This window comes from Mastomys coucha, unplaced genomic scaffold (genome assembly GCF_008632895.1).
Source record: "Mastomys coucha isolate ucsf_1 unplaced genomic scaffold, UCSF_Mcou_1 pScaffold20, whole genome shotgun sequence".
Classification (NCBI taxonomy): Eukaryota; Metazoa; Chordata; class Mammalia; order Rodentia; family Muridae; genus Mastomys; species Mastomys coucha.
The window spans coordinates 94,610,511-94,664,226 of NW_022196903.1; the positions used below are offsets into that span (position 1 = coordinate 94,610,511).

The 53,716-nt window shown below is 41.5% G+C and overlaps 1 protein-coding gene across 4 annotated transcripts; it reads left to right on the plus strand.

The window, feature by feature from the left end:
- The first annotated feature begins 3,549 nt into the window (after positions 1-3,549).
- Ppp4r2 (protein phosphatase 4 regulatory subunit 2) lies at positions 3,550-44,664 on the plus strand. Of its 4 annotated transcripts, none has more exons than XM_031382761.1 (9): positions 3,550-3,680; positions 4,513-4,594; positions 26,972-27,142; positions 36,550-36,643; positions 37,913-37,950; positions 39,232-39,306; positions 39,627-39,770; positions 40,450-40,736; positions 40,939-43,927. In XM_031382761.1, exons 1-9 carry the CDS (start codon positions 3,647-3,649, stop codon positions 41,250-41,252), a joined length of 1,239 nt encoding a protein of 412 aa, XP_031238621.1. In that variant the 5' UTR covers positions 3,550-3,646; the 3' UTR covers positions 41,253-43,927. The 4 variants fall into 4 exon arrangements, with proteins under 4 accessions (XP_031238621.1, XP_031238622.1, XP_031238624.1 ...); XM_031382762.1 differs by lacking the exon at positions 3,550-3,680 and adding an exon at positions 3,901-4,010; XM_031382764.1 differs by lacking the exon at positions 3,550-3,680 and adding an exon at positions 4,044-4,146 and having other exon boundaries at positions 40,939-44,664.
- Positions 44,665-53,716: the final 9,052 nt, after the last annotated feature.

A 53,716-nucleotide genomic window follows, 5' to 3' on the forward strand; every position in this document is an offset into this window, starting at 1 on the left:
AGGAAACAGGGAGAGGGGGAAGGAGGCAGGGGAGAGGGGTAAGGAGGGGGAGAGGGGGAATGAAGGAAGGGGGAGGGAAGAAAGGAGGGAGGGGAGAAGAGGAAGGAGAGAAAGGGAAGAGGAGGAAGGAGGGAAGGTGGAGAGGGAGAAGAAGGAAAACAGGGAGAGGGGAAGGAGGGAAGGGGAGAAGGGAAAGAGGAAGGAATTGGGGGGAAACATCTAAGTAGGGGATTGTGGCTCAGTGGCACAACACTTACTTAGCATGTGAGAGGCCTTGGGTTTGATCCCCAGCACATAGAAAAGAGGTAGATTGATTCTGACTAGCAGTGAAACAAAACAAATTTAATTTGACCCAAGCTGAGAGTGACGCAAGGGACAAAGCAGCGTGACAGGATGACAGGAATGGACTTGGCTTGCTCTCCACTGGAAGGTTCCAATAAAACTCCCTGTAACAATGGAATATAAGAGTTCACATCACTTGAAACAGGGCTGAGGCCTGACGAACTGGTTTTTATTGAAGAATCCAGAAACTGAATTTTAGATTTTATTGAGGTTTTTTTCTTTACTTGGCTAGTACGGCTATATTGTACAGCAGACTGCTCTGTGTGAGAAACTGGGCCCTATGGTGGTTAGGATAGCAGAGAGGAGATGGTAAACTTTGTTGTGGAGTTAGTGGTTCCACTGGAGGGAGAGCTGGAGGGACCCGACCTGGGCACATGGCAGTCATGGTTTCATGACATTGCTCCCTTGCCACCTCCCCCCCGCAAATCTTCCTGTGATTTCTGAACTCATACCCTCATCAGTAGTGGCTTAAAGACAGACAATTGGTTGGCAGCAAAATTTGACAGAGGTATTTGGAGTGTGCAAGAATTTTGCTTGCATCTGAAGCCCAGGGTTAGAGTCAGAAACATCTTTTTAAAGTCAACTTTGTAATGGCTGTGTCCAGATTCTCAGCATCTCAGATACATCTGGCAACAGGCGTCATTCCTTCTTTGTTGATGACATGGTATGTGGGCCTTAAAAGAGAAGTTAGAACAAGCAGTAGCTTTTCTTTTTTCTTTATTTTTTGAAATTACTTTGTGTGTGCCCGAGTATTCGTGTTAAAATGGAGGTCAGATGACAACCACATGAATACAATGGATGGAACCTGGCTCCAAGCACCTTCACCAGATGAGCTATCTTCTTGCTGGCACACAGAAAAAGTATAAAACATTTTATGTTGGTTTAGAGCCAGATGTTCTGAGTTCTAGAACTGTCTTGACATACTTTGTCTCCATTTGTCATGGAGTTCTAGAACTGTCTTGGCATACTTCCCATTCATCTGTCATGGCTGAAGAGCCTCTCCATAGATTCTTGCTCTCTCCTTGTGAGAGCTGATGCCCATAATAAAACAGCAGCTGCCTGAACACTTCAGAATCGTAGCCAATGTGTCTGCCGGGTGCTTCGTATCCATTCTTTCATTCTTTCATTATGTCTGCTTTAAAAGTTTTGTTTTTATATTTTGGGGTGGGGGTAGGGTAGGGAGTAGGCATGTTTAAGGACCAGGGGACAACATGTGAGAGTCAGTTCTCTCCTTCCACCATGTGGAACACTAGGGAGTAAATTCAAGTCCCAGCTTGACAGCAAATGGTTGTACCTGCTGAACCATCTCCCTTACCTTACATCTCTTTTTCAAGATCTTCTCCCTGGTTCATCCGGGAGAAAAGTGAGGCTTCTAGGGTTGAGGATGTAGCGCAGTGGTAAAGCCTCGCCTAACCTGTGCAGAGCTCTGGAGTGCTCACACATATTGAGGGTTTGGGGATTCTTGACTTTAGGTTGCTAGCTCTCACACAAGGGAAAGGGGAGGAGAGACAAATCCAGCTGATTCTGGATTTTCAGGCTCTTGGTTATTCAGCTGTGGCTGTCATTTCTCACCAAAATCCAAGTTGAATCCAGGTCTGTTTTGTTTTGAAAATGCAGAGAGGCCAGGGAGGTGCTTCGGCAGGTAAAGGCATTTACCAGGAAGCCTGAGGGGTTTGTGTTTTCATCCATGGAACCCACATAGTGAAACTGTCCTGCAGTTTCATGAACCGGGTTCTGCCTCAACCGAAGGGAGAAAGGAGACCTGAAACACAGAGTTCGAGAACAAAAGGACACCGGAGCTAAGTTGAGGGTTTCCAATCTAGGCTCTCCTTTACTTTGGGGGTTCAGCATTTATATACAAGAGAGCATAACTGAATCTCTAGGTTACAATGACATTTGAATAACATAAGGAATTCGGGAGGAGTTAGGAAGAGTCCGAAAGGGAAGCTGGCTGCTGGGCTGAAAGTGGAGGCTCGGCATCCCGCAGGTCTCGACTCGGGGGAATGGCTGGAGGCATGGCTGGAGGCGCAATCCACAGTTGGGGAGGAGGTCAACAACAGATGTCCTCGGGCTGTATACGTGCCAGCCAGCAGGCGTAGCTTCCTCTGTAATCCTCGAAGGTGGAACTCATAGTAGTGAGTCTTTGGTTCAGGCACAGAAGGCATTTGAGTTGAGTGCAGTGGCAAGCTCCGATGTCTTGCAGCTGAGAGACCCCAACAACATAGTTGGAATGAGAGAACCAACTCCCCAAAGTTACCCTTTGACCTCCACATGCTTGCTGTGGTACAACCCGTCCCCAGTACATAACTAACTAGATGTATATATCAAAGTAAAGGCATACTGGGCTGGAATGTGTCTCATCTGGTAAAATGCTTGCCAAGCACTTGGTTTGTATATTCCAGCACCCATAAAAACAGGAATGGTGGTACGCCTCTGTCATCCCAGCGTTTGGGTGGTGAAATTAGAAGAATGAGTAGCATAAGGTCATCTTCCAGCTTGGGAAACATAAGATCCTCCAAAATTAAAAAGAAGAAAAAATTGAATATGTAGCTGGGCAGTGGTGGTGCATGCCTTTAATCCCAGCACTTGGTAGGCAGAGGCAGGCGGATTTCTGAGTTCGAGGCCAGCCTGGTCTACAGAGTAAGTCCAGGACATCCAGCGCTACACAGAGAAAAACAAAAAACAAAAAACAAAAAACAAAAAACAAAAAACAAAAAACAAAAAAATTGAACATGTATTCTCTGAGCCTTAGTGATGACAGCAACAGTACACAAGGGATCAGGACAATAGTGAGCACCTGCGCCTTCAGTGTACGGATAGGGAAACGGAGGATCAGAGAAGCGATATGGTAGAGACACATCAGCTACACTTTTTCTGCTCAGTGGCGTCTGCAGCCCGCAACGACAGCCAGCCGGCTCCGAACCCGCGCCTCCGTCCCTCGCGCCTCCGCTGCGCACGCGCACTGGGCGGCCCCGGGTGGGAGCGCTCCTGGGCGTGTGTGGGTGCGCGCGCGCGGAGCGGGCGCGAGCACGACAGCCTGTAGAGAGCGTGCGCGCGCTGACGTGCCGGGCGCCATGTTGGAGGGCTGGCGGTAGCGGCTCGGGGAGGTTCTCGCTCCGTCCGTCTCGCTCCGTCTCTCGCTTCCCCCCTCCCCGGCTCCCTTCGGGACCCCCCTCCCCGATCGCCGGCGTGTGGCGGAGTGTGTGCGAGGGCGGGGGCGGGCGTCCGGGGGGCGGGGGCGGGCGCCGCGGCCCCCGGGACGGCGGCCGAGGGAGGCGCCGGCGGCGAGGGACTGCGCGGCGCCATGGACGTCGAGAGGCTGCAGGAGGCGCTGAAAGGTGGGGGTCGCCGCGCCGCCGGCCGCGCGCTCGGGCGGAGGCCGCCCGCGCCTCCCCGCCGTCGCCGGGCTTTGTGTGGGCTGCGGGCGTGGGGGGAGGGGAGCGCCTCGCACCGGCAGGGCCTCGTCGTACCGCGGCGGCGGCGGCGGCGGCAGCGTCTGGCTCCGGGCCTGGGGAGGATCGCACTCACCGTTCTGGGGCCGAGGCTTGGCAAGCAACAGGCTCGCGAACACTGCTTCCCAAACTTGGAACCGTGGGGTCCCGGCGTTCTGAGGACCTCCCCATCCCCCCCTTGGACATGCTGGAGTCTTTGGACGATGGCGCGGCTAGGTTGGGTGGCTTTAGTGGCTTTGGGGTGGATTCATTCAGATACACGCTGCGGTGGTCCGGGCTCGGGTCGGGTCGGATGTGATGCCGGGACTCCCCTGCGCCACTCTTGGGGAACACTGTAGATACAGCCTATGAGGTGGAGTGCCCCCTTTAGGAGAATTTGCACTGCCGGTGGAAAAGGGTGATATGGAGGTAGGGATTCAGGGGTGCATGTATTTGAGTGAGAGGCTGATTTTCATTCTTTAAAAAAAAAAAAATTTTTTTTTTCTTTTGAGACAGTTTTTCTGTGTAGCCTTGGCTGCCCTGGAACTCGTTCTGTAGACCAGGCTGGCCCTCAAACTCGAGATCTGCCTGCTTCTGCCTCCCCTGTGCCGGGGATTAAAGGCGTGTCCCACGGGCGCCTCTCGGGAGTCTGATTTTCTTAATTGTTTCCAAATGTAGAGAAAGCTTGAAGTTCTGGGTGAGGATAGATGATAACCCTTCTTTTCTTTTTCTTATCTAGATTTTGAGAAGAGAGGGAAAAAGGAAGTTTGTCCTGTACTGGATCAGTTTCTTTGTCATGTAGCTAAAACTGGAGAAACAATGTAAGTAGAAAACATGGGTTCATGGTCAAGGGCCTACTTGTCATTCAGAGCTGCTTGGGAATGTGGGGGAAAGAGGATTTCAGAACACTCATGTAATAGATGTGTCATAATTGGAGACCCTTGGGGACGGGTGAGATAGCCCAACAGGTTAAGGTGCTAGCTCCCAGGCCTGAGGTCTTGCCTTTGATCTGGGAGTGCCACATAATAGAGATCTGATTCCCAAAAGTCATCCTTGGACTCATACACAAATCAAATCAATAAATGAATGTAATAAAAAAAAAAATGGAGTGCCCGGCGGTGGTGGTGCACACCTTTAGTCCCAGCACTTGGGGAGGCGGAGACAGGAAGATTTCTGAGTTCGAGGCCAGCCTGGTCTACTGAGTGAGTTTCAGGACAGCCAGGGCTATACAGAGAAACCCCGTCTGGGGTGAGGGATTGGAGATGCCTTAAAGATCACAATAAAAGTGAGAATCCTTTCTTTGTGTTGCATAACAATTGTTAAGAATTTATCAGAGTTTTCTAGATTTCCATGCTTTGGCACAAAGAACCTACTAGCTTTAGTTGGAAAGAACCTGGGAAAGAATGTTCCATTGTGTGGCTTTGATGCTGTATTGGGTTTGTTGAGGACTTTTTTTTTTTTTTTGTACTGTTGCTTACCCAGCCTTTTGTTTTCTCACTAGTCCTTGTAGGTGTTTGAAGTCTAACTTGTGTTTATTGCCTTGAGGACGTAAGGTGATTATCTGACACATTCCAGATGGTGAGGTTGTCACTGTCTTGACTTTTGCCCAACATCTTAGTAGGCTCCTTTCCACATGTCGCTCTGAACTTATGCTGTACTTTTTTTTTTTTTTTTAAAGAAAGACTCTGGTTTATGGTTCTATAGTTTGTGTGGAAAAAGCTGCTTTCCAAGTTTGGCTCAGTTACTTTGGAAGATAGCCCATCTTTATATACTGCTTTGAGTATGTAGGGTGGGGAGCAGGAAAGAGAGAAGGGTATTTTGGGTTCAGTGTTGATGAGCTGTCTGCTTGGTTGGAATATAACACCCAGCAATGATTATATAGCTTCTCTGTTGCATCATTTTTCGGTCAGAGCCTGTCGTCCTGGCTGGCCTGGACCAGCAATTATGTAGACCAGGCTGGATTTGAACTCTAATCCCTATTGCCCCTGACTTCTTAATTAAAGTCTTAGGTAGCCAAGCCAGGGTGTCTTTATCTTTTGAGATGAAAGCTCCATCTAGCTCAGGTGGTTTGGGACTCATATTAGCCAATCAGCAGACATGACTTATCCACCAAGTGCTGTGGCTACAGATGTGACTGCCACCTCAGCCTCCCTCATCTTAGTGTTATTACTGGATGGCACTGGAGCTGGAATCTAGTGCCTCATTTGTTAGACAAGAGCCATAACACTGAACTAACATTCCCAGCCCCCTTAAAGATTTATCTTGAGCTGGGCTGTGGTGGCACATGCCTTTAATCCCAGCACTTGGGAGGGAGGCAGAGGCAGGCGGATTTCTTGAGTTCGAGGCCAGCCTGGTCTACAGAGTGAGTTCCAGGACAGCCAGGGCCACACAGAGAAGCCCTGTCTTGAAAAAAAACCAAAAGATTTATCTTGAAGCCTTTAATCCCAGCACTCAAGGTAGAGGTGGGTAAATCTCTTGTGAGTTCAAGCTAGCTTGGTCTACAGAGTGAGTACTGGGACAGCCAGGGCTGTACAGAGAAACCCTGGCTTGAAAAAAGATATTTTGAGAGTTACCCACTCTGGCCTTGAACGTAGGGATCCTTCTGCTTTTTCATCTCTGTAGGGCTGGGATTACATGCATGCCTCAACATGCCAGATCTCTTGTCTTTATTAACAAGTATTCGTTTCTTACAAGATTCATTTACGGTTGTAGTTTAGCTTTTTAATAACTAGCTGCATTTTAGGAGGAAATATCTGGTGTAGAGTATAATTTAGTAGTTATACAAGCAGAGCCTTTTCAGTGGTCTGTTAAAATATATGTCAACCTAATGTGACTTTCATTCACTTAATATTTCTTTACATGTCAGTTTTAAAAATGGAATCCTTGCAGGACATGGTGGTGAACACCTTTTATCCCAGTAGAAGATTAAAGGCACAGACAGGTAGATTTTTGCCAGTTCAAATACAGCCTTGTCTACAAAATTCTATGGCAGCTAAGGCTTAGTGAGACCCTATCTTGGGTGGGGTGAAGGGAACCCCACCCAACTCTCAGAGTGGAGAGTTGCCTCAGTGGTTAAGATCTGGCTGCTCTTCCAAAGGACCCAGGTTTGATTATTGGCACCCACTTTGAGGCCCACAAGTCTCTGGAACTCCAGATCCAGGGGATCTGATGACCTCTTCTGGCCTCCAAGACACAGAACACACACAAGGTGCACATTTATACATGCAAGTAAACACCCAAAAAGAATGCAAGTCACTAGTTTTACATATATAGAAAAGCCTAAAAATAACTAGGTACCATTTTTCAAAAGTAGTCCCTAAATGAGTCCCTAAGATATCATTGCTTGTATTGCCCCTCTTCGTCTTGAGCTGCTGACTGGACTGAGTTATTTCTGTGTCATCATAAGAAAAGCATTTTATTTTCTGAAGATTGTCTTAGCTTTCCCAGCACTTGGAAGGTAGAGGCAGGTGGATCTCTTGAGTTCAAGGCTAGCTGCTAGGTCTACAGAGTGAATTTCAGAACAGCCAGGGAAATGGCAGAGAAATCTTGTCTAGGGGATAGGAGAAGGGTATCTTATCAGTCAGGTCTATACAAATCGCCTATAGTTGATCTGCTCTGATTTAGAAATTGAACTTTACTCACTATATTGTTTGGATGCTGTATATTTAGATGTTTCTATTAAAATGATTGGTGCTTTTATATTTTTTTATTACACTTAGTGGAGTGTGAACAATATTTCCAAACTAGGTGTAGCCTTTCTTTGCTTAGTTGTTTTTCACTAGTCCTGGGGGTGGAACCTGAGTCTTAGCTATATTAGCCCAGTGCTCAGCCACAAGTGCAGGACCAGATAACAATACTTTGTTTAACTGGTTCTGGAGATGATATTCATATCCTTCTGTGTGCCACGCAGGTGCTGTACCCCTGAACAACATCCCCAGTCCAAGAGTGTAAGCTTTTTTTTTTTTTTTTAATCTTTTGTCCACAACAAATTCCCTGGTTCTGGAGATTGAATGATTAGGTCAGTGTATCTCACAATTACTACATGAATCTGTTTTACAGGAGAAAAGGTGGAAATAATGCTGTTACTTCCACGAAACAGGGCTGTTGAAATTTTAAGGTTTATTTATTTATTTTTTTTGGTTTTTCACTGTGTAGCTCTGGCTATCACACTCTTTAGACCAGGCTGGCCTTAAACTCAGAGATCCTCCTGCCTCTATTTCCTGATTACCGGGATTAAAGACATGTGTCACTCCTGCTAGGCTTTAAGGCTTATTTTTAACGCGTATGGGTGTTTTCCCTCTGTGTATGTCTGTGCTCTGTGTGAATGCTGTGCCTGCCATGATCAGAAGTGAATGTCTGGAGTTTCAGGGGGTTTTGAGCTGCCTCTGGGTATTTGGAAATGAATTCAGGTACCCTTAGCTGATGAAGCATCTCTCAAGCCCCAAGAAAGTTATTTTTTAACAAAATAAAACACTTCATAGTGCTTTTCCCCTCTACCTGTTTTGAGACAGGATCATGTGTAGCCATAGTTGTTGTTTCCTTACGTGGAGTTGGTTTCTGGACATGAGCTTTGTTAATGCCACATTTAGGAGCTCAGGACAAGTGGTCCCTTCATATCTTATCTTCACTCACTGGTGGAGTGGCCAAGAGTATTTGATTTGTAACTGCTGTTCTCAAGTCGGCGTGCCGTGGCTCTGGTGATGCCTGTTGGACCTTTGTGTGTGTGTGTGTGTGTCCCTGGTAATGCCTGTTAGACCTTGTGTGGGGGGAGGTAGGGGGAGGATTCTTAGTTCAGGGTCTTGACCCCTGTGTACCATTGTTTCCTTTTGAACAGGTAGGTCCTAGAGGTGTACAATTGGTCAGCTTTTCTTCACCCTTTGGGGTTTGTTGGGCTTTTTATTTTGCTATCTAGTCTGTCGGTCTGGGTTTTGAGAGATGAACAAAGCTAACAATGCCATTCGTTTTGGTTTCTTTTTTTTCCTCTTTTTTTTTTTTAAAGGACCAGTGTTGTGAGACAACAACTTTTCTTGGGGAACAGTATACTTACCCCATAGGGATCCTACAACATTCCAAACCATCTTCTCACCAGAGTCCCACTTGGTGAACTAGTGAACTTTTTTGGGGTTATTTAGGAACAGAATGACTCAAAGACAGCTGCTTTATTACCAAGCCACCCCCCCACCCCCCAGGATGACTGACAGCTCACAAAATCTGGTAAACCTGGAGCACACTACAGCCTACAGGCAGCACAACACATTGGAGAATGTACTTTCCTTGTGTTTCAGTTGCTCTAAACCTCCAAGCAGCTCTGCTAGTTTCTGCTTCTTCCAGGCAGCTGATCTGAGTCTTTTGAAGCTCAGCTTCTCTTCCCTGAGAGGGAGGGACTCTCAGCTTTATTGTTTAATCAGTCAGGGCGTGGCCTCTTGAATCTGGTCAGCTTCAGGGAGTTCTTGCTTTGTTTACCTCTCTGCTTAAAGAACTTGCATGCAGGATGGAGTGTAAGGCTAGTACCTCAAACTGTATGGAAATAATATGCAAAAACTTAGATCACTGCATGGCACCAAGTAGTGTCATTCAGTTTGCAGTGGCTGTGATGGGAATTGGAGGTGGTCTAGCAATTGTCCAGGTTAGCCTGGAACTTGATTTATAGTGTAGGTTGGCTCCAGCTGGCAATCCTGTCTGATGCCAGCTTCCTTATGTTTATATATTTGATACTTCAGGAAGGCAATAGTTAGGAAACTTAAAAGTAGTTACTAGTCACTAGGAAGATCTACATTATTACAGTGTGAGGCTGGTAGATCTTTTATAATTTTTAAGGTGGGGAATATTTTGCTTGTAGTACTGAATTTTTTTTTTATTTATTAGTAATCATGTAATGCTGGAGCATATTGATTTTTCAGTCTTAATTTTTTTTTTTAATATCATACTTTAAGAGGACACCTTGCAAGAATCAATTATAGTACTTTTACCATGTGGCCCCAGAATCAAACTCAGGTCATCAGATTGTGCTCTATCTTAACTAGCTCCAGCTTTTGTTTTGTTTTGTTTTTTTTTTTATGAAAGAAACTATAGATTAAAGGCTTTTTTTTTCTTTTCTCGGGTCTGTTAATTTTCCCTTTAATTTTAAGGGTGTGACATTTGAAACTTGGTCTTGATGAACTGTAGTTTTGTAAGCTAACTTAAGTGTTTGTGTCTATAAACACTAAAGTACATACTGCTTTTGTGTTATTGTTTGTGTGTATGAGCTTTGGGGGCATGTGGAGGCTAGAAAGATGGAAACTCACTTCTTTGGCTAAGCTGGTTTGGTTGGAGCTCTTAGGATCCACCTGTCTCCACCCTGCAACTCTGGGGTTATAAGCATATGCAAAGCCATACCTTGCTTTTTGAAAATTCAAACTTTCCTCAAGCATTCTTACCCTCAGAACCATCTCCCTAGCTCTCTGCCCTTAAGACTTTCTTATTAGCATGTATTAATACATAATAGGTTTCAGTATGAGGTTTTTATGCATTCAGGATCTCACTGTGTAGCTCTGGCTGTCCTGGAAGTAGCTATGTAGATCATGCTGGCTTTGAACTCTAGATTCTGCCTCTGCTTCCCTAGTGGCTGAGATTAAAAGGCAACCAAGTCTGCCTGGCAGTCCCTCTGTCCCATCCCGTCCCCCCCAGTAAAACTTTGCTCTGTAGCCCAAGCTGCCCTTTGAGACCTTTCTGGTTTAGCCTCCGTAGTATTAAAATTGCAGGTGAGCATATGCCTGCGTGGCTCACATGGGAACTTCTGCTGCCTTAGTCTTTGTGACTTTTCTGTGAAGTATGTATTCTGATTAAAATGGGGCTAGGCTTACAGTCATATGTACAGATGATAAGCAATGCAGTTATCCTTGGGCATGGACAATATCAGGTCCTATCAAAACTCATTCCTTGATGCTCTGCTTGTTCTGGGTTCACTTGTATAACATTTTCTCTCCACTGTAGCAGTCTTACTTAAAACCACCATTAGAATTCATTATCATTATTTGAAGTTGTCATTGCTTACCTAAACTGACTTCATATACCTGCACAGCTCTCCTTCCTTCCTGGTATATATAGCACATGACCGGATGCCTGAGCCCTGTGGATAGGATAGGTGTTTGGGCAGGTATTGGAAGATTGTGTGTGGTGATGCTCAATACTGTTTGGCAGTAAAATAGGTGACCCATGTGCATCTTTTTGTTTTTTTGCTCTTAACATTTTTATTTTGACATTTCTAGTAATTTCAAAGCCTGAACACTTGTGTAAATACAGTTTTTGAAGAGGCATAAATTTAATGACATTGATGATTAGATCAGCAATGCTATTTTCGTTTGTAATATAAACCTAGTTTTTATTATATGAAGAAGGCAAATTGTGGAAGTATTTGAAGTTTGAGGGATATGAGAGGTTTCACTAACTGGTGTAGGTTTTACTCTGTTCTTGTATCTATAAAGAGAAGATAAGGTGGCTTCTTATTAACTAATATCAAATTGTATCAAGTTTTGCATGCTAAAGGGAATTTGTTTTTTAGATTTTTTTTTTTAATTATGGTTGTATTTTAAGGATCTTTCCAAGTGATTTGCAGTTATTTCTGAGATTACTGCATTCTGTATCTACTACCAGTTCTTGGCATGGAGATTGGCCTAACTTTTTGGGGGTTTTACAAACAGTATTTCTTGATAGAACAATCTTGAATGTGGATAGAATTTTGAACATTTCTCTTTTTAGAGACAGTATCTTACTGCTCAAACTGGCTTTGAACTTTGTATATAACCAAGGATGGCCTTGAACTCTGATCTTCCTGTTTCCACCTTTGTAATGTTAAGATTAGAGGTTTGTGCTACTGTGCCTGGACTACATTTGAAGGTATTTTGCATGTTTCAGATAGCCTCAGAGGTACCTCAACTGTTGAGCTGCCAGATTTTTCATTTCTCTTTTACAATGATTGTAAAAGCCTCATGTCATTTTTAAAGAAATACACTCAGATCTTACACTACTCGTGTCTAGTCTGTTTGTCAAAAGCCGAATTCCGTGCCCACCTGGCCAGAACCCATCGTCCCGTGGAATAAGGGACCCCGCAAGAAATCCCGGTCCGTGGCAGTATTTACTGAGTCTGTGAGTAGGTATACCATTGATGACTCCAAGATAGTTTGCAGTGCTGTTGTCTTCAATTTTGGTATTTTCTGGTCTTTGCTTCTGTTTAGTAGGTTCATAATTTCCTTGTTCCTTGGCTTTCTTATTTTCTGTGGTCTCTGTCTGGTCTTACTGTCCCACTCACTCTAGGATATGATTGAAATCACTGGCACAGCCCAAGTGTGGCAACTTTAAAAACATTGTTGATGGTTCTGGAGAGATAGTTCAGTGGTTAACATCATTTATTCTTGCAGAGGTCTTGTTCGCTTCCTAGTACCCACATGCCTCAAAAACCATCTGTGTAACTAGTTCTAGGGGAGCTTACATCTTCTGACCTCTGTGGGCACTGCATTGCTTGTACATGGTACATGTACAGACAAAGCATTCAAACTGATAAATAAATCTTTTTTAAAACTTAAAAAATGTATGTTGACAATATTTTAGGGTTTTTTCTCCCTGAGACAAGGTCTCTGTGTGTAGCCTTGACTGTCTTGGTGCTTTCTCTGTAGACTATTAGGCTAGACTCTAAACTCAGAGAGAGATCTGCCTGCCACCACCACCCAGCATATTTTAGATTTTTTACCATAGGGTAACTTCATCTTGTCATTTAAGACTGTTCAAACGGGGGCTGGTGAGATGGCTCAGGGGTTAAGAGCATTGAGTGCTCTTCCGGAGGTCATGTGTTCAGCAACCATGGTGGCTTACAACCATGAGAAGCAAACAAAAAACCAAGATTGTTCAAAGGGCCCTTTGCAACAGTCCTGCATCAATTGATGGCGATATTTTCTGAGAACCTTGTTGAGAGTTGATACTATTTGCAAACATTGGAGATTGCGCTTAAAAACAGGTGGTGGAGGTCAGTCAGTAGGTCCTCTTGCTCTCTGAATCTGCAGCTGACACCATGCAGTTTGCTGTTATAGTCAACTTTAGCTAGACTAGCTTTAGCTAGAGATATGCTCTAGCAATAAAATGTATGTAGGCCAGTGAGTCACATGTTCTTACCGAGAATTATGTACCATAGCAACCGTATATGCATTACTGTTCTAAACTGCACAGTGCAGTGGGTTCTTGGAAACACATATGGACTGTAGTGTGTTGCAGTACATTATTTTGATGGCATGGCTGTGCCATCACACTAGGCAATAGGAATTTTTTTTATTTTCATTGTATTCTCTTATTCTGTTGATGACCAAACAACAATTATGTAGTATATGACTGAGTATTTTATAGACAGAATTTTTCATAGTTGTATTTCTTAGGATTCAAATGTGTTGATGGTTTGTTTTTACTCATGGTTCTGGAGCTGAGTGGGCAGAGCTTGACTTGTTCTCCAGTGTGGCACACAGGTTAACAGAAGAAAGAGCTTTTAAAACATTTACAGTGGGGCTGGCGAGATGGCTCAGCGGCTAAGAGCACTGACTGCTCTTCAGAAGTCCTCAGTTCAAATCCCAGCAACCACATGGTGTCTCACAATCACCCGTTAATGAGATCTGATGCCCTCTTCTGGTGCAGCAGCTGCAGTGTACTTATTTATAATAATAAATAAATCTTTAAAAAAATTTTACAGTGAATAGAACTCATGTGCATAGTAGTGCTGAGAGGCATAGGGGTAGGGGTTGATGCAGGTGTTGGTTTTCAATGGCCATCCACATATATATCTATATCTAATCTTATCAATAGGTAGGTAGGTGGGAGGGTAGGTAGATGGGTAGGTAGGTAGGTAGGTCTAGAACTCACTATGTAGACCAGGCTGTCTTAATTCAGAGAGCTACCTGCCTCTGTGGTCACAGTGTTCGTATTAAAGGTGTGTGCCACCATACTTGGCCACTTTGGCTTTTGAGGTAAGTTCTCTCACTGGGACCCTGGACTCACTAATTATGGTAGTGCTCATTAGTTGGGTTAGGTTGCTGAACCCCCTCCTGTCTTCACCTATCCAACACTGGGGTTTCATCCATTACCCATCACAATGCCTAGTTTTTTTCTTCAGACCCAAGACAATAAATTTTAACTTTAAAAAACAATAGAAAATATGGGAGGGGGGGCTGGCCATATGGCTCGGCAGGTAAGAGCACTAACTGTTCTTCCCAAGGTCCTGAGTTTGGATCCCAGCAACCACATGGTGGCTCACAACCACCTGTAATAAGATCTGACGCCCTCTTCTGGTGTGTCTGAGGACAGCTACAGTGTATTACGCTGGAGCAAGCGGGGCCAGAGTGAGCAGGCCATCCTAAGTTCAATTCCTACCAGCCACATGATGGCTCACAGCCATCTGTACAGCTACAGAGTACTTGTATACATAAAATAAATAAATACATTAAAAAAAAAAGAAAATATCTGAACCTTGATTGTGTTGTGTGTAAATATTTGGAGATAAATTTACCTTGTTTACTTTTCATTTCTGTATGTCCAGAATCTGTCCATTTTTTTCTAAAGATTTATTTTTTTATTTTATATGTATGAGTACACTATAGCTGTACAGATGGCTGTGAGCCATCATGTGGCTGCTGGGAATTGATCTCAGGACATCTGCTAGCTCTGGCCTGCTTGCTCCAGCATAATAAACACACTGTAGTTGTAGCTGTCTTCAGACGCAGCAGAAGAGGGAGTCGGATCTCATTACAGGTGGTTGTGAGCCACCATGTGGTTGCTGGGATCCAAACTCAGGACCTTCAGAAAAACAGACATTTGCTCTTACCCCCTGAGCCATCTTAGCAGCCCCCTGTCCATTCTTTTTAATCAGTTTATCCATTTCTTAGACCTTAGATTGTCAAAGAATACAGTGCTTGCCTGTTAAAATCTCAGTTTTACTGTGTTCTATTTTGTATTATGAATATTTTGTTAAAAACATGTCTCATGCCAAGCCAGTTTCCTTTGGATGTCTGATAATTATCATCTGTAGTGTGGGTGGGTGCGAGTGGGTGATTTTAGTGTTTTATTTTGGAGTTAGGTGTCTAGTCTTGGATGGCCTGTATTGCTGAGGTTAAAGGGATGCACTACAATGCTTAGTATTTTTAAAATTTTTATTGGGCATAGATCTCTTGTAGGCCAAGAAGACCTTGAACTCATGTCCTTATTTGCACCTGTGGTCTATCTTTAGCTTCTAACCTGTTAGGTTTATTATGCAAGGCTGGCCTAGAACTTGTTACACTTTTGCTGCTCTCTCTCCAATGTTGTGATACCACACTAAGCTGAGATCATGCTTTTGTATCATTGGTCCTTTAAAATGAAGACTTAACTATTTTAGCTTGAGCTGATGTAACAACATAGAGGCTGCATGGCTTAGTGAGCAGGTCTTTTTTTTTCCCAGTTTCTTAGACTATGAAATCCAAGATGAGGATGTCCTGTGGTGGTGAAACTTTGTTGTCTGGCTTGTCAGTATTTCATCACACTTTAGAAACTTTGTTGTCTGGCTTGTCAGTATTTCATCACACTTTAGAAACTTTGTTGTCTGGCTTGTTAGTATTTCATCACACTTCAGAAAAGGTCAGCTTCTCATGTCTCTAGGCTCTAACCTCATCATGAAGGTCCCATGCAGATGTCCTTAACTAGCCATCTCCTCCACAAGTCATTGCATTGAAGTTTAAGGGATTCAAATTGTAAATATTGTAAGATCTCATAATTGAGTTAATACTTGTCATAAATTTGTGAAATGACAACTTTAGGTTTGCTGATTAAATTGGAGTTGGGTGCATTGTTGAAGATGACTTTCTTGTAAGTGTATATTGAGTTGTGGAAACTTTTCTTTCTCTTTTTTTCTCTCTTTCTTTCTTTCTTTCTTTCTTTCTTTCTTTCTTTCTTTCTCTCTTTCTTTCTCTTTCTTTCTTGACAGGGTTTCTCTGTGTAGCCCTGGCTGTCCTGGAACTTACTCTGTAGACCAGGCTGGCCTCAAACTCAGAAATCCACTTGCCTCTGCCTCCCAAGTGCTGGGATTAAAGGTGTGCGCCACCACCGACTGGCTTCTTTCAGTGTCTTTAAAAGAGCTATGAGAAGGGGCTTGGATTTGTTGAGTATAATCTGTGTGGCTACTTGGGTATACAACAGCCTGTACATGTGAGATGCTTTGTAGCCCTTAATTCTCCTACCCCCTGCCTCTCAAGCAACTGTTAGAGTAGATGTGTGCCACTGTGCCTGACTGAAACTGTACTTCTTTAAGAGAAATGTTTAACATAGTTTTTTAGATGAGTCTAGGATCAGTTGGGACCAGAATGAAGTCAACAAATGACTATTGATTTTGCTTTGCATTTCTACTTTAAAGGATGACCAACTCGTGTATGTGTGTGTGTGTGTATGTGTGTGAGTGTGTGTTTGTGTATGTGTGTGAGTGTGTGTGTGTGTGTGTGTGTTGTATATGGTGTGAGTATGTAGGTCAGAGAATAACTTCAGATGTGTTTTCTCCACCGTGAAGCAGGGTCTTTATCACTGTGAAGACCAGGTAGATTGGTACCTTAGGGGATCGGGGAGATAGATGCTTAGTGAGTCAGTGTCACGTTGTCTGTATTAGCCTAGCATTCTAAAGTGTACACATAACAGGGAAAAATGTAAAATTGAAATTAGCTTTAAATATTTATATTTATGCCTGGGCGGTGGTGGTGCACGCCTTCAATCCCAGCACTTGGGAGGCAGAGGCAAGTGGATTTCTGAGTTTGAGGCCAGCCTGGTCTACAGAGTGAGTTCCAGGACAGCCAAGGCTACACAGAGAAACCCTGTCTCGAAAAAACCAAAAAATAAAAAAAGATTTAAAAAAATTAAAATTTATGAACCTTTTCTCCTGTTTGTGAATATTCTTTTATGATTTTGACATAATTATAACCTAACCCAACAATGGCTTGTCTTAGGGTTTCCATTGCTGTGAAGAACCACCATGACCGTGGCAACTCTTATAAAAGAAAACATTTAATTAGGCTGTTTGTTTGTTGTTTAGGGGTGTTACATCAAAATATGTGTGCCGTTTCAGGTTAATAGAGTTTATGGGAAAAATCTTAATTTGTAACTAACTGAAGATTGTACAGATTGCTACATTAAAGCTCAGAATCTCTGAATAAGGTAAACCTTTAAGTTAGGTAATCCGCTAGGGTGGATGTTTAAATGGCTCATTTGAGTGTGTTCACAAAGACTTGACTTAATGTGCTAGTACCACAACATTTTTAGTATTAAACTATAAGAAATAAAATTTTAAATTGTAATGGAAAGTCAGAAGAGACCCTCCACCTGCCATTTCTGGTTGAAACAGAAGCATTCTGAATGTTATCCTAAAAGAGTATTTGGGTTTTAGAAAGTACCATAATAAGTTTAAGGACTTTTGCATAATTTATTTTGATTGACTTAAATCCAAAAGGAAATAAGAAAAGAGGAGGAATATTTTTTTGGAAGGATGTTGAATTAGCAATGAATCAGGCTTCCTTTCTCTTTCAGTTTCCTTTCTGTTCCACTTTTGAGGGCACCTGGTAGGCACCATCCCACCAGAATTAAATAGAAACAGCTGGTGGGGTTCAGAAATTTAATGAGTACAAATGGGTTGGCAAGCCAACTCCTGTATACACACTGTAGGCAGCAGTGCTGGGCACTCAGTTGATCTCTTAAGTCAAGTCCCTCAGTAAGGGTTACAATTGCAAGTTTGTGGCAGTGGGAAGAGCAGCTTCTGCCTTGAGGATCCAGATACATTCAGTACCTCAGTCTTTGAGTTGATGGTTTGTACATAGTATTTTCTTGACAAGGAAGTTCCCCCTAAAAACTGTGGCTCACCCCTTCCCCCCATGTAGACTATGCTTGCCAGAACTCACTCTAATTCCCTCTTCCAAGTACCGGGAATAAAGCTGTGAGCCATTTGGCCCGACTGAGAAAGGTAGTAAGTGACTTTCTCATGCATACTTTTTTAGCACAAGGTATCTGATGCCGGGCGGTGGTGGTTGTGGTGGTGGGCGCATGCCTTTAATCCCAGCACTTGGGAGGCAGAGGCAGACGCAGATGGATTTCTGAGTTCCAGGACAGACAGGGCTACACAGAGAAACCCTGTCTCGAAAAAAGCAAAACAAAAAAAACCCAAACAAACAAACAAAAAAAGGTATCTGATGCTTTAACAGAGTTATAGTGTCTGTTTCAGTAAGTAAATTAGGTCAGGTTCCTGGGAAGGGATCAGCAGTTTTTAGGAGGTGGGGGACTACAGTGATTAAAAATAAATCATAAAATGCAAGGGTATTGGTTGTCGTGGGCGTCAGAAACTTTAGTAACGACATTGAATTTTTAATATAGAAAGATTAGAAGTGTTGCTTAACAATTTTGTGCAAGAAAAAGAACACATGGCTTTGTCCTTGGGAATCTAGCACACTTAGGAAAAAAGAAAATTTCTCAAGAAACTACTATAGTGTGTTAAGTTTGAGGAACTGAGACTTGAAGTAGGGGAAATAAGATTATCAGACAATTTGAGATTTTCCATCTGGGACCATTCCCTATACACTATTCTCATTGTTTTTGGATTTTTAGAAGCTCAGGCTTAAAAAAAGTTTTCCTGAATTACAGTTTCATTTGCTCTCTTTAGACATCATATTGTAAATCTTCATGAATTTAGAATTTTAAAGCCCTGAGAAGTTAAGAGTGTGTGTGCATATGCCTGCTTAAGTTTTGGCTTCCTGTTTTTTTTTTTTTTGTTGTTCCCTCATCACAGTGACTGTATATTCCTCCTTTCTGGGTGCCCAAATTCAAAGGCATTCTAAGGACCCTCTGGAGAACCTCCTTTCTCACCTTAGTGCTTATGACACTTGATGAACTTCCTTAGTGTGTGCTGCTTTTGGTTTAGAGTTGAGCTTCATGGAGCTTTCCCTTGTTCTGTATTGACAAGGTAATGTAGAGCTGCATACTTTAGGGAATGTTTTGTTTTGATGTTCTCCTGTATTTAAACTGTAGTAGGGGTGTGCAGCATTTTCACAGACTAGGGAGGGGCTGGAGTGGGATGGCCTTGACATTGCGGATCTCTCTAAGACTTGTCTTTACTCTTCCTGAAACCAAGTTTGAAACAGAGAGGTAATGTTAGGCTGCATTGTCAAAGAAATTGTACTGTGAATGGTTGTGCTAAACCCTTTAAGGTGGTATGGTAAAGGAGATGTGGGCACTGTTTATTCTTTGTTATTTTACCCCTTCAATTGAGCTTTTAACTGAACCCAGCAGTCAGGCACAGCTGTACACAGCTCTACCACTGATCTTGCAGCCCTGTAAAGGCACAGCTTGAATTCAGGCTAAAGAATAGTGGTGCTTTTGAATAAGTGGCAGCCAGAGGTAGTAAAGATTGATTGTGTATTATGTTTATTTTCAGACAGGGTCTCATGTGTAGCCCTGGCTGGCCTTAATTCTGGAGGCCTTGTGTCTGTTTCCTGAGTGCTGAGTTACCACCATACCCAGCTTTCTGTCGTTGGAAACATGATTTCAATGGCCCTTAGTGGCTTATAACTCACCTTATAGTCCAGGTTGGCCTTGAACTCACAGAAATCCCCTAGTCTCTCTGCCTTACAGGTGTGCTATATTCTGTCTATGTTTTAAAGGTATAAACAGATTTTTTTGACAGGAAGATGTGATGGCAGGAAGGGAGTCAGTAGTGAGTTAGGGATTTCATCACAGGGAGAAGAAAGTTCTGGCAGAAACTATTGATGGGAAAAATCAGTTTGGTGTTAGACATTTTTAGCAAAGTGGAAACATGAAGTACGTAGTTGAATGGATGAGTCTCAGAAGTGAGGTCTAATTGACATATAGGTATAAAAACCATGCTGGATGAAACCATTATCTGTTCATAAAGAGGAGGTAGGTTGTGCTCCTGAGTGCTGCAGCATTGAACATTTGAAAATGAGGAAGAATGGGAACCTTGCAGAATGCTCCTTGTAGAACACGGAAGTTGCACTGAGGCCTGGAGAGATGGCTCAGCCATTAAGAGTACTGGCTGCTCTTCCAGAGATCCTGAGTTCAATTCCTAGCCACCACATGGTGGCTCACTTCCATCTAAAATGGGACCTGATGCCCTCTTCTGGTGTGTCTGAAGACAGCTACAGTGTACTTACATAAATACAATCTTAATTAAAAAAAAAACCACTAGATAGAGCAGCAACATGGAGGTTGCTGATGATCCTGATGGGGACAAATTAGATTTAGTGATAGAGCAGTAAGCCTGATTAGGAGATATCCCTATAGGAATTTTACTGTATAAGACAATGAAGAAATGAGGTGGGAACTAGGAAAGGACAGTAAAGGAAAAAAATGAAGATGGGAGAAATAGGTATGTGGGGTGATTTACCAATGAAATCTTATGTAGGTGTGTGATAAGAGGGGGAGATTGTTCATTGTTATGTATAGGTGAGGTATACAAGAGAAATCTGGGCATTTCTTCCCTAATGCTTCAGTTTTAGAAAAGAAACGGAGTGAGGGCATCAAATTGGACAGTAAGGGAGTTTGACGTACTAAAGAGAGTGAAAAAGGGTGAGTATACTGGAAATCCTGGTGGAGTCAGACTTGAATGTGAAGTACATAAACATCTTTACATCAAGTACTGTAAAAGTGAATCTCACTAGAGTTGAACCATGCTAAGTGATAGATTCTTCTATACTGGTCTGTCATTTGACATATTGTCTTTATCTTTAAATAAAGAAATATGAGTTGGGAATCAACACTGAGAATTTTCTTCTCCTTAACAAAAGGGAATGCTTAAAGAGTCTCTCAAAGTATTTCTAGGGCAGACTTTTCCTGAAGTTACCTATTATGTGATAGTATGTTATCAGCTCAACAAAAGTCTATTTTGCTGGGTGGAGATGGCACACCTTTAACTGTAGCAATTTGGAGGTAGAAGCAGTCAGATCTCTTGAGTTCGAGGTCAGCCTGGTCTAGAGTGAGTTCCATAACAGCCAGGACTACACAGAGAAACCTTGTCTTGAAAAACAAAACTATAAAACAGGGCTGGAGAGATGGCTCAGCAGGTAAGAGCACTTGACTGCTTTTCCGAAGGTCCTGAGTTCGGATCCCAGCAACCACGTGGTGGCTTACAACCATCCGTGATGAGATCTGACGCCCGCGTCTGAAGACAGCTACTCTGGAGCGAGCTGGGCAGGAGCAAGCAGAGGTCCTGAGTCCAATTCCCAGCAGCCACATGGTGGCTCACGGCCATCTGTACAGCTACAGTGTACTCATACACATAAAAATAAATAAATAAATCTTTTAAAAAAACCTGTAAGACAGTCTTTAACTGACCTATTTACTATATTAATGTCATATCAAAATGTTAACCTCATCCCCAAGTTCTTATATTTCTTTCAACATTATTTTAAAGATTTATGTGTATGAGTGTTTAGCCTATGTGTGTATATATGTATATATGTATATATATACATATATGTGTGTGTTTGTGTGTGTGTGTGTGTGTGTATGTATGTATATATATATATATATATATATATATATATATATATATATATATATATATGTACCACATGCATACCTGGTGCTCCTAGAGGTCAAAAGAGAACATCAAAATCTCCTGGAATTGGATTTACAAGTGGTTGTTAACCACAGTGTGAGTGATGTAAACCTAATCCCACCTCTCTGAAAGAGCTGCAAATGTCAGTAGTCTGACAGCTGAAGAGGGAAGCATATGTGTCTCTTTAGAGCGGTGGTTTTCAGCCTTCTGAATGCTGCGATCCTTGAATAGAGTTCCTCATGTAACTCTCAAACATGAAATTACTCTCATTGCTACTTCATGGCTGTAATTTTGCTACTTGTGAATTGTAATGTAAATCTTAGACAACCCCAAGGGTTGTGACCCTCCGGTTGAGAAGCACTGCATTAAAGTATGCATATTCATTCCTGTTAGATACATTCTTCATTCTTTAACACATCAATCTTGAGGTGAAACATGCCTCTGTCTGATAAGATATAAACAGAATTTAAGTAGGAGCCATGGTTGACCACTTTTAGTCAGTGTCATATGCACAGGCTGCTCGACGTTCATTGGCTTTTGTGACCCTTGGAAGGGCTGGTCCAAGCAGCCACATTATACATGCTTGAGACAGGACTGTCTGCTAGGATTATAGGCAAGGGCCTCCATGCTTGTGTGGTGGACTTAATGTGTAGTGGTGTTCATGTGGAAAGCAGAGGATAACTTGCAGGAGCTTATTTCTCTTGGCCTGTAGGCTCCAGGGATTGAACTCAGGTCATCAGGCTTTGCAACAAACTTCTTCACCTGTTAAATTATCTTGCTGACCCAGAAAGAGCCATTCTTGATTGTTTATTCCAAATTGATTGCCTATAGATTTTAAATTCCACCATGTCATAAAGATAGGAATCTTCATCTTACAACTAAGATGACACTTTTTATAATCAAGGTGCTCTTCATGATTTTTATTTTTGATCTTCATTTTTCTAGGCACTGTGCCATCCTTGTTCACTTAATTTCATTGAGCAAAGGAATGCTGGACAGGAAACTGGTTATTTCTGCTTTCAGTGTTTAAAGATGTGTTGGTATTACCTTACTACGATGGATAGTTTGGACATATAGTTAAAAAATCATCATCTCAGATTTTGAAGGTGTCTACTTCCTATTGCTCTTATGACACTGACTTATGTGTCTGAGGTCCTTTGATATGTTTCATCAATGAATGTAGTGCTTTTTGTGGGGTTCCAAGATTGTGTCTTGATATATATGTCTTGTCAACTCTTAGTGTGACTACTTTCATTTACCCTGAAACTCTTTGAATGTGAAAACTGATAGTCATCCTTTGATGTCTTCAAGGTATTGCCATAGGAGCCCTGTTGATACCAAATTCTGGATGCTCAAGTTCCTTAATGTATTTATTATGTTCAGCCTACAGATGTCTTTCATGTGCTGCTTGTCTTGGTGACCTCCTCAATACTGTGATAAAATATCCTCACAAAAGCAACTTAAAGGAGAAGGGATTTAGTTTGGGTTACAGTGTCATAGTGATGCCTTGTGGTGCAAGGGCACCACAGGAAGACTAAGGTGGATGTTTTTAAAGGTCACAGTGCTAGAGTATTTATTTTAAATGAACCACCTATACTTTAGAATTTGTCTTTTTTTTTTTTTTAAAGATTTATTTATTTTGTTTTATGTATGTGAGCACACTGTAGCTGTACAGATGTTTGTGAGCCTTCATCTGGTTGCTGGGAATTGAATTTTTTTTTAGGACCTCTGTTTGCTCCAGTCAGCCCCACTCGCTCTGGTCAATCCTGCTCGCTCAGGTTAACTCCACTCGCTCAGTCCCTGCTTGCTCCAGCCCAAAAGTTTATTTATTATTATATATAAGTACACTGTAGCTGACTTCAGATGCACCAGAAGAGGGCATCAGATCTCATTACGAGTGGTTGTGAGCCACCATGTGGTTGCTGGGATTTGAACTCAGGACCTTTGGAAGAGCATTCAGTGCTCTTACCCACTGAGCCATCTCGCCAGCCCAGAATTTGTCTTTTCACCTGTATGTTATTTTATGTCTCACTGTGAGATTTCAGTCAGAGGTTCTGGGTTTCCTAGTTTCATTTTTCCCTGTAGTTCGCAACAGAAGGGGTTGAGGATTGTAGTGATTTTTAACTGTTGGCAGTTCATTTAGCAGTATCTAGAGGCACAGTTGTTACTACTGAGGCATGACCTGTGCTCCCTGCACAAGTGAATAGTGGCCATGCTGCAGAAAACTAAAACTCCTAAGGCAGCTTGCCATAACATAGGATTCTGTGGCTCACCATGCCAACAATGCTGAGTATGAGAAATTCCCTTTGTTTACTTTTTTTTCTTCTTGTACTGGCTTTACTTAAGTCTTTGACCTTTTTGATTTTTTTTTTCTTTCTATATTCATCCTTTTAAATGCCAGCCTATAGTTTGGACTGTGTCCTGACACCTCATGACATAGTTCTAAACCACTTGATCTTTTTATGGCTTCTGCGTGTTAGCACTAAAATCTCTATTGTAAAATTTTAATTTAATATCTAAAGTCTTGAAATAAATTAATTTTGTTTATTGTGGATTTTCCTCCTATTTATTCAGGAAATTTTATGTTGAGATATGCTAACCTGAAACTGGGTTCCAGTGATCTTCTAGCCCCAGCCTCTTGAATAACTGAGATCACAGTCCTTGACACCACTTCAGGACTTTTTAACTCCTCTCGACCTTGTGGGCTGTTAAAATGAAAAGGAAGGGGTGGCTTATCTCTTGTAGTCCCTGCTGACCTTGAATTTCTGATCTTCTGTCTCCATTTTCCAACTGCTGGGTCCATATATTACCAGGCCTAGTTTATGCAGGGATCAAGCCCACGGTATCTACCACTTCTCCAGCCCCAGATTTAAAAAACAACAACAACAACAACAAAACAAGCCTGAGTTTCTGATAGTACTGTTAGTGCAATTTGGTGTGCTTCTGGATTGCTATTAGGTTGTCATCAGTTCCATTCATCATTGCTTTCAATTAGTACATCGTCAGCACAGTGAAGATGCCTGACTCCTGATTCAGGCTTTGTTTCTCTTGAATCACTTACTTACAGAAGTATAGATAAAGGGTACACACTACTCTCCTAGTTTACAGGGCAGATAGACAGTTGTATGTCTAGCATTTTTATGTATGTCCGTAAAAGCGAATTATTACACTGTTTTTTATAATTATATTTAAGCAGCGAACTTACATTAAGTTACTGTCTGCAGGAGAAAATAGGTGATATCCTTAACTTTTGTATCTCCTAAAACTTAGACTATTTGTTCAGGTATTATCTTCGTTTTTTTTTTTTCTTACACTAATGCTAAAGTGTAAGGATACAAAGGTCTGGTACTATTCCTAGGGGGACAAGAATGAACCTCTCCTCATGCTTATTAGTTAGGAAACAGTGTCAGACCAAAGTAAAGGATACCATCACCCAAGTCCAGCTTGGTGAGTACTGGCTCAGTTTACATGTAGTGGTTGTTTAGTCAGTGTTCTACTGCTGTGAAGAGACACCACGACCGTGGCGATTTCTATAGAGGAAAATATTTATTTAGGGCTCGCTCATACTTTAGGCAGTCAGTAGTTCTCAACCTTTCTAGTGCCGTGATCCTTTAATACAGTTTCTCATGTTATACTGATCCCCAATAATAAAATTATTTTTCTTCCTGCTTCCTAACTCTACTTTTGCTCCTCTTATGAGTTGTAATGTAAACATTTGTTTTCTAATGGTCTTAGGTGACCCGACCTTTGTGGAAGGATGTTTAGTCCCCTAGAGGTCTCCACGCACAAGTTGAGAAACACTGATTTAGAAGTTTATCCATTATTAGCATGGTGGCATGTAGACAGGCAGAGTGCTGGAGAAGGAACTGAAAGTTATATGTCACCATCCACAGGCAGCAAGCAAGAGACAGACACTGGGCCTGGCATGAGTTTTTGAAACTCCAAAGTTCATCCCCAGTGACTTACTTCTTCCAACAAAGCTGTACCTACTCCAGCAAGGCCACACTTCCTAATCCCTGTCAAGTAGCACCACTCCCTAATGACCAAGTATTCAAATACACTAACCTCCACACTGATATACTTAAAGAAGTATGGATGAAGGGTTACTTACAAGAGCAGAAATGCTCCCAAGCAGCTTTATCACCAAAAGCTCACCCCAGGATGGGTTGCTGGCAACCCATGGAACTGGAAATGAGGAATGTGCAGTGCTGCTTAGCACAGTCAGAGGGTGTCTTCCAGGCAGTGTGGCCTTGGAGTGAGACAGTGCTAGAGAGATGGCTTAGTGGTTGAGAACTCTTGTTATTCTTACAGAGAACCTGAGTTTTGATTTCCAACACCCATGTGACAACTCACAACTGTCTGCAAAACTTCTGTTTCAGGAAATCTGACATACTCTTATGACCTGCTTGGGCACCAGGCACCCAGAGGGTTCACAAACAAACATTCAGACAAAACACCCATATATATTAAAAATAAACGTTCTTACTGCTTATATGAGCTTGGGGCCAGCCGGTTGCTGTGAGTTGGTCAGTGTCAGGATTTCAGGTACTTGTGAAACAGCTGAGTTGTTTACTGGCTAGGTCTCAAGGGGCATCCCTTTAACAACTTCCTGAGTCTTAACAGCTTCCTTCAAAGATGGAACATTTTGTCTTGGAGGAAATTACCACACAACAGTGATTAGAGATGAAAAATGCATAATTTCCCCATGCATGTGTACTTATGTGTATCTAAGAATGATATTGGTATTGATTTCTCCACCTTACTTGTTGAGTAGAGTCAGTTTCTTTTAAGATTTATTTCATGTATATGAGCATACACTGTAGCTGTACACATAGTCGTGAGCCTTCATCTAGTTGTTGGGTTGGGAATTGACTTTTTAGGACCTCTGCTCACGCCGGTCAACCCTGCTCACTCTGGCCCAAAGACTTATTTGTTATTATACGTATACTATAGCTGTCTTCAGATGCACCAGCAGAGGGCGACAGATCTCATTACGAGTGGTTGCTGGGATTTGAACTCAGGACAGTTTGGAAGAGCAGTCAGTGCTGCTCTTAGCAGCTGAGCCATCTCACCAGTCCCTGTCTTTACCTTCTAAGTACTGGAATTATAATAGGCAGGCTACCATACCTACCTGGTACCTGGTTCTGGAAATCCAAACTCTTGTCCTCATGCTTGAGCTCTGGGTACCTTAAACATTGAGCCATCTTCCCAGCTTAGGCAGTTGTGTACTTTATTACTATGTCAGACAGGCTGGGACCAGCACCCTAAGTACTTCAGATGACAAGTGACTGAAAGTGTCAGGGGTGGGGTGACATTAAAGTTATTTTGGCTTATTTTGGTTGTTTATATTTTTTGAGTTAAGACTTCATTGTATGGCACCTGATTGGCCTTGAACTTATATGGTAGACAAAATTGCCCATAACTCAGAGGTCCCCCTGCCTCATTCTCCCAATTATAGCTGGGATTACAGGTGTATGCCACCAAACCTAGCATATTCTATACTTTTAGTGGTAAGAGATTTTCCTAGTCCATATAAACATTATACAATGATGTCTGTATTTGTGTTAGTGTTAAGTATTTGTTAATGTTTTGTGCCTTTTTTTTATAGGATTCAGTGGTCCCAATTTAAAGGCTATTTCATTTTCAAACTGGAGAAAGTGATGGATGATTTCAGAACTTCAGCTCCTGAACCAAGAGGTCCTCCCAATCCTAATGTTGAATATATTCCCTTTGATGAAATGAAGGAAAGAATACTGAAAATTGTCACTGGATTTAATGGGTATGCACATAAAAACAGTCATAACTATTTTCAAGAGTTAATTTTTAACAGATTTTTTTTCTTAAGTTTTGCTATATCTGGTTAATAATTGACTTATCTTTAGTGATTGCCAAACATTGGTTCATAAATATTTTAAATGTTTACAATCTTGAAAAAAACTTGATCTGTTCTTATGAGTTTTGAGGGTGTTCAGACTTTAAACATTTGTGATAGCAATAATATTCCTTTATCAAAATATATTTTAATATTTGTTTTGTTTATTTGGTACTATCTTGATACTTAAGAGGTTTATAAATTTTAGAGTTTATGTGTCCTCCTTTCTTCCAATAACTAAACACTTTTTAACCTTTTGTAAAACATTGAAAATACCAGGAACACTAAATGAGTGTGATACTTTAAAAATATTGCTGTACTTGATATTCATAGTTGTGTTTATATTTCCTGAAGGGAAGATGGTGCATTTGTGAAATTGAATTGCTGAGCGTCTTGCATTTGGCACTAGCAATTTGAAGCATATGATAACAGTATGAAATATGGTTGAATTGGTTTATGTTAAAGTTCCTGTTTACTGGTAGGTTTTATGTGAAGAAGTTTTAATTCTGTGTTTTTATGCCAGCCTGATTCTTTTAGGCTGGTGTTGGGGACACAGGGTCTTATAACTATGTAGCCAGCCCTGGCTGGCCTTGGAAATTCAGAGATCCACTTGCCTGTTTATCCTTTGTTGAGATTTAAGGTGTGTACCACTATTCTCAGCTGCTTATTCCCATTTTAAGTTTAGGAGTTTGCCTACAATATCAGAATTTTATGCTTTGACATTGGGTCTGTTAATAAAACTGCTTTTTCTGGGAGATGCCACGCTTGCTTGGTGTTTAGTTTCATCAGATTAGTTTTCCCTGGGGCTCTGGAATGGGAGGAGATTTATCTTGACCATGTACATGTGGTTATTTTAACCACATGCTTGGTCATTATGAGTTTAGTTGGGACTTTAAAAAAATCACATACCAGGAAGAACACATTAACACATGTTTAATGTTTGTTATATGTTGCATAAGATTTATTTTCAAACTGAGTGTATGGAGAATAAACGGGCTTCCTTTGTAGAATATTTGTGTTTATGCATATGTGTGTACACATAAAATGTATAGACATTCCAAATATATGGGAGTTAAAATGAATTATACCATTGCATTGTGAATATAGAGCTAATTTATAAATTAGTACAAGCAAATATTCTTAATTGTATTAAAATTAGGTTAGTAGATAAAGCTAAAATAGTTACAATTTTTTAACCTGTTAAAGCATGTATTCATCTACTTCAGATTTGAACAGTCATTAAATGCCTAAGTGCACTTAAGTGTAATTGCTCTTAAGGTGTTTTTCATCTTTGAGCCATGAGTATTTTAATTCCAGTTTTCAGAATGGCTGTTTTTGAATTATTTACTCTTAATTAGACAGGATCTAAGTTTTAATTAGAGATATGAATTTTCATTTTATACCTGCCTTTTTGGTGTTTAATTACATATTTACATGTTGAAACATGATAAACTTTTGTTTTTAAGTTTTGAATGTAGATTTTGATAGATTAAAAAAAATACGTCTTTGCTTTCCATCCAGTTTATTTTCTTTCTATTTTAATAATATTGTGTTTGTGATGAGCAACATCTGTGTAGTTTACTATGGCCACCACAGGTCTGTCAAAATGTCATCCTCAATTGCTTACTAGCCCCGGAGTTCATTGATTGGCTAGTGATCAAGCTCTAGGGATCTGCTTGTCTCTGCTTACCAACATTTGGGATAAAAATGTGTGCTACCCACCACCTAAGTATGCTGGCTCTCCAAATTCAGGTCCTTGGGTTGAGGCACAGCAAATACTTTACCCAGTGAGTTATTCCCTAGGCCTGTTCATCAGTTGGGAATCTCCTTCCTAGTATATGTTAATTATGTTATAATAAGTTGTCTTTGATAAAAGTGATATATCTTTAGATCCCCAAATACCCTAAATACATACAGAAATGTATTGGAATCATGGTGTATGCTAGTCTTTTACAAAAGATGTGATACCTCAGTGGTCAGTAAGTACATGAATAGCCTGTGTAGTGACTCATTACACATGTCATCCCAGCACTCAGGAGTCTGGGATAGTGTAAGACTAAATGCCAGGGCTGGAGATATGGCTCAGTGGTTAAGAGCACTGACTGCTCTTCCAGAGGAGTTTAGTTCCCAGCAACCACATGGTGGCTCATAATTGTCTATAATGGGGATCCAATGCCCTCTTCTGGTGTGTCTGAAGACACTGAGAGTGTACTCACATTACATTAAATAAATAAATAAATCTTTAAAAAAAAAAAAAAAAAGACCGAATGCTGACCATCCTGTGCTACATAGTTAAGATCTTCTATCTTAAAACCAGAAAGGAGAGAGGCTTGAGCCATGGCTCAGCTGTTAAGAAAGTATACTTCCAGGGGGCTACAGTTGGGTTCTCAGCATCCCCATCAGGCTTTTCAAAAACCACCTGCAGCCAGGCTGTGGTAGTCCGCGCCTTTAATCCAGCAGAGGCAGAGGCAGGAGGCAGGCAGAACTCTGGAGTTGAGGAGATGACCCTAGTCTATAGAGTTCCAGCACAGACAGACTACACAGAGAAAGTGTGTGTGTGTGTGTGTGGGGGGGGGGTTTGTGTGAGTGGCACAACCACCTGCAAAACAGCTGCAGCTCCAGAGGATTGGATGCTTGCTTTTGGCTTCCACCAACATGTGCCCTTGAGTGTATGTGTGTGTATGCACAAACTGTCGGTTTTTAAAAACCAAAAAGGAAAGAATATGCAAACAGCTCAGACTATGCCTTTTTCTCTCTAGAGATGGGTAGGCTTTTTTTTTTTTAAAGTGATGCGTGGAAGCAGTAATGTGAACCATGCTTGTTTGTAGTATGTTTTTACAGAACATCTTTTGCTGATTTGTTGCTCTAGGCAACAACATATCACAAACAGGCTGTTACCTTTGTGTGTGTGTTCCTGATGCCACAGATTGAAATCAAGCCCATTGCAAATTTTAGGCCAGCACTTTACCACTAAGCTACTTTTTATCCCTATCACAAAATGTCCATGTATACCTTTGTGTAGTAACTAAAGTTACTGTAATTTTGTGTATTCTGTGTATGCGTCTACATTCGGGGTGCTAGTTTATACTTTTGTAAAATAAAATGAAGTTTTTTTTTAAATTTAGTTGCTGTTTTTTTCTTTTGTGGATGGGTATTTTGTTAGCATGTATGTTTTTGCACCACATGCATGGTGCCCTTGGAAGCCGGAATACTGTGTCAGATCCCCTTAGGACTGGAATTACAGAGGTTTATGAGTTACCATGTGGGTGCCGGTCCTCTGCAAAGTACCCATTGATCTTAACTGCTGAGCCACCTCTCCAGCCTTGATGTTTGTTTTATTCTCTGTGTTGTATTGCTGCTGTGCTTTTAGTTTTATTTAAAAGCTGTAAATTAAATGCTTCATAGAATCTTAACACATCATTTTCTAAACTATTTTTGTAAATTTTGAATAGTTTTTGCTCTTTGAATTGCAAGTTGTCTACTTATTTTAATTTTTTTCTTTTATTGAAAGTAGATCTTTTTTTTGTATACTGTATTCTGATTATGGCTTCCCATTTTTATCCATACCATTTCCCTTTGTTCTCTCCTGAGAAAACAAACAGGCATCTAAGGAATAATAATAAAGTAAAATAAGATAAAAACAGCCGGGCAGTGGTAGTGCATGCCTTTAATCCCAGCACTTGGGAGGCAGAGGCAGGTGGATCTCTGAGTTCGAGGCTAGCCAGGGCTACACAGAGAAACCCTCTCTTGAAAAACAAAACAAACTACAAATAAATTGGAATAGGCCAAACAAAAAGAAGATAAAGCATAAGGAACATATACACACACAGGAATCTCATGAAACCACAAAACTGTAAATCATAATTTTATATATTCATAAAGGACCTCTGAAATTAAAAAGAAGGCACTGACACAACATTACGAACAGCTTCCTAAGATGCCACTGGGTTCATTTTGTGTTGATGACCTGCTGCTGGGAGTCCTGTCCTTGCGAGGCTCCCCTGGAGAAAACTAATTTCCATTTGTAAGTGACTATCAATTGCAGATAATTTTTTGATTAGGGATCAGAGTTTGTGTCCAGTTCGCTCAGTTCTAGGACGTTTTCAGATGCAGACTTTACCTGCAACATTCACTCATTCTGTGTTTAGAAGGCCTTGTTTCTTTGCTGTCTTCCATCTCCTCCAGCTCTTAGCACTCTTCCTACCTCCTCTTCATCAGAGTTCTCTGATCGGTGAGGGGAGGGACTAGATAGAGACATTCCCCTTTAGGGATAAGTGTTCCAAAGTCTTTTACTCTGCACATTGTCTGACCATGGAACTCTAGCTTCTCTGAGGATGGTTGAGCATGGCACTACTGATTTATGAGGATAGTAGACTATCATTGGGGATAATTTTATTGCTATGTTCTTTTAGCAGAACAGTAGTATTTGGTTTTCCCTTAGGTAGCTGGACTATCTAAGATAGTCCAGGTTCTTAGCCATCCAGACAGTGTCAGGTGTGGGTTCCATGGGTTCCTTCTCATGGAGTGGGCCTTAAATCCAATTAGGTATTAGTTGGTTACTCTCGTAGGCTTTATGCCACTAATGTACAAGTATATTTTGAGAGTAGGTCACCTTTAACATTGTAAATTGACTCATTAGCTGGGTTAGTTTTTCCTTTTTCTTTTTGGTTGGGTGTATAGTACTTTGTAGTGCCATGAACACTAGTTTATACAGGTAAATGCTTTAAGTAGTATCAGCTTGTCTTTGTGAGGTGAGTCGAGTGGCTGTTGTTTGCAGCCATAGGGTTTTACCATCAGTTTTATGGAAAGCAACCAATAGCCTGGGGTATGAGGGTCCCTTTGGACAACAACTTGATTAGATATAACCTATCCTTAGAACTGGGAGTTTTATTTGGCGACAAGCTGTGTAACTGGGGCTTTATCTCCCATTATTTGATTTCATTTAGATTTCTTACATATATGTATACTTTTTTAGATTTATTTATTTATTATATATAAGTGCTTATATATATAACTGTTTATATATTTTATATATATAAATATATATATGTATATGTGTGTGTATATATATATGTGTGTGTGTGTATATGTGTGTGTGTGTATATATATATATATGTAAAGTAGCTGTCTTCAGACATTCCAGAAGGAGTCAGATCTTTACGGATGGTTGTGAGCCACCATGTGGTTGCTGGGATTTGAACTCGGGACATTCAGAAGAGTAGTCAATGCTCTTAACCACTGAGCCATCTCTCCAGCCACATATATGTATATATTTCAAGAAGCTTCTACTTTATGGGTTTTTATACCTCTCAAATGGCGCTTAGGTTTTGTTCCTTTCTGTATTCCCTACCTTACCCTCTCTCCCCATTTTATCCTTATTTTAGTAAATTTTGTATATGTAATTTTTTTTTACACTTTGAATTTCAAGTTCTTCACTCACTTTCTCCTTTTAAAAATTAGAATAATTTTTTTTTATTACCTGAACGGTTAGCTTCCAAGAATAAGTGACTTCTTTAAACAAGACCATAGAAAGCCATAGATCTAGACTGGTAGGTTCTCAAGTGTGCACCGAGAACCTGGGTAGTGGTTTTATGTGCACTTAATAGCACCAGTGAATCTATTCATTAAAATGTACTTATTTTTTCTCTTCTTTTTTTTGGCATAATTAGTTGAGAATAGGTATAATTTAGTACTCCTTCCTCCTTATCCTATCCCCTCACCTTGCCTTGTGATGATAGGCCTTGGTATGATAATCAAATAAAATTCTTAAAATTGGAAAGTAGGATTTATATAAAGCTCGTTAATTTTTGATACATTTGATAGAGGTATAAACAATTTAAGAGTATTATAAGCATTCGTAGAGATGATTAACTTGGTTAAAAGCTTTGACATACTGAAGATTGATTTGGGCATATGGACTGATACAAACATTTATGTACTTGTAACCTTGGCTTTTTGCCAATATTGAAAGGAGTTGATTCATTTAACTGTTAAGCCTTAGTATAGAAAGAACAAGCTGCTTCAAATAAAGGTGTTATTAGACTTGTGATTCTCAATTGTATGAGATAATAAACTTTTAGGAATCTATTCAGGTTTCATTTAAGACAGTGTCATATATGGAGTGAGATTGTGAATGTGTTTGACATGACAAGGACCCATGAGAGTGATACAGCTTCTAGTAAATGTTGACAGTATGTGCAGAAAGAATCACAGCAGCTCTCTTCTGGATATTTATGGCTGAAGACAGCTCCTCAGAAGACTGTTTTACTGATGTTAAGTTACCTCCCTATTCCCCTGTAAATACTAATAAGCATCCTGAGCGTCCAGGACACTGGCTTTTCTCTATCTATCTGAGAGCACAGACCACAGGGTCTTAGCTTTTCTGTGCCAGTGTGTTTTTATGTTTGCCCTCTATTCATTCCCTCACTGCTCTCAGTCAAGGTCGTGGGACTTCTGTAAGGATGCGATAGCATCTTACTATTGTCTCACTATGTGTCCCTGGTTGGTCTGGAATTTGCAGATCCATCTGCTTTGCTTCTGAGAGCTTTTAGTGTTGTGCCCTGCCACATTCAGCTTCAGTTCAGTTTTTGATGATATTAGGTTCCATGAATAGTTTGTTGATTGAGTAGAAAAGAAAGACACATTAAAGCTACAGGCTACACTTAAAAGTGAATGGCTCTTTGTGCCTTTTTTTTTCCTGAGAATTTACATACATAATCACTACATTTACATAGTTTCCACCACTTCCTTTCCTCTGTGGTCTTCACTCTCAAATTCATGACCTTTCAAAGTATATGTGTGTGTGTGTGTGTGTGTGTGTGTGTGTGTGTGTGTGTGTGTGTTTACTCGTTCGCACGTGTACACAGTATACTGAATTGATTTAGTGTTGCTCCTATATGTATGTGCTTTGGGCTAATCACTTGGGGTTGGATAATTTATCAGGGGTCTCATTCCTGGAGAAGACTGATTTTTCTCTTTTAGTATCCCTTTACTGTCTGTAACTTTTTATTTTCATTTTGTGTGTGTGTGTGTGTGTGTGTGTGTGTGTGTGTGTGTCCTTGAGTATAGATTTGTGTAGCCTATGCATGTAGGAATACTTCAAGGTCAAAATCCAGATCTTTTGCAAGAGCAGTAAGTGCTCTTAACCACTGGGCCTTTCTATGCCATTTGCCTGTGGTTCTTCACCTGGGGGAAGGGCCTTGTATGAGTTCCCCCATTTGAGTGGGCACATCAACTGATGTTGACATTATGCAAGTCTTGTTTGGACAGCAGTACTGTTGAGACTTAATGGTGTAGCTTCCCTGTTAAGTGTAGGAGACACTGTTCAGCATCAGACATCTTTGTTTTCTGAGTCCTGCAAATCTATTTTTGCAGCACACCCCGTCTTTTGCAGTGTTCCTGAGCCTTAGGTGCAAGGATTGCGTTGTAGATGTATCAGTTGTGGATTTTGTATTTTGAACATTTGTGGATTCCTGTAATGGTAATAGGGCAGGGTTATAGATAGTGGGTTTAATTTCAGTTTTTCACATGTGGATATCCAGTTTCCCCAGCACCATTTGTTGAAGATGCTGTTTATTTTTCTGTTGTGTAGTTTTTGCCATCTTTGTCAAGTATGGGATGACAGTAACATGCATACATTTGGGTCTTCCATTTTGTTCCATTGATCTACATGTCTGTTACTGGAGTGGGTATGACATGTTACTGTCAGTTTGATGTTTTCTAATAGGCTGGCTGATGTTAATGGTCATCTGCTTAGCTTTGTACTCAGGTTGTCTCTTTGGTGTACTTGGCATTGTTTTTTGGTGTCAGGCAAATGCTGCTTCTTTTACACTCTTTGGCAAACTTTCAGATTTGACTGCTGGTTGAATAAAGATAAAACCTTGGATTTTAATCAGAAAACATTTATTATGAACATTTTCTTTAAACATTTTCTAATTGTACTTTGACATAATGCAAGGAATAGTATTGGTTTTAAGAATGTAAGTTTTGACGGGTGTGGTCATGCATGCCTTTAGTCTCAGCACAGGCAGAGGCAGAACTCACGAGTTCAAGGCCAGCCTGGTGTGTGTGGTGGCACAATATCTTCAATTGTAGCACTGGATATGCAGAAGCAGACACATACCTGAGCTCGAGGTCAGCCTCGTTTACAAAAGTGAGGCCTTGTCTTTTAAAAAAAGCATGAGATTTAAGAGTAGTTTTCATTCTATCAGATGTGTGCGGTACAGCGAAGATGTGTGGGTTTTGAAGTTAGATAAATTGGGTTCAGGTTATGGCATTGGAACACTAGCTGCATCGCTTGTAGAGTAGACTATTGTGTGAAAATGAAGGCACCGTGAACATTATGTATCTGAAGCTTTGCAATTCTCTTCATAGGCAGCATAAGTAGGTTTTAATGGAGAACAGTGAAGTCCAAAGATGTATTTTGCTTGCCATTTTGTACTTAAATTACACTTAGATGTAATTTTAATGATTGTTAATAATTCTGTGCATCTAAAACTTTTTTTAAAATGTATTTGTTCCTGTATATTGTTTTGCCTGCATGTATGTCTATGAACTGCATGCATACCTGCTTCTCATGGAGACCAGACACAGTGTTGTTGGATCCCTTGGGACTAGAGTTGTGAGCTGCTGTATCCATCCTGGGAATCAAACTCATTCCTCTGGAAGAGCAGCCAAAGCTCTTAACTGATGAGCCATTTTTTCATTTCCTCCAAACTCTTTGTAAAATGATTGTTGTTCCAAGTCTTATTTCAAGACTTTCACTCTCAGATGTGCTGTGATGGAGGAAAAAGTGCATTCTGGCAAAAGTATTTGGTATATTTAACCCCACAAGTTCTTAGAAATTAGTAAACGTTTGCCTAAGTGTATATAGGTTATATATAAAGTTGTAGTAATGGATCAGAGTCTATTTAAAATACTTTTGTGTCATTACTAATTTGTTATACTCCATCCAGTAACAGAATTATAATCATTTATCATGTTCAGTAAAACGTTTGAGAGCAAAAGAAAGCTCGAAAACTTTGTGTTTGTAAGTAAACTAATAATTATTTATGTTATCTCTTATAAAAAAGTTCAAATTGAGTGGTCGGAGTTTAGAATATTGTACTAATCTTTTTCTGGAATGAGTTTTAAAGCATTCTGTTTTCTGTGCTCCTTTTTGCTCTAAGTGACTCCTACACTCATTCCTCTGTAGCTTAACACATGGTGGCTTGATAAAGCTTTGATAGCACATGGTGACTTGATAAAGCTTCACTGTGAAGCACTGCTCTTAATTTCTCACACTAATGGCCTCAAACTATAAAATTATTTTGCAGTATCCCTTTTACTATTCAACGACTATGTGAATTGCTAACTGATCCGAGAAGAAATTATACAGGAACAGACAAATTTCTCAGAGGAGTAGAAAAGGTACGTATAATATCAAGAGAATTTAGTTTGAAGAAAGCTGCTTATTTACCTTTATTTTGTTTTTTTTTATTTTTTATTAAGCATTAAAAACAAACCACCACCAGAGAGACATGAGAATTAACAGTACATTGTAAACGTCACTGAGGGATCCCAAAAGTCAGAAGCATACAACTTTGGAAACTTGGAGTGCAAAACTATTTAAGTGGTCGGGCAGGGGTGTCGCACACTTTTAATCCCAGCACTTGGGAGGCAGAGGCAGGCAGATTTCCGAGTTCGAGGCCAGCCTAGTCTACAGAGTGAGTTCCAGGACAGCCAGGGCTACACAGAGAAACCCTGTCTTGAGAAACAAACAAACAAACAAAAACCTATTTAAGTGGTATATATTGACTAGAAAGATCCAGTTCAGATTATAGGTGGGTGGAAGGCAACAAAGGAAAGAGTACTTTTGAGAATGCATCCAGAGTAATTGTGTTTTGGAGGTTTTTAGTTTTCAGATGAACAGACCAGGTACCACTACTGGTATCACTGCTGGTACCACTGCCCGCACTTGCCACATCAGTACTTTGATATTTTACATTCTGAGCCAGGGATTAAACAAAATTTGTTTACTTTGAAATTTGGCTGTGAGATGACCTTAAAAGTACTTTTCTGATGTAATCACCAAAGGAGGGGGTTTGGTCTCTTTTTGGGTTCCAAAATACTTTTTTTTTTTTAACTATTAAGAATTATTTAAAAATGAACCAACATTCTCCCTTACAATATGATGGCGAGTTTCTAGGGGTCATAATGTCACTGTTTTAAATTATTGGAATTGTTCATCCTGTAAGAAAAGAAAACACTTAATCTTGGTGTAGTGGTACAAGCCTCTAATTCCAGCACTTGGGGGTCAGAGGCAAGCCAATCTCTGAATTAACCATCCTGATCTACATGGTGAGTTCCAGGCTAGCTGGGGCTTTAAAAGAGGGGAAGGGGTGGAGATGAGGTGTGATCTTGAGACCTGTGCAGTGAAAGGTTCTGTGGACTTGTACTCATACATGCATATAAGATAAATAAAAATATGATAGCGCAAGCCAGCAACTGTTGCAGCCAGACCTAGAAGTCTTGCTGCTCTTAGTTTTTGCTTTATTGGCTTTCTTTAACCAGTTGTTTTGAGTTGGAGTAAATGGAAGCTTGCCCCAGGCATGAGGCTGATTGTGGAACCCCCCACAAAGGGTTAACATTTTATGTTCTGTGCTTTCCCTTCACTCATACTGGTTTCTGTTATTTCAGAATGTGATGGTCGTTAGCTGCGTTTGTCCTTCTTCAGAGTAAGTATAGAGAGTTTTTTTCTGCTTTTGATATTACTATATTCTAGCTTTTAATAGTGTTATTTAAATAATCTACATTTAGTTATTTCATATGTGACTAAATATGATAGCATCTATTCATTGTGAAATCTAGTACCTGAACCCTGAGGTGGAATGTTGCCAAAATACTATTTAAGTGTTTTCAGTAGAAAGATTTGAACCCAAGAGACAGGTTTATTACTCCAGTTCTGGCCATGTAGATGTGTTTCTAGGGGTGGCAGATAAGTGTAGAACAAGATACTTCATGGTATTCTCCCTCATGGACAAGTATTGCTAATTGTCAAGATATCTAGATCCAAATTAAGAACTTGGTTCCAGGCATCTGTTCAGCTATTGCACTGTTAGCATTTAGCTCACATGCATACATCTTTGTTGTGTGTGGAAGTCCTAGAAATTGCAGAAGGCTAGTTAGTGCCCTCTCACCCCCAACCTCACCCAGCACATGCAGAGACTGGGCATGGGAACGGCTGGGAAGAAGGTGCTGCTACTTGCATAGGTCCACTGACTTATTTAGAACTCTTTGACTTTACTAAACCAGATACTGAATCTATTGATGCTTCTTAGTAGAAGAAAGTGATACAAAATTGATTTCTTTTTGCATTAAATGTTTTGCTTTGTTTTTCTGATGAATGTAAAGTCAGCTGAAGAACATTTCAAGATATTTGAAAGCGTCGTTGGCTAATAGTTTTTTTTTTTAAAAACAATCTCAATATTGGTGTGCATGTGCTACAAGTGTTTGAATTTAACAGCTGTGTTACAAAAGACCTTCTAGACTTAGATTTTCCTTTTTAATATATTTATTTTACTTCTTTTGTGAGTGTTTTTGCCTGAATATATGTAAATATGTATACCTTGTGTATGCCATGGAGTTCAGAAGGGGGGGGCATTCCCTCTTCTGGAGAAGGTGTTAATGGATGGTTGTGAGCCACCATGTGGGTGCTGGGAACAGAAGCCAGGTACTCTGGAAGAGCAGCTTAGGCTCTTCCTGCAGAGCGATCTCTCCAGCCCTATATCCAGATTCTTGTAAATTAGCCATCCACGACCCCTCCTTCCTTCTGTTTCTTCCTTTAACCTTTATTTTATTTTGAGACATGGTCTGAGTCTATGGCCCTGGCTGGGCTGGAACTTGTTATGTGGTCCAGTCTGGCCTTGAACTCATAGAGCTCCACTTGACTAACTTTCAGTATTAGGATTAAAGTCATGCACTACCATGCTCAACTGAAGTGTTTTCTTTTATTACAGGAAGAACAATTCTAATAGTTTAAATAGAATGAATGGTGTTATGTTTCCTGGAAACTCACCAAACTATACTGACAGGTGAGAATATTGTGGTTTTTAAATTGTCCAGAGTGTCTATTTTCTGGTAATATTTGAATTAAGGCTTAGTATACTTTTTTTTAAGTATATATTTATATGGGTAAGATACAAGATATATATTGTATATCTTGGATGCCAGGGTACATTTGCTAATATAGGGTAAGACACAGATCCAAAAGCCAGAATTACTGCAAATACTTGTGATAGGTACTTTGGAAGGGGTGATTATATGTGTATGCTTAGTTATTTTTATTTTTTATTATTATATTTTTTATATTATTTCTAAAAGTAGAAAATAATGTTCATTTATCTCATTATAGGTCTAATATAAACGGGCCTGGGACACCTAGGCCACTTAATCGACCAAAGCTTTCTTTGTCAGCCCCCTTGACAACAAATGGTTTGCCTGAGAGCACAGCTAGCAAAGATTCAGACCTGCAGCTAAGTGAAGAGAAAGGCCACAGGTTTGTGTGTTTTTTATTTGAAGAAAGAGAAATGCACAGAAACTTATCTATTAAAGGTTTTATAGCACTATTTACTATTCACAAGGTGGGATGGACCTTCTGTAGTTAATGGGCTCCATTTATGGGTTTGAAAGATTGAGTCAGTAAAAGATCAAAAGTAATTGAGGGGTAAAGTGTGCATGTGTCCTGGTTAGGTATAGACTTTGTCCCTTGTGCCCAGAGTGTTCATTTGTACTAGATATTATGTCACCTAGCATTGATTCATCTATAAGGGAGATGTATGATTGGCATGTAAATATAAGGGAGGCTCTGTGCATGTACTTTGAGGTCTTTGGGTTTTGGTGCCTTGGGGGTCCTAGAACTTCCCATGGGTCCCGAGGGACAGAACAGGCCTTAAAGTGACTAAAGGAGATATGGCTTCTGTATTGCATCAGTACAGCTGAAGGGGAATGTGGACAAGATTTTCTAGAATTTTCCAGAAAGCTCATAGAATCTGACAAATTGGTCCTAAAGGGAATATTCATGAGACAGTTCAGGTTGCTTTGGAAATTGTTTTCTTAGCACAGATTTTACCATTTAACTTCACAGTCAGTTTGTTAAGTTTTTAAAATTAGAGGTGAGAATGTAGATTATGAGGAAAATAATTTTATTAATGACACGTTAAAAAAAACATCTGCAGTGATTCTTCAGCCTCTGAATCAGAAGTTTCCTCAATGAGCCCCGTTAAAAATAAACATCCAGATGAAGATGCTGTGGAATCTGAGGAACATGAGGTGAAAAGACTGAAGTTTGACAAAGAAGGTGATGTCCGAGAGACAGCTAGCCAAACAGTGTCCAGTGAAGTCTCTTCAGTTAGAGCAGAGGAAACGGAAACAGCATCTTCACCCCCTGACAAGGACAGAGAAAGCCGAACCAGGCCGCACTGTACAGAAGAGGAGGAGGAGGAGGAGGAAGAGGAGGAAGAAGGTGAGAGTGGGTGGAGATGACCCCTTCTTCCCACACAGTGGACCCTGGGCTCCTCAGCATGCTGCTGCTGGGCTCTGGTCCACCTGTGTTTGCTTGCTGCCGAGTCAGTCTAAGGAGCTATGAGCCACATTCATAGGAAGCATGAAACTTAACTGAGTGTGTCTTGAAAATAAATTTAACTACAATATTTGCTTATTTCTAGAATCGTTTATGACACCAAGAGAAATGGTCCCAGAAAAAAAAAATCAAGAAAAGGAATCTGACGCCTTAACTGTGAATGAAGAGACTTCAGAGGAGAGCCATCAGACGGAGGGCTCTGGTGTGTCTCCAGCTCAGGCAGACTCTGCTTCAGAAAGGAGCGACAGTGCAGGGGCCTCAAGGAGTGGCTCTGACTGCCGGGAGACACAGGAGTCAGGAGGGCCCCCTTCCAGTAAAACTGGAGAAAGTGTGTCAGTGTCTTCCATGGAAAATGACGAAGCCACAGAAGTCACAGATGAACCAATGGGACAAGACTAACTACTTAAAAACACTTAGAGGCAGTATTTTACATACAGTTCTGGTTTTACACTGTATAAAACTTTTAAGTAATAAATAAAGTGGACCTTTAGTTTTACAAGAGAAACAGGCTGTAAAATAAAGAACCTTAAGAATAAACCCTGAAAGTTGTACGTGGAAGAGCTGTGAATACCGGCTCCTCTGGGTCTCGCTTATTGCTGATTTTCTTGGTTTGTTTGTTTTTTTTGTTTGTTTGTTTTTTCCTGGTGTACTCAAATCAGTGGTTTGTGTATAGATTTTTTTTTTTAAATTTAGAATTAAAGTTTTTAAACTGGAAGATAATTATAATTTTGAAAACTTTAAAGATGATCTCATTTGGTTTATACATACACAAGGAAGATTTTTGTCTTGTCTCTAGCAGTTTCCATATTTTGGTCATAGTTTAAACATGTTAACGTGAATTATAGGGTTTCATGTGGTTTCAGATTTTTATTGTTCGACTGTACAATGGAACTTTAAGTCATATATACATATATAGATTATCCTAAGGGGGAATGTTATATTTTTCTGTTTCTATAAGAGATGAATACAGTGGATACTTTTTTATTGGTAATGACTTAGTTCACTTCTTTCAGAAGACATTTTTTTTCTCTTCTGAGTAATTGAGACAAAAATCTGGCCCCTGTGAAACCCTGGGAATCTTTCAGTCTGTTGAAATACCAGGTTAAACACATTCCAAGAGATCTGTGCAAACTAAATTCTTTTGTATACTTCTAAGGTGCCTGAGAAAAAAAGACTTCATTATTTATGAGAAAGTGTGCTTTATCTTGGGAGTTGCACTCAAGCATTAGCTTACTGTTTAGAATGAGTGCTTAGGAGCCTGACATGAAACCATCTCAGAAGAGCCCACAGGTCCCATAACATTTGATTGCTTTCCTGAACATTGTCAACATCACATCTGTCTTTCTGAACAATCCTATACGCATATGGCACTGGTGTGAAACATTACCGCACAGGGAGAATTAGTAGAGTACGTCAGTAATGTACCTGAGCTAAAATGACTGAAGCTTTTGGGGTACACAGAAACCACCATGATTTATATAACATTTTGAAGTGAATTAATATTTTTGAACATGCTTCTTCAACAGCCAGTGTTATATTTTTCAGATCAACACAAAGCACAATGGTTACTACTCTGTAAACTCAATATTTTCAAATTCACATATTTAAAGTCACGCAAGCTGCAACTTCCCTGTCAGAATTACTGGCTGCCAAATTTATACCTGTTTCTTCAGCTGTACTTTTTGATATTTAGAATTTTTAAATTTCTGTAAAGTAGATTTTGTAGATTGTCATGTGTTCACTGCCTTTGTGAAGCGGTATATAATTGTATAATTTCGTGTGTAACTGAACGCTTGGGCTTTCAATACAGTATTCATATAAAGCAATAAATATTAATGTTATGAAATGTTGGAGTACATTTTTATCAAAATACAAAAGAATCCCTTTTTAGTTTCAGACATCTGAGGTACAGGGATGGATCTAATAGCTGATGCAAACAGTTTCTCACACTGTATCCTAAGCTTCGAGTGATTCGGAGGGAAGCCACAAGATTTGGATTTTGACTGCTTAGACATTACGATGGCTAAAAAGATATTCGGCTGTTCATAAAGTAAAATATACTACTGACTGATGACCTTCAGGTTCACAGCAGCTGGGTGGTATATTTATGAGTCTGTCTAATAAAACAATGTTGATTGGCTGCACCCAAGAGGGGTGAGAATCAAATGTAACTTCAAGGTTTTGGGCAAAAAGGTTAAAAAGAAGCAAATTTTAAGTGTGACATTCATCTGTACTGGCCTGTTACTCTATTTAGTTGAGGGATTGCCAGCAAGAACAGATTTTAAACATTTTAGGTTTAGAGTTTTTGAGATTTCCCTTAGGGTATTTATTGATGTCAATAAACCTGTTCTCTAAGCTCCTGTGATCTTTGATAGTCTTTATTTATGGTGCCATGGACCATTCACAAACAAATCAGTTTGCTGCTGGTTAGAAGTTGAAGATTTAGCACCGTGAATGGAGGTCTGTGGTTTTATTTGTAAACTTGCAATTGCTATCTTTGCAAGGGGAAATGTATTTCTTTATTAAATAAAGTGCAATTAATAATGGTGAATGTACCAAAATGAAATCACTCAATTCTATGAGAGGTCTGCATTTTAATCTATAGTTTAATAGCTTTAATATTTATTAGCTATTCCTATGTTGATCATAGATGAAAGTTTTTGCTGTTTATACAGATACACGTAGGATACTGGTGAAGGGTCTCTCTAAGGCACTTGGCAATATTCATCAAGTTGTGAAACCATGTTCAGGCAGTGGATGCATTGGCCCTCGGAAGTCCATTTCCACAAGTGTTGTTAGATGCATGTACAGGAGACTGCGCAGGGAAGCATCAGTTCTAACAAGTGATTCATTCGTGAATGATGAAAAGGCGAGTCTTAAGCACATTTCCTTAATGTACCTAGCAAAGGCCTATAAGAAGATCCAAGGGAGGGTCAAAAACTTGAGTGGCTGAAGGAGCTGGCCCTCTGATGTTAACAGATCCTGTTTCTCCATCCCAAGCCTAACGAGAACTGGCCAGTGCTGATGAGGAGACAGCATACATATAACATGTTTTTGCCACTTTCCCCTTTTAAAAAAAAACATTTTGAAAATTGTCTTCAGTTCTGGAAATGTAGCAGAACAGAAAAGTGAGTAGTAAAAATACATGTTGAGTGTTATTAGATAAATGTAATCCATTTAATATTTGTCACAACTACAGCCTTTCCCATATGTTGCCAGAGCAATGGAGTTACAACTCTGGCTTTGGAAAGCTACTCCAGATATCCTGCCTCAGAAAATCTTAAAGCACTGAGATCCCCGTGTTTTATGTTGCCAGTGTAGATAGGCATGTATTTATGCATTTGTAAGATCAATTTTTTTTTCAAATAATGTGTGTAATGTACTAGCTTAAATGGTTCGGGGCAGAGCCTAAAGCTGCTGCAGTGTTTGAATGTGAAACCTGTATTGAGGGTGGAAGTGTACCTGCAGAGCCAAAGCAAGGTATTCTGGGTAGTGTTTCAAATTCTTTCGAGCAGAAGTTTCTTAGATCTATTGGTCTTGACAAAATGAAGGTCAGTTCTTGAGATTTGTGCTAATCATAAGATGAATGGATGCAAAAACACCTTGTAATTTCATACGGAATTATGAAAATTAGCTTGACTGGGGTTATTGGCTTAACAAGGATGCTAGTATGTACTGGCTAGAATACATATATTTCACGTTTTAAAAAGTAATCCGGACACCAGAATTCTCTTCTTTCAATTTGGAGCCTAGATCGATCACTGCCAAATAAATGTATTATTTTCATAATGCAATAAAGTGTAAACTAGAAGAATGTTTTCTTGTGTGGAATCACTTTATTTACTGTTCTGATGCATCTGCCTCTTCCCCATTGCCCTTCAGTTAAGGAGCCACTGGGAGGAAGTCTACTACATGACTTGAGTATTCAAAGCGATTGGAGGGTGCCAGCAGGGAGACGTGTAGCTACATGAGCTTGTGCAGGTCTCTGTTGACATTACTTGGCATTAGTTTGCACACACTTATGTGTGTGTTGGAATCATCTGAGAAACACCACCTTGAGTCACCTGCATGGTGTTGCAGGGTTGGATGAGAGCATCCAGATTTCTTATTTCTCATTCCCGCTTGAACTTTGTGATGTCACAGAATTGGGACTAATAGTGGGAATTTAGAGTTGATGTGTACTACCAGGGATATGGTGGCCTCTGGCTTCTTTCCTAAGGTGAAGCTAGTGAAACAGGCTTTAGTTTTAAGAGTTTATGGTCTTTGGATTCAGTGTACAAAAAAATTTTTTTCACGACCCAGAAATGAAGAGTGAAAAATACATTTTAAATACTGATTATTCGATAATTTTAATCCTGGGCTTAATTCCTAGCACCCACATGTTGGTTCACAATCATTCCCTGAGGGGTCCAACTTCCTCCTTAGGTATTATAGACATGTAATAGACATATGCACACAAAACATCTATACACATAAAAGGGGAGGCAACTAAGAATTGGGTCATCTGATTTTTGGTTATTCGGGAGGTTGGTCAGGATGATCTCTGATGTTCTTCCAAGGACACAAGATATGTGGGTCTCTTCAGCCTTCCTAACCCTCTAGTTTCTGGCTAGCTTACACACACCCAGCAGCAGCACCAATAAAACCACATGCTTTTATTTCCACATATCTCACTTTAACCCTTCCCATCCAGCATGTGCCCTTGCCCATGGACTATAGCACCAGGGGTGGGGGATTGAAGTGGCATTCCTAGGGTTTGAATTCTAACTCTGCCACAAAGTTTTGCCTAGGTAATCAAAACAAGAGGGCAGTCTTTTAGGAACCATAGGAGGCTCTGGTGGGTGCTGTAAGCGCTAGTTGCTATGGCCACATAAGGTCAGGTCTAGCACTGAGTAGCTCTGTCTTGTGTTCACCGATGAGGTTGAACTTTTGCAAACACAGGGTACTCATCACTGCCTGCTGGGACTCACCATAGTGAACATGGGACACACACTGAGGACAACTTCCACCCCCTGGACTCCCCCCACCATTTACCCAGCAGATCTTTGTGAAATGTCTGAATTGGTGCCTAAAAGCTACATCCCCCATCCTTTTAGCTGCCCTTGAGCCATCTCATATTCACACAAACCATGATTTCTTTAGTGTCCTGTTAAGTGGTTTTGTGGTATTTCAACTTGTGGCCAGGTCAAGCAGCTTAAGCAGTTCCCCCCGCCCCCTGTACCCCCATTCTCTGGACAACTGCCAAAGCCATTAAACTTCATTACTTAAAGAATGCTTCAGGCAAGAAGCACCTAGGACCCTTGTCCCTAGGCCTAGGGTGGAGGAAGAGACAGACGTGGAGGCTATTATCTGGATGGTAAGCCCCATGTTATAGGTCGCCTTATGTGTCAAGGCGCACTAGTATTTAATGGTAAGGTACTGTCCTAGCTTGTTTCTTTGTTTCTGTGATAAAGCAGCTTGTGTGAGGGAAGGGTTTATTTTGGTTTCAGGTCACTGTCCATCATCAAGGGACACCACAGGAGATAGAACTGAAGCAGAGACCCATGAAGGAACACTGCTTGCTGGCTGGGTCGCCAAGCCCCAGCTTGGCCAGCTATCATTCTTATACAGCTTGGGCCCAACTGCCTAGGGAGTGCACTGTCCACAGTAGACCGGGCCCTCCGACATCCATTAGGAATTTTAGAAAATGTCCCACAGAGATGTTCACAGGCCAGTGTGGTAATTCTCTAGTTGGGGGGTGCCTCTTCCCAGATATGTCAGGTTGACGATCAGAGCTAGCCATCACAATAAGATCACTGAAGGTGGCCGCTTGCCTTCATGGGATCCCTGTAAACACCCCAGCTCGCCATGCTGGTCTCTCCTAACTCGACAGTCTCGCTTCTTGTGAGGAACCTCATCCTTTTCCCATTGCTTGCACCGCTTGGTCGTCTGAGGAATGACACTACAGGAAAACAAAACAGCCACACTTGTTTGTGGGCGGTTTCCTGTTCTTAGGTTCTGCAAGCTCATGGCTGCTGCTCGTTAAGAAGACACAGAGCTTCATTCACTTGCACAAAGACCGGTGAGGTGCTTCACCAGTGGCTTGGCCACTCCTTGCCACTGTTGGTGGCTTTTTGGAAATGGGGTTAACTCTTGTCTTTGAAGAGAATCTTCTAGAAAACATGGTCTACGGTGAGTCTCCTCAGTACACGTGCTCCATCAGCTAGAGCGACTGACTGTACCCTCACCTTGGCTAGAACAACCCCAGTGTGAACATTGTGCCTTCTCTAGGTGGTACCAGCTGTGAGCTCGAGAGAGACAGGTCTGCTTTTCCAAGTTGAGATGTGGGACTTGGATTTCTCTGGAAGAGCCATCAGTTCGTGTGATACACACTCATTTGTTCGTAACTTCAAAGCCCAGCTGGGGATTCAGGAGTGACTGGTAGCCAAGAGAGATAAATACATGTTGATGTGGCAGTGAGTGCTTTACCCTCAACAGCAGGGACAGAGAACGCATGGAAGATGTCCTTTTGGGTGACTGTCCTCCGTCAAGGGGCTCAGCTTTAAAGCAAGCAAACAAAACCTATAGAAACATATATTTATGTATACACACACTGTCTATGACATCCTGTTCCAGAGAGGCCATATCCCAGTGGCTAAGAGCCAGCAGCAAGGGACCATGAGCTGACAGTGGACACAGGCAGATCTGGGCTGCCATGCAATGATGGGGTGACTTGCTGGCTGAAGTGTGGTCTACGGCGTTGATGCAAAAGCCACAGCTCTCGCCTTAAAGGGAACAAGATGCAGTTTATTCTGGAGCCATTTTGAGTGACCATGACTGGTGAACATAGATTTAGGTTACTCCAAATTCCATGTTCCAATGTGGAAGCAGTCTCATGAAGCTTTAGAATTAATTGGACAGAGCATAGAAAGTCTTACATCGGTGGAGCTTCCTCTGGGTGTTGTGGGACTGGCTGCGGAGCTTGCGCCCAAGGTCTGCTCTGGACCCCAGCCCAGACAGACCAGAAGGAACCCAAGTCACTGGGCTGGTGGAGTTCCTGTGTGCCTGGTCAAGCTGGTCCCAGTTACTCCCAGTGTTGGGACAGATGTTGGTTCATGCTCACCTCTGATCCTGGGTGTGTCAGAGTGCCTGGGAGTGGAGCTTCCTCTGGGTGTTTTGGGACTGGCTGGAGAGCTTGCGCCCAAGGTCTGCTCTGGACCCCAGCCCAGACAGACTGGCGATATCAGTTTTAATATGATAATATAATTTATACTGAAGCTTACCTCCAAGAAAAACACCAGCAAGTTTGTATTCTCCTGAGGTCTTCAAGTAATTCTAGGTAAAACAAACAAACAAAAATTATAGATTCCTCTCATATCATATGCCGTCAGATAGTCTTACCATTACTAATATATACAAAAATGCATGTAAAGACAACTATACAGATTCTTACAGTTCTCTCCTCTTCTGGTCATGTATTCACTATTAATCCTTATGTTGGTTAATATGCCAGGGAAAAATAAATTTGCCGGAAAAAAAAAAAAGAAAGTCATACATCAAGGCAGGTTTAAAATATATTGGTGGGAACATCAGAGAGCACAATGAGACAGGGGAGCTTGTCCGGGGGTCTCAGATGCTCTCTGATGACCTTCTTAGCTTTTGGGTTAGTGGAAGCTATTGGTCTGCTAAGTTAATAGATTCCAAAAGGCTTTTTGTCCATTAGTCACATGATGTGAGTTCAGGGGAGGAGGTGGGCAAGGGAGGGCTTCTCCTGAGGGTCAGAACTAACCTGAAGTAAGGCCATCAGTCTCTGGAGCTACCTGCAGCATTCCATCTTCTCCACAGAACTGCAGTTCAAACAAGGCCGTCGTCTCTGCAGACACGGCGTTCCTGTAGGAATTCTCATTCACAAACTCACAGCAGGACCCATCGATGCTAGAAAGGTCTTCTAGCGAGCTCAGGATGACAGCTTCATCAAGACCGCACTGGCGACTCCAGGAGAACCCTTAGGTGGTAGGGCCCATCTGTTCTCTAGACATCCATGGAGGGAAAAAGAAAATTTTCCATTTTGGTGATTGGAAAAGAGAGCCAAAGAAAGGCATGGGGGGATCTGTGCTTAAAGGCCAGCCTCTGTAGTAAAGTGGTTTGAAAAACATTTTTTTGATATTTATTTTTATGTGTATCAGCATTTTTGGCTGTGTGTATGTCTGTGTACCTAATGTGCTTGTGGAAGCCAGAAGAGGCCCTTGGATCCCCTGCAACTGGAGTCAGAGATGGTTGTGAACTGTCATGTAGGTGGTGGGAATCGAACCTGGGGTCCTCTGGAAATGCAATCCGTGTTAGTGTTGTTAACTGCTGAGCCATCTCACCAGCCCCATTAAGTGTTTTTTTTTTTTCTTCCTTTTTTTAAAAAAAAGATTTATTTATTTATTTATTTATTTATTTATTTATTTATTTTATGTTCAAGGGCTCTATCTGCATGCAGACCTGCACACCAGAAGAGGGCATCAGATCCCATTACAGATGGTTGTGAGCCACTGTGCCGTTGCTGGGAATTGAACTTAGGACCCCTGGAAGAGCAGCCACTGCTCTAAATCGCTGAGCCATCTCTCCAGCCCCACTAAGTATTTTTTAAGTTTTAATTTTTGAACACAGCCATACTCCTCAAGCAGGGGTTGTCTTAATGTACGAACACTTCTGTCTTTGAAACGTGGAGCCACTCATGTCTACCTTGACCCTGACAATACTGAGCCCGACAAACATGAGAGGAGATGGGCAGGGAGCCTGAAAGGGCTTCCACCACCAGGGCACACCGGGGCTTTCTCTGGTGGAGAGTGACCTGCCATCTCACTAAAGCTAACCAAGAAGTGAAATGTTTGTTTTTTCTTCCAGATGAACCCTTTTCTTTTTTCCTCCTCCTCCTCTTCCTTCTTCTTTTTTGAAACAGGGTCTTTCTACATAGTTCTGGCTGTCCTGGAACTCACTATGTAGACCACCTGGCTGGCCTCTGGCTCTGAGATCCACCTGCCTCTGCCTCCTGGGATTAAAGGCCCAAACCACAAAGCCTGGCCTGCCTTTTCTTTTTGCGCTATTGTTTCCTGAGAGAGGTGCAGAGTCTACTCTGACAGGAAGGTAAGATTCTATCATACTCAGACATGTAGCCTGCTCATGAAAGAGAAGTCACAGTGCGCTCACCTACAGCTGCCACTCACCACTTTGGCTGGCCTCCTCTGGCTGTGAGGAGGTGAAGGCTGGGAAGTGGGAGTTTCCCCACCTCTTCCTCTCTTTCATCCTCCTCCCTCCCTTCTCTCCCTCCTTCAGTACTGGGGATTGAACCGAGAGCCTCCTGCAAGCTAGGTGTTCTGACACTGAAATTCATTTCTTGCCTTTTTAAAAAAATTTTTATTTTGAGGTAGTGTCTCTCCTAGTAGCTCAGGCTTGCCTTGATCTCACTCTGCAGGTTGGCCTTGAACTTGCAAAGCTCCTGCCTTAGCCTTCAGAGTAGCTGAGACCATAGCCTTCTGGGACCACAGTCCTGGCCTGACTGTGTCACTTTTTGTTGACACCAGCCCAGTCTGCTATGCCCTGAGTTAGCTCTTGGTGGGTGACAGCCCCTGGGGATCCTTCCTAAGAACACCAACACCGTCCTTCCTACCTACCTACCTATCTAACTTCCTTCCTTCCTTCCTTCCTTCCTTCCTTCTTTCTTTCTTTCTTTTTTTCTTTCTTTCTTCTTTCTTCTTTTGCTTTCTAGACAAGGTCTCTCAGCCTAGCACTGGCTGTCCTGGAACTTGCTCTGTAGACTAGGTTGGCCTCGAACTCACAGAGCCCTACTTGCCTCTGCCTCCCACATGCTGGGCTTAAAGGTGTACTCCACCACAGCCTGACACTTTCTACCTTTTGTTTTTTGTAAAAAAAGAATTATTTATTTTATGTATATAAGTACACAGAAGAGGGCATTGGATCCCTTTACAGACGACTATGAGCCACCTGTATGTGGTTACTGGGATTTGAACTCAGGACCTCTGGAAGAACAGTCAGCACTCTTAACCACTGAGCCATCTCTTCAACCCTACCTTTTTTTTTCCCCTTAGGTATTTATTGTGGCTTACTTTTTGTATGAGTGGGGAATGAGCACATCCACTTGCATGCAGTGGAATGCAAGTGGAGACTAGAGAGCAACCTGTAGTCCTGTTCTCTCCACTTTTATGTAGGCTTCAAGGATCAAGCTCTGAGAGGGCTCAGGCTCGGGCAGCAAGCGTCACATTTTTGAAGATGCTTGTATTTTAGCCAAGGATCTGATGTGGTGTCCGCCAAGAGTTGGTTCTTAAATCCACCCTGGCTATGAGGCCTGGGGTGAACGGCAGGAATCAGGAATGAATGATACCCATTTCCTCAGCTCATCTGAGAAGTATTCTATTAAAGCTGGCATGGAAATCTGACTTAGGAGGCTGAGGCAGATAGGCTGAGAGTTCAAGGTCGGCCTGGGCTGTGTAGTGACAGATATCACAGACAGAACAAAGCATTTGTAAGCTTTCCTGGCATCTTTCGAGTTAATGTGAAAAGGATCGGTTTATGCTCCACAGACATGGGGTCATTTTACTTTTAAAATTGACAGCAAGAAGTTCCACTCAGTTGGCTCCAAATAAAGGTCATACGGTAGCTATTCTGCAGGGACAGGGTGAGGTGACCATTTCCTGCTCCTTACCCACCTCAACCCCAGGAAATAGATACTGCCTTTGTCTCTACTGCAGAGATAAGACAACATCTCAGAGAGGTTGGTTCATTTCTCTAGGAACACACAGCTGTGTGAACATTGAACAGGCTCTTATGTTCAGACTTCCTTTTTGTCTAACTTTTCTTGCCTACACGGGGTATTTGTAATAATTTCGTGCTCATTAAAAACTCTTTCCTGTTCCCTTTTCCCTGCTTCTTCCAAACTCATCAACTGATATTTTTGTTGTTGTTGTTGTTATTTTTTTTATTTTTTTTTTTTTTGGTTTTTTGAGACAGGGTCTCTCTGTATAGCCCTGGCTGTCCTGGAACTCACTCTGTAGACCAGGCTAGCCTCGAACTCAGAAATCTGCCAGCCTCTGCCTCCCAAGTGCTGGGATTAAAGGCGTGTGCCATCACTGCCTGACTCATCAACTGATCTTAGTAATGCATTATCCAAGTCCCCTCACAAGTAATCAGTATGTAAAAATGGGTGGAGTTCAGATGCCTCTCCACCTGCTACCTAGGCTTGTTGGTTACTCCTCAGTCTCTCTCTCTCTCCCACTCCCTCTGTCTCTCCTTTCCTTGTGTTCTCCCTTTCTCTCTACCCCTCTCTTCTCTTTCTGTCTGTCTCTCTCTCTCCCTCCCTCTGTCTCTCTCTATTTCTCTTTCTGTCTCTGTCTGTCTCTTTCTCTGTCTGTCTGTCTGTCTGTCTCTCTCTCTCTCTCACACACACACACACACACACACACACGCACGCACACACGCACGCACGCACGCACACACGCACGCACGCATGTATCCGTACAGGTGTGCATACCTGTGCATGCATATGATGTATATGGAGCTAGGGATCAATGTCTGGTGTTTTCCTCCACTGCTCCTGCATTGCTTTTTGAAACGTGGTCTTTCTCTGTACCCGAAGCTTGCTGCTTAGCCGAGAAAGCAAATCCCCAGCGATCCTCCTGGAATCCACCGGGCCCGCTGCTGGGATTACAGACTTTCTGAAGGCTTCAGCTAACAGGATGTTCAGTTTCTTCAGTGGATGCTCACTGCTGCTGCTCTGTGCATTTCATCCAACTGTGCCTTAAAAGCAAACTTATGACAAAGACCGCTTGACTCTCAGTCGCTATAAAGCCTCAGGCACCAAGAGGAACTCATACATCTTGTTACTGTTACCACTGTCCCAACAGGTAGCTTCTTTGCCTGCCTCCCCACATACGTGTTCCCGCTTTGAGTTTTACATCTTAGAGGTGACTTTAAGAAATATCGCCAGTTTGCCAGTGTACCAGACCATGCCATTGCATGGATGGAGCGGATGCATGGCCTCATGGTGCCCCCTTGTGGTCATGAGTCTATCTGCAAGATGGTGTTGGGTTTTTTTTAAAAAAAAAAAAAAAGACAGAAAGAAGGAAGAAAGGAAGGAAAAAGGGAAAGAGGAGGGGAAGGAAGGTTCTACATATGTTTTTAGTCAGCACTTTTTTTTTTTTTTTTGGTTTTTCGAGACAGGGTTTCTCTGTAGCCCTGGCTGTCCTGGAACTCACTCTGTAGACCAGGCTGGCCTCGAACTCAGAAATCCACCTGCCTCTGCCTCCCAAGTGCTGGGATTAAAGGCGTGTGCCACCACTGCCCGGCTACTCAGCACATTTTAAGGTGTGACAGACCCGCCAAAACAATACAATTCATCAAACTTTTTTTTTTTTTTTTTTCCGAGACAGGGTTTCTCTGTGTAGTCCTGGCTGTCCTGGAATTCACTCTGTAGACCAGGCTGGCCTTAACTCAGAAATCCGCCTGCCTCTGCTTCCAAGTGCTGGGATTAAAGGCGTGTGCCACCGCTCGGCCAATTCATCAAACTTTAAAATGGACATGCATAAAATGGACATTTCCCTCAGCGTTCTCCACTAGCCTTACAGTGAGGACTGTCACAACATTTTGAGTGGCAACAATGAGCCAGGGAAGGGACAATGGGCAAGCCATGTGCATGTGTGTGAGGACCAGAGCCTGAACCCAGAAAGCCAGCGAGAGGTGGAGAGGGTATAAGCTCAAGGACCTGGGGCTGGAGGCCGCGCTCACTGCAAGCCTTACAAAAGGAGATTCCTTCCTGGGTTGTCTGTGCACGGGCCTCTGCATCATGGGGATACGATCTCAGAGAGAGAGAGAGAGAGAGAGAG

What these genes read in the sequence shown, in the direction of transcription:
- Ppp4r2 (XM_031382761.1), top strand. Translation starts at nt 3,647, where the DNA reads ATGGACGTCGAGAGGCTGCAGGAGGCGCTGAAAG. An exon ending in TTCTCAGAGGAGTAGAAAAG is followed by an intron (nt 36,644 to 37,912) that starts GTACGTATAATA and finishes CTGTTATTTCAG; the next exon opens with AATGTGATGGTCGTTAGCTG. An exon ending in AGTGAAGAGAAAGGCCACAG is followed by an intron (nt 39,771 to 40,449) that starts GTTTGTGTGTTT and finishes AAACATCTGCAG; the next exon opens with TGATTCTTCAGCCTCTGAAT.